This window comes from Diadema setosum, chromosome 7 (assembly GCF_964275005.1).
Source record: "Diadema setosum chromosome 7, eeDiaSeto1, whole genome shotgun sequence".
In the NCBI taxonomy this organism is placed as follows: Eukaryota; Metazoa; Echinodermata; class Echinoidea; order Diadematoida; family Diadematidae; genus Diadema; species Diadema setosum.
The window spans coordinates 17,740,831-17,810,334 of record NC_092691.1 but is presented as its reverse complement, the minus strand read 5'-3'; the positions used below and the strand labels follow the sequence as shown (position 1 = coordinate 17,810,334).

The following is a 69,504-nucleotide window of genomic DNA, read 5'->3' as shown; positions in this document are numbered from 1 at the left end:
CTCGTAACAGAAAACGGATCGGTTTCAAAGCTCTTACGCAGGTCACACGGAATGCACGTAAGTAAAAGGTAAGTGGCACGCGTCTAGCAGGTAAGACACATGTGCGAAACTCTCAAACATTCTTGTCCGCCTGCAGAAAATTCTCCTGCGTGCTGGAAAATCCCTACTCGCAACAAGCCCGCGTAGCTTGCCCGGAAAGATGTGACACGGCCTTTAGTAAATAAGGCACATGAGTCCGACACTATATAGACAAGCAAGGTCCTCGAGTTTGACACTAAAGCAAACAAGGCCCACGAGACCGACACATTATAAGTGTCGTGATGTAATGTCGAACTCGTGTATGGGTCGTTTTTACGTCGTGTCGAACTCGTGGGCCTTTTATGCTTTAGTGTTGAACTCGCGGACATTGTTTGCCTAGTGTCGAACTCGTGGACCTTGTTCGCCTGGGACTCATAGGCCTTATTTGCTTATAGTGTCGAACTCGTGGGCCGTATGACTCGTGTGTGTCTGTCTCGTGGGATGACTCAAACAATAATTGATTAAGGGCGGTGAGTTGGCTTAGTCGGTAGCGCGCTCCCCTGCCTCACGATCACGCGGCCCGGGTTCGAACCAGAGTCTGGACTGAGCAATGTTGTGTGTAAGCACCGTCCCCTCTAGCAACAGGCAAAACACTCTGTCCCTCGGATGGGACATAAAATGGAGGTCCCTTGTATGAGAGAGTAACAACTCATGCACGTAAAAGATCCCGCTTCATTCATTCATCGCAAAGAGCAGGGTGTTTAACCCGGTGAAGTGGTCCCACCTCACATGCAACTGGACCCCATGAAAGACCAGCTTAACATAGCTGAATATGGGCTATCCAGCCATGTTCTCAGATGGAAAATGAACAAACAAACAAACGATAATATCTTTTGTGCGTTTATCGAACACTCTTTTTATTGTTCCACATCTCAAACACAAATAACATGATGTAATCAATTGAGTCTAAGACTGGACATAGCGTCGTAATTACAAAGAATACAAGAGAAGACACTTTTACAAACATGAAAATGTAGGGGACCTACTAAAAAGCAGAGCTTGTAATGTACAGGTATCTATATAGATGAAAATGTTGAAAAATGAATGATGAAAAGGTTGAAAAACAACCTAGTAACGAAAATTATGAAAGGACGGGCAAGGACGTAAAAGAAAAGAGAGCAAAAAGAGCTAGAGAAACAAATAAAATACACGTATCCGGGCAATTACCCCCCGAGGGCAATTACCCCCCGGCTAAATACTGGTTAGTGGTAAGGTTAGGGTTAGGGTTGGGTTTAGTGTGTGTTAGGAGTTTGGGTTATGGTTAGGATTATTTTCAGGATTAGGATTAGGATTAGGGACAGGGGAAGGGTCCGGGGTAATTGCACAGGGGGTAATTGCCCTAGACCCAAAATACATCAGAGCATAACGAAATAGTCACCTGTATTGCGCTTGCAAGATTCCTTGTCACCCGACAAACATAGTTATACGTAACTGTAAGAATGTGCAAAAATGCACATGATACATAATGATTCATTAATTCAGGAATAGCCTTGACATAGACGACTCAGTAAAAAGAACGAAAAGCAAACCCGGAATACCTAATAAACAACTACTCTGATAAAAAAGAGGAAGTTCGAATAATATTGCATGTTGTATGATTAAACATGAGCCTGCATGAGGAAATTTTGCTAACCTTGCGTAATAATTTTGCATAACCTTACGCATTTCTTCGTGTGTGTGTGTGTGTGTGTGTGTGTGTGTGTGTGTGTGTGTGTGCAGGGGGCAGATCCAGGAATTCCGTAAAGGGGGGGGGGCACAAAATATATTCCTGATGCCACTTCGGGGTTTAATCAGCTGACAAGCAACAACAACAACAACAAAAAGGCTCCCGTGCAGTTTTTTTGTTGTTTTTTTTTTTCGTTTCTCGTGCCACTACTTGGGTTTCATCGGCTGACAAGCACAAAAAGGGCTTCAGCGCAATTTTCTGTTGCCACTATCGAACGCGCCCCCTTTTTTTTCTTTTTTTTTTCTTCAATTTTATTTCTTTTTTGTGTATGTGTGTGTGTGAAGAGTCAAATTCTCTCTTTCTGTTACCCAAGTTTTAAAAATTAGTTATCTTATAGCCATGCATCTGCATGCCCAGACACGTTTGCTCATCACAAAAAAAAAAAAAAAAAAAAAAAAAAAATATCATGCATAAATCTTTTCTCCGGCTGCTTGTGGGACGATTCTCTAGATAGGCCTATATAAATTATACTTAGTTTTCTTTATCTTGATGAATGAGAAAATAGTTTAAACATTAGGGAATTACTGCTTAACAAGAGCACGTGGCACAAGCGTGCCTCACTACAGATGGAAGTCAATGTATAACAAGTCCTGTACAGTATAGGGCCTAACGGCGTGATTTGATTCAACGGCATCTAGAAAAGTTCAATTCAATTTGAACCATTGAAATATTGATAAACGTACATGATGTATATGTGCCATGATTTGGAATAAGATTGGCACACTACATAGTTACACTCAATGTAAATTATGCAATTTCGAACAGCCATCACCCCTTACATGAAGTATCTATTAATTAACCACATACATGATCACGGGACACGTCAGTCAAAACAGCCTGATAAACTTGATATCCTGAGATTGATCTCAACATAGGCTGGACGCATGACATAATGGTTCAAATTGTCCAATCTTCAACGGTTTTCATACCCGGTTGAAAGAAAAGACTTGTAATTGTGGTAAATGGAAATATGCGGTCTGTTATTGTTGCGTCAATGCGTTGATGCGCGTTGTATCCATGCCAATGGCGCAGTGTGCGTGTGGTTGGCATCGTTGGCATGGGCACAACGCAACTTTTATTTTTATGGGATAAGATGACGCAGATTTAATTGATTCTTGACTTTTACTCTGACTCGTGAGACAAATGGACGTGGACATAGTCTCTGCGAGCTCTTTGGTGTCGAATAATCAAAAGTTCGACTATATTTGTTATTCTGTATAGAGTCTAGTCTTACTGGCGCATTGAATGTACGCATGAGTATAATACGGAGTAACGGAGTTTATACATGTATCGGCAGACTGAGACTGTTTGATTTGTTCAGTAAAATCTATGCAACGTCAACTGGAGACTGTCAGTGTCATCATTAACCCGGCTTACAACATAATAACCCAAGTTAGTCGACAAAATTAATACTGAAAAAGAGTTGGATCGAGCGGGGAGGGGTATAGGATGTTATCCCCCGAGCCGGAGGGGGAGGGGGAGGGAAGGGTATCTCCCTCCAACATGAAGTTTAGAATTGAAATTCAACGAAATGGTGCACGCTTTAGGCAAAATATTTGGAGGATTTGCATTCAAAAAAGTGAGAAAATAAATATTGAAGGAAAATGTGAATGTCTATAAATCGTGGTATCTGTCACCTCTTAATTCTTTAGAGTGTTTACAAAGTCTATATTATGGAAGTGGGTAATATAGCACTCACCAGCTATTACACAATAAACGGCAATGAATGAATGAACCATGGAGCTACTCCATGAATGAACAAAAGGGAGGGTGTGGAAAGGGGTTATCTTTTTTTGTGTGGGAGGAGGGGGAGAGCTTTCGCATTTTTAGAATTGAAATCAATCGGTCTGGTGCGGACATTTTGTGGGCAATTTTGTAAATCTGTCAATCCCCAAAGTGTACTAAGTCTATGGAGGTGGAGGGGGGGGGGTATACAGGAGAGAGTTGAAATTCAACGATCTGATGCGCTTTGGAAGTGGATAATGAGCGCCCATCATAGGCAAGCACAAAATAAACGGCAGTGAATGGAATGAATGGTAGCAGATACGACAATACCATGTGTATTCTAGCACTATTAAATTTTAATAATCATATTATAGGATAACGATACATGTAATTAGAAAACATAAGAAAATACACACACACACACGCACACACACACACACACACACGCGCGCGCGCGCGCACACACACACACACATACAAACTGTGCGATTTTCTTATTTACAATCAAATTATTTGAAAATCTAATATCCGAGTTTAAAGACAGCGCAAAGAGAGTTGAAAATTACAATAGCGGGGTGGTTCGAGAATTAGGCCTATATATACCAGGGCCCTGTTTTATGAACAGTTATAATTGATTAGATAGGTGATTTCTATCATAAGTCTATGGCAGCCTGTGTGTTAAGGACATTTAAACTCGATTATATCTTTTGATAAAACGGTGCCCAGGTCAGCTAGGTGTACATCAGAAGCAATGGTTCTTAACATACGTATGCTTTTTAAATCTTCTTGGGAAATGGTTTGTGTTAGAAGTCTGGCTCATTCTAGGTTTCTTTCTTTTTTTCACATCCCGCAATGTATACCCCCACCCCAACCCCATTGCCCTAGAATCGACGTTCCTGGACACATCGCACGGTGTGTGTCATGCCACTGCTAAGTAACTGTAGTTATGTACATTGTCTTGAAGGCTCAGGCAGGCCCCCTTTGTCAACGCTCATGATTGTGTGTCCAACAGTAAATTCTACCAGCACGATTACCCCTCCCATCCCCCCCCCCCCCACATACACACCAATCAAATCAAAATGTTTTATTGGCAAGTCTGTACGTATACGTGTGTGATATACCACCACCCTTGATAGTCAACAAAAGGTTGCAGCTTTTCCGCTTTCCGAAATAGATGGCGCTGCGTTCTTATAACGTTTTCTCACACCAGTGTTTTGTTCGACCAACTCGGACGCATGACAGTCGCAGTTCCAATGTGCTGCTCATGATACTGTTGTAGGACAGGAACCAAATAATGTCATGCATGAATATTGCGTCAAAAATATATCAATCAAACGTAAGATACCAAGATAACCTCAACTCCTCAACTTTTAGGCATGATAAGTAGATGTGCTATTTAATCGTCACTAATCAGAAGGTGATGAAACCGCCGCAAAGTAGGCCTATACACAGTCATAAGGGTGCTAAGCAGAATCTGATGTTTCATTTATTCATCTTTATTTTCAACAAAAAATATAAGAGTGCTAAACATATCATGCAAAAAAAAAAAGTAATACAGGCCTACATATTCTAATATTTTAGTATAAATACACAATAAGTTGTGAAGCCAAGATGCATGTTATGTTCGTAATTATAGAAATAAAAAGAAAAAAAATCCCTGCCATAAAAAGACATACAACATACACACACAAAATCAAACAAACGAATAAACAAACACGCATACAGATCGAGAACGTTGCTTATTGGTGTTTTCAGTTTTCCATATTTTTTGTGGAGGCCTAGCATGCGATTGGCAGCTTGTGAATTTAAATTGAACGAATGTAAGCTATGCATATCAACATTTTAGTTATAATGATAATGATAATGATACCCTATATCATCACGGAGCAACAGTAGACGACCACGAATTTCTGGCATTGGGTCTGAAATTCTGGGCAGGGAGTGAGCAGAATTACACACGAACACACCCAATCTCATATTAGGCCACGTAAAAACAGGTTGAATTAAACACTATACAACTCCACCCCCCCCCCCCCCGTCATTTTACACTCTTCCAACACGATACACTTTCATATGAAAATATCTATCGATTTTTACGGCGGAAATTAACGCGAGTAAACTAGTATGTAAGCGCCGAGCTCACATACACGGGTATTGAAGTCACAGGAAATTGCTGGAATAACGAGGATCAACAAAGCTCCAGTGATGGTTCAAGAAGCGGGAAAATGTAAACGTTGCTGTATGAGACGTTAGCATAACCCCGTCCCTTTCTCTTCCTCTCATTTCCCTTTTCTGTTGTCCCCTCTTTAACCCAACCTGACGATTCTTAATTGCATTTGTATTCGAGCGTGGAAGCGGCTTGCGCTGATGTACGCCATGATACCTGTTGCTTGCTCGCTATTGTATCAACGCCTTGCCAGGAAATTAGCTTCATGCGTAAATAGCCGTGTCAGTCAATGCAAGCTCGGCCGAAGCAGCCCGCGGGCCTTTGTCCGTCACCCCGTATCTGCCAACTCGTAACGCCGATTTAAGAAAGAGAGAGAGAGAGAGCGGGAGAGGGTGGGAGGGGAGAGGTGAAAGAATAAGAAGATGATGATAATAAACAAGAAAAGAAGGAAAACTCTGTAGAAGATAAAAAATGAAAGAAAAGAATAGAAAAAGGAGGAGAAGTAGAAGGAGGAGGAGGGGAGGAAAAAGAAGAAGAGACCAGATTGAACGCCTTTGTTATTTCTCTTTCTCTGAAGTGTTTGCGTGAGAGGGGTGTGGAAAAAATAAAAAGTCATGGTGAAAATGTTAAGGATGACTACTAAACTCGTCGTGACAACGATGTTTCTGATCATGGCAATATAACTTCGACGTCTTTTCACTATACATGGATAAAGGCCGTTGTTTCTGTTAATCTATATTCTCCAAATATGTTTTGTAGTTTTCTACCTTAACATTGCGTAAGATGTAATGAATGGGGGATGACGTCATTCCTTACTTGTGTGTGTGTGTGTGTGTGTGTGTGTGTGTATGCGTGTGTGTGTGTGTGTGTGTGTGTGTGTGTGTGTCTGTCTGTGTCTGTGTGTCTGTGTGTCTGTCTGTCTATCTGTTCATGGGAGAAAATAACTGGATAGGCTCCCAAAAGCACCTATTGTTGAGATGTGTGTGTGTGTGCTTACTTGAATATACGAAACGCATCCAACCAACTCGAGTCTGCGCGTGAGCACCGTGAGAGAGAGGAGAATATTCATAAGAAACATTATGCCCCTTTAACAATAACAATGGACCCGCCTTGGCTTTGCAGCACTCAAGCGTTTGTCGCTGTATTTGCCTTCTAGAAACCCTTCAGGATATATACTGCAACAGCAAAAAATCTAAGAGAGCAAATTCATTTTTAAACAGTCAGTATTGTCTAGAAACACTGAAGCGAACTGGAAGCAATTAAGAACGATGAAACAAAAAGACACCGACCAAGTCACAATGTCAACATTACAGTAACTTGTGTGATGATGGGGGGGGGGGGGGCGATGTATATGATACTCAATAGGGGTGCAGTGGGACTAGGTAACAATGTCTGTCAACGCGCTAATCTAATCAGAATAGACTTTGCAACTTCATGAAAGACTTGATAGTTCTCTGGCTTTGCCAAATCATCCTTACACACGCGTGTGCACTTCTGTAGCGTGCCAAGAATTATAATTCATGTATATAGGTACCCCGTGAGGTTTATTCCAATAAAGCTAATTATTCTCTATTGGTCTACATGATAAACATCTATCAATCTTTCGTATTCAAAGATCGATCCATAGAATCAGTTCATGGTTCAGGTCATGCAAGGTATATGTGCCTCCCTCATCTTTCGTATTCAAAGATCGATCCATAGAATCAGTTCATGGTTCAGGTCATGCAAGGTATATGTGCCTCCCTCATACGTCTATTATTACAATGTTTTTGTGAAGTATTATAGTAATGAATAGTAAATTGATAATGTATGCTGTAAAACACAGTTCAGACATAAAACCATTTGCTGGTTCTTACTGTTATATAGCAACGATTTCACGTCATGTATAGTCTGGTAAATAGAATTACTAAACTGGCTTCATATAGGCTATATAGTTTGGGCCACCTGACATGTCTGTGTCGCGTTAGAAGGATATTGTTCGGGGGGGGGGGGGGGCACCAAGTTGTGCCATCATGTTAGGTGTGAAACGAAAGCTCTGGGGTTTCACTTGGCTATTGTTGTCATTATCAATTTGAGAATGAACGACCTCTTGGAACAGAGGCTCGCATGCATGGTGATCAACGTCTTCCTGTTTTTGTTTTTGTTTTTGTATTCTTAAACTTCTTTGTCTCACAGACTACTATACAAGTATCTGCCTGTGAGAGAAAGAAGAGTAAAGTGATGAAAAGAAATAGAAATAAAACGACATTACACAAGGAAAGAAGGGACAAAGGAACCAAAGTTTAGGAGGGAAAAGTGGTGACGAGAAGAAGAAAAAGGGGGAGAAATATATAAAAGAAAGGAAAACGAGAGAACGACTGCGAAGTTTACATACAAAAATTCATTTTCATGATTTGCGGGGGAGAAGAGTGGAAAGATGGAAGACATAAAAAAATGACTATATCATGAACATGACTTGTGTCATGAGAGAGATAATGAGAACGCGATTGTTACCCGTTGCAATAATTATATCGATAAGACTGTTAACAATTCATACTACCAAAAAGCAAGTAGCAGCAAAAACAATCAAAGCAAAGGTGTGAATAGTTGTGATGGAAGGAGCGAGAGGGTTTTACTTTATTTTGTTTTTGATGTATTGTGCACACCTTGTTCTGGGAAGAAAAATTATTTAGCTGCTACCATCGAGTTAGCACAGCATCTATACACTTCATCGTCACTGCACCAGGATGGTAGGCCTGTAACCCCTTCGTCGGATGGCGTAGCCGGTATAAACGACAGCGAAATACCATTACCGGGTATTACACTTTGGGTGTACTCTCGAGGCGGGAACGGTACCTCGTGATGTTGAGAAGGAAGCGAAATACATGGGGAGGAGGCAAAGGGAACAAAATGGAGAAAAGGTAGGCGACAATACGGGGGGAAAAGGAGAGGGGGAGGGGATGGTACTTCCCTAGTACTTGATCTATTCTAATCTACGTCAACTATCCCCAGCTCTCATTGAGGAAAGAGGAATCGGGGAAGGGAACACCATAATAGATCAAGACAGGGGATGTTTGTTGAAAGGAAGTGAGAGAGAGAGACAGACAGACAGAAACGGAGACAGACAGAGAGAGAGAAAGAGAAAGAAAGTGGGAGAGGGAGAGAGAGAGAGTGAATGAGAGACAGAGAGGGAGAGATGGAGAGGGAGCGATAGACAGAGACAGAAAGACAGTAAGACAGAAACGAAGACAGAAAAAAAAAAACTGTGCATGGAAAGCGAGAAAAGAAGCGGAAAATCGGAGCACTTTACTTTCGTCATTAAAGGTAGTTTTTACATATCTGGCGACATCCCCAGTTCCCAATTAGGAGTTCATTCTCTTACTCCCTCTTTCTCCAGTCCCTCTCAGCTTCCCCGTCTTTCTTTCTCTTTATTTCTCACATGTCCCTCTATTCCTACTTTCTTTCCTTTCCCTCTTCTTCTGTCGCGAGGAGCTTGAAAGCAAAGGAAGCCAACTTTATTTAACTCCGCCAATATAAGAGAGATTAGACTTAATTGCGCGGGCTTTTCCGCGTCTACGCTTCGGATGCGGGATCGGCCACAAAAATCAAAGCGGTGGGTTTTTTCCCCTTTCTCCATCTCCCCTTTCTCCCTTCCTTGAAAATAGATTTGTGGAAATGGCAAAACCCATGCCTCGGGCGTCCAAAAATTGAAAGCTTACAACACAAAACATTTTTGCATGTCTAACGCCCCATCTAGTTCTTTCTCCCTCTCTTTGCCACACCGTACGGAGTTGGGCTTCAATAATTGCATCAGAATGGAAATACGCCAAAGGACTTAAATTCGAAAACAATTATTCTTCCTTCTATCTATTCTCTTAACCTCTTTTTTGTTTGTTTTGTTTCTTTGAGGGGAGGGTTTTTTAGGGGGTACAACTGTTTATTTAGATGAAAGGGGATGAGCGAGATTATCTGCTAAAAAGTCAAAAAGTGCGTTGCCTAAAATGATATCAGTGTTGAGTGCAATATACCATTTTCGTTATGAATTCGACCTGGCCTACGAACCCGGGCGTAGGCAGAAGGGGAAAAACTTCTCCCGAAACGCATTTATAACGTGCGCTTCAATTAAGGGCTTAGCATGGCGCTTTCCAGCGTTAGACCGACTTTCATTAGCGTCAGCAATTTTCCAATAATGGCGGTTATTATCAAACTTGTTAATAATACCCGAGCTTTAATGAAATATTGCATTAAGGTCTAGCCAAGCCTAGCACTTTCTGCGCAGTTCATCCGCTAAAGTTCTGGGGAAGACAACCTAGTCATTTGACCTGAGATATACCATGAACGCAAAACAGCGCATATCATAAATTTGTCCTTGTACGTCTCGGGGCAGTGGTTCCCTTTAATTCCTACAATGCATTACCGTTTCTTGACGATGTTCTCTTCCAGCAGCCAACCAGTGCGGGACGAAGTTTAATGCAGGCCCCGTACTGACTTGGCACGTCTTTGATAGATTACTCTGCCTCCGAATTTCCAAATTCATAAGCCTATAACAATGGAGAATGGGTATAATCTGCCATCTTCTCATTGGTTACGGACATTTTCTGTCACAACTGCCATGCAAGTTGACGGAAAGAAAGGTTTAAGCGTCAGACAGTGTGCATAACTCTCATTATACTGATGGCTCGTAGACGTAAGAAAGGAGTGTTTTATACGTCACGTTTTATTTCTATCATTTATTATCATTCATCTTAACTTTCAGTACGCTCAGGGCATTTCTTTCTTGCCGGACAAGACTTGACATTGGTCACCAGTCAGTAGTTCAACATGGTAATGTAATTATGACCAGAGTACTTTCTATCGCACAGTCATTTTACACTTTGATGTCACTGAATATAGTGCTGATGGAGTTGAGGGCATGTATTACTAGAAAATAACAGTTTTATCTAAAATCATGACGATTGTATAGACTTGCTTGCGTATGTGTTAACATGATGCTACTTAAGAATGATGATGTAACATGAATAACGAATAGTTAAAGGAAAAGGCATAAATAGGCATAAACTGTTTAAATGCCTGATGTTGTTAATCGGTTATATTCAAAATGTTTCATAATGCTAAATGCTCAATCCTATGAAACCCTTTCTGAAAATGAAAATAAAAATTACCCAGCTAAGAGGCTTATAAGTTATAACCATGACACGCATTATCTGCACAGAACACCACAGAAAACATAAACAAAGGAACATAAATTAAATGCTTACATCATTATCATCCAAGCTGAAAATATCCTTGTAAACTGCTCATTTTAAGCGTGGAAAGTCTAAATGAGTTGGAGCTGGTAAGCATAATATTATTACCAAATATACAAAATATAAACTTTTTCCCAAACTAGGGTAAAGACAATAATGCCTGAAAACCACCGTGTGTATGACACTTGCCGGATAGCTTGAGTGAACACTAATTCCCTTTGGATTCTGTCCAATATCCACTCGCATTTCTTCAGTACTCATCACCTTAGATGAAGCCATTGTTTTCCAAAAATTTGTTACTCACGTATCAATTTTTATGATATTGTTCAGTGATTCAGTGATTCAGTAACGGATTTTTAATGATTGAATATCTAAGTGCGTAAGATCATTCGGCCACATAAAGTGACAACATCTCTCTCTCTCTCTCTCTCTCTCTCTTTGTCTTTAAATATTTCTGTAAGAAGAAAAACAGTGACAAAGGGAGATGCCTCCGAATTAATATTACGCGCAACTAATTGCAAATTCGATTGTTTCTCTTTTTTTAGCATTTGTCTGTACATTCTTCCAGGTTTCTGAAATGAATTAAGAAATACTTGTATGAAAAGTACGTCAGAATGCACAGGCAAGCACAAGGCAAAGCGATGATTACACTTATATTTTCCACAAGCAGACCGCGGGTAAAGGGTATATGGGATCATTTTCGTCATCGGTAGCGTATATTCTTAGTATATGCACGCATGCATGCATGTGTGTATGCATGTGTGTATGTCTGTCTATGCATGTAAGAATGTATATATGTATATGCAGGGCTCGACAATAGCGGTGTCCAGGGGCCACTATAAGAATTGATGTCTGGTCACCATAAAATATTTCCTAAGAGACTATCTTGTGGTGACCTTATAGGGCATAAGCAGGTAACACAAATGATTTCTTCTTTTTCGGGCTATCATAATTTCAAATTCAAAACGAAACAAAAAATTAGTGTCTAGTCCTGATGATATGTGTGTATGAATCTATGTATGCACATATATATATATATATATATATATATATATATATATATATATATAATATGGTATATAATGTCCATCTTGGAATTTCCACGTGTTGGACTTCGAATGTTATAATCATAAGAAGAATGAGTCTCAAATACGCCATCTGTAAATCCAACAAGAAGGTTTTTATTCAAAGAATTTCAACCCGCCTCGGGTCTTCGTCAGTGTAGTGTTTTACTTTGTTTTGAAATAACCGGGTCTGCGGTAAAAACTAAACTCTGACGAAAACTACACTGACGAAGGCCCGGGGTGGGTTGAAAATTTTGTGAATAGAAACCTTCTTGTTCGATCTACAGATGGCTTATTTGAGACTCATTCTTCTTATAATTATATAATTATTATAATGTCTATATACGTATATATCTGCATTGTTTCCTACGTATTACATGTTGTTTAATCTCATCAAAGTCCGTTGTGAAAAAGTCACTACACAATAATGACAATACTACTTCTATCAAACAAGGGCTAACATTATGCATCCATAATGATACGTTGTAATCATGGTGATAGCAAGTTGTTCATACCCACTTGCAAATAAGCGTCTCATCAAAACGTAGAATGGCGACACGGAGTTGAAGAATCTATGGTTCCAACACCCACCAAGTCAGGCATAGTTACGTCTGCCGTTCAGTGTTCGAGGACGATGTTTAGAGCGCCACCACGATGAGTAAAGCTTACCATGCATGACGTCCACTGATTAGGTCACTGCGATCAGCTGTGGGTACTATTTTGTAGCCATGGCAACAGCAAATAGGGCGAGTCATGTGCGCGTTTTCTTCATGACAAACGTGGGCAGGTATAGCTGCTGAGCTGCACGATCACTCGTTCAAGTCTCTGAACCTATGATTCACAGTTTCGCTCATCTGCCACGAGCACGCATCTCTCTGACGTGCATTTTTGTATAGAACCTCCGTCACGTCTAAAGTGATTTTTTTTTTTTCACTATACGACCAAGCCATCCTGTCCATACTCTGTGGTCTCTCCTCTCTCAGCACTCCAATACTTGCATGTTCATTCGCTGTTCCCAAAATTCAATTCGCCCAAAATACATTAGCCATTGATTTCATCGTTTGATTAATACCACCAACTTCTGCAATCAAGGGGCACAAATTAGCAACCAATACTTGGCCGTACATGACGTATGTCTCACTATTGGACGTTAGCACCTCAGTGAACAGGTGGCTTCGTATCTTATGACTTGCGAATCAGTTTACAGTGAAATTGGCCATGTTGTTGTCATTGTTTCACATTGGAAGTTGAAGTAAAATATAAGATAGGGTATGCGTTTGGGAACGCCTGTAAAGCGCTACATTCAACACTTTATGTTATCTGTTACAGTGTTACTGTCATTATCGAACAGTTCTTTAATTCATTTTTTTTTTTTTATGGATCGTGATGGTATGATTGTTTGTTTGTTTGTTTGTTTGTTTGTCTTTTTGTCAGTGGATTTTCAGAAGCCTCTTAACTTAATTGCTAAACTTACCACTGATTGGCAAACGCACAGTACTCCTGATGAGTTGTTCAAAGGAGGCCGAGAATCATAGGCTAACCGTGGTTTGAATTTCATCATCGTCTAGAATACTGGCCCACTAGTTATTGGAAAGATCAGATTTTTTTTTTTTTTCGGAACGGAGTAGAATGATATATCATAATTAATGTATGTCGTCTGACTGTCAATTCATATTCACCTGGCAGTGGATTGTCTTGCAAATAAACTGTATGAACAATATGAATTATTGCTGCGACCAAAAGAAGAAGAAGAGGAAGAAGAAGAAGAAGGAGAGGAAGAAGAAAAAGAAAAAAAAACACCCTCCTGAGAATATGTGGTTTTGAACGTGCGACAAAGGTAATTATAATATTGTGTTGTTGTAACAACATGTAATTGGCTATTAACTTCACTTGTAACAATGCCGAATATCTATTCCTTTATACACCCTTCCAGAAACAACGAAACCACTGCATCTTCGTTTTTTCCTCACACACGATCCACAACTGAACCAGCATCTGGTCTGATAAAGATCACCGCATACAGTGAAACAGAATTGGCACTGAATATCAATCAGATTTATCACTCCTTTAATAAATCATAAAACCTCGTTGACCGCTTTCTTACATGATACAATAAATAGAATTGCACATAATCGAAAATAAAAGTCAATGTCTTCCTGGCAAGTAACAATCAGGTGATTATGTACACAAGGTTCGGTTAAAATCACATTCATACAGGATGAAAGAGACACCCATTCATTGCTTGACAAGTTCTGACTAACATTGCTTTGATAAAATGCCTTTGCACGGTCAATATTATAATATATTGCAATCATCCGGTATGTAAATAAAAGCCCTGGCAAGGCTAAAGAAAAAAAAAAATCTTTATATATATATAATGTATATTTCTTCACTTCATTAAAATCATGTTTCTCTCCAAAAGAAACACTGAAGAGCTTTGGGGATCTCGAATCATTTTAGCTATTTCAGACGAAAAGTTACCGTCTGGTTTTAGTGAGCTTCTTTTTTCTTCTTTTTTTCCAGGAGAGAAAACATACGAGTTTATATTTTTGCGCATGGACATTTAACTTAAGTATCTAAAGAGGCAAAGTTCTTTTAACAATGGTGGTAGAATATATTATAAGCAAAATGCAATCTTTCTGCAGTTTGAAGAGTCGCCCAACCCACTGACATAATTACTGTTAATATTAGATATGAGAAGGCAATAAATCATATAGAATCAAATTTGTTTATAACATTTTGCTTTGTTCTTGTTAGTCCTTTATCAAAGTAAAGTGTGTATAAAATCATACTTAATTTTGACAACTGCGCTTCATAGGGATTGACATTAAAAAGATTCCAGAGACAATTATCGTCCTTTAAATCGACTCTAGAAATAATATAACTGTGACAGTTCGGCTCTTTACGCTGTCTGTTGCTAATGTGTTGAGGTTTTAAAGGTGAGCGCGGATTATGAATTGACTAATAATTTTTCTGGCTGCCTCAAAAGCCTAATAATAAAGAAGACAATAGTATACGTTGAAGAGGTAGACAATATTGGAAACCTGTTTTTAAAGATCTGCATCAAGCGATCTTCCAAAATAACCAAAGAGAGAAAATTCATCGCGTTGTGGTATCCTATACATTGCATTGTCTGTCATTTTAATTTTGTTACCTTGGTCATAATTACTGGCATGAAACCAAGTAGAAAAAGTCAGTCATAATAAAGTGGCAGTATTTAAAAGACTGACCGAACAAACAACAACATAAAAAAGCAGGTCTACAATCTAAACGATAGGAAACTTATCAAATACTCCTTGTAGGGACAGAAGTACTCAGACCAAACGTGAAAATCAACAACAAAAATTATACGTATCCGTTTCTTTATATTTACGAAATGTTTACAAAAAAAAAAAAACAATAGTCAAACGGATATGCGACGTTTATGTACTTTATGAACTCGTTTTAACTGTCAAGTTCAAAAGTAAACCAAAAGATGAATGGTCATTTGGAATAAATGTCTTTCCATGTATGTACAGACTGTATTCTCATTTGAGATTTTACACACTTCAGAAATTGATCTACACCCGTACAGGGAAACAAAGTGTTAAATACACTAACTATACAATTATCATACATTCTGCGTTGTAATTGCAATTACAATACATTTTCTTATTCCAATCAAATTGGTATAAAGATTTCTGCATACTGACACTTTACAAGGTACCAGTATTTCTGTGTTAAAGATGCCACGAATATCCTTCATTCAAGAGTATGCCAGTCTGTCTGTAGTGCCATGTTAAACATCATTTATCCCACGTGAAATGCATATGAATTTACGACAGCGATTGCCAGTTTCATGGATATAAATACTTTTGTTGGTGTCTATATTCATCAACAAACAACTTTCATGTCCTGAAATATTATGGACTGAACTTATCACGATGGAACTACATCGGGGAAATAAACACCCAGAGAAACAACTTTCAGCACTCAGAAGAAAGAATTTGACGGTACGGACTTATTTATAGATATGAACACGTTAACTGACCAACCCGTCAACAAAACGTCATAATCTCCCCCCTTTTTTCTTCAAATAGTCGTCAGCGTATTTTTTCTTTGCTTGTTGTTGTTGTTTTTAGCCGTCCACGACTCCTCGTCGTGTGTGATGTCTCGCCCTGCTCCTGTCTTCATACTCTGCAGTTCCCTTGTCAGGGGGCATACATCAATATAGGCAAACACTCGAGAGCGGAATGGGAAATCCGTATGCTCTTGAAATCTGGCGAAATGTGCGCGCAACGTTGAGCCCATCATTGTCATTGATACAAAGTCATCATATTTTCGCATGATTTACGGCATTTGTAATGGGTGGTGTATCTCTCTCTCTCTACCATCTCTCCCCCTTCGCTCCGGCGCCTAAGGCGTTGTCGGAGACCGCTTGCTTATCAACTGATTTACCACAACGACTTAAGGAATGATGGATTTTCCAAACAGTCACATCATCGAGATCTATATTTGGGGAAGGCGTATTCCTGTGAGTGTCTAAAAATAAGTAAAAATGTCTTTTTGTTGCACACTTGTGCAATGTGGCTCAAGCAGGGAAAACAGCATTATGATATTTCTATGATGTTGTTGGAATACACTTGAGGTATAAAGTTGTTAATTACTAACTGCCACATCATAATTATGTTGGTAATTACCTGTATACCAAACTCCATTCAAAGATACATCGAAATGGTGTTACCTTTTCGTTTTAAAGGAACTGATTTAGTAGTTTGGTCTACTTATCAAATAACACAAATGAAACCAAACGAAGAAATGATACAACGATGAACAATAAACGGTGTTTATGTTTCCTTAGAGTTTCACATCTCATGTAGATATTAGACTGCTACGAAAATCGTTTGCAGCCCAGGGGAATGTTCAGTCTTTTTCACGGTTTTGCTTATTCGGCGTTCTTTCTTTTGTGATGTGTGAATACCTTGCAACTCCGGCCCATAACGACGAGACAAACATGAGAGTCTATCATTTCCTAAAATTTTGTACAAGGGAATCACTGCAAAAGGTGATGGATAACATGAAGAAATATGGTACAGCCTTTGTGCAGGTCAGCGATCGCTGAAGCAGCAGCATATTCAGCGAGCCCTGATGTTGGTGAAAAGAAAATCATCTGAAAATACCGTTTAGCGACGCCGCGTGTTCGAGCGCTTTCCTTCGCAGTGACGCGATGCTCGTGCCCCTCCACATATCGCCTGCGTCGGACACACCACATGAGAGGTCAGACGAGCTGTCGCTCACGGGTAGGTTCGGCGGGGACGGACTTGACAAGCCGCTGGACATGCTACCCGTGGTCATGCCCCCTAGCGAAGGTTGGTACATGGACGTCATCGCCCCATTCGTACCCATGGACAAGGTGTTGGCAAGGCCGGTGGCCTGACCCATGGTGCAGTTGACGCCCTGCTGCTGTATGGACTGGCCGAGACCTTGTCGCGGGAGGGTCGGAGGGAGGGTGAGTGCCGAGCCCGGACCCCCACCCATCTGCGTCTGCATGTGGGATGGCATGTGTGACGTCATGTGTGGGGACATGTGCGTGGTCATCCCCGACATGGCTGGCCACCCTCTGGTATCGTTGCCGTGAAAATTGCAGAATGAGTCGTTCATCGGGGAGGGGAATTGCGAGAGGCCGTGCGAAGGGAGAAGAGCCCCTGGGGTTCGGAACACGTTCGTCGTCTTCTTACGCTTCTTCCACTTCGCTCGTCGGTTTTGAAACCAAACCTGCAATATGATGGAGGAAAATAGAAATGAGTATGATTAATCACCTAGCTTACTAAGAAAGGCGATGATATTCACAATGTATCTGACTTTTCAACTTTGTATATTCTCGAATTTTTTTCTTGCCCTGTTCAATTAACACACTCAATTCACACAACTCAATTTGATGTTTTCATACTCTTTTAGTATACTGAATATTCGGCTTGCGATCCAGTGGGAATTTTCGACGTCGACTCTCATTGTGCGCCATGTGTTAATGACATTAAACATTACTTCCCTAAGGCATCGTCCTTGGAAAAGGAAACCACATCCCGTTTCTGCATGTACAAAAATAGTCACCTCTCCTTTTCTAGGAATCATCAAGAATACTTTCTGAATTCAATACGTTTTTTGAATAAAGACGGAAGTCCACATTTGTCTCTGTGTATCAAAATTTGTCTACGAAATCTTTTCGTGAAACATCTACATTTACAATAACATCATACTACTCGTAGTTTACTATTAATTGATACCATATAAGAAATACTTCTTGTGCACTCTCCCCACCATTGAGCTTATAAATTGCGCTCTGCCATGGAAACTACGGTACTGCAGATACCACGTATAAAAAAAAAAAAAAAAAACACAAAAAAAAACTAAGGCTGGTGAGCGTAGTTTCCATTTTATGGGCCAAAGGCATGGGATACCTTGCCAAGGGAACTTCGCCTATCACCCTCACTTTCAATATCTAAAAAGAATTTGAAAAAGTCTTTATTTTCCCTTGACTTTGAATTTGGATGTAAATCCACTTGATCATCTTTTTGGAAATGGGCTATAGAAAAATGCAGTTTATATTCGAGTGTGATCAAATTCACACCAGTTTATTCAAAAGTTGCAAGGATCAGGATATTTCACTTTGGCGTTTGCTAACCTCATTGCAAAGAGTGTTAATCAGATTACAAACTATGCTGATGAAAGTCTGATAATTTTGTCATGTTCTGCCAAAAAAGGAAAAAAATGCAAGTGAAATGTGCCTCCGTGAGAAAAAGTCATATTGCTATGAGAGAAGGGTACTAAAATTTTAAGAAATTGTCAATCTCCCACTTCGATCATTTTGAATATCTGTTTTAGTTTTTACTGGTTTGTTGTTCAAGTCTTATCTAATTCAGCATCAAAATCACATCATGCAAATATAATTGCGTGTTTAGTAAATTCGGAATATAAACTCATATGGTGGTCTCCATTTTTTTTTGGGGGGGGGGGAGGAGGGGGAGGGGTTTTATCTGGACATAGGAATTGTACTTTTTAAGTATAACCTCCAATTGTGCATGCATTACATAAAGATCGGGAGTATGCCATAACGACAAAACAATAGGATGTTGCATCGAGTAAAGACTACATGGCGGGCTAACTCTCGAATTGGAAATTGTAAATGCCTTGTGATCTCTTCACAACACAATGATGTCAGTACAAACCAGAGCGGAAATAGGGTGAGGAAGAGAGAGAAGCCAGTAGATTATCATTTTCAAGGTTATAGTTGTTTTTTTTTTTAATGAAATCACATGTTTGTGCGGTGGGATGATATGATGACTAAACAAGAACGGGTGACATATAAGGTTAACTGGGTGGTGGGTGTCGGCCATTTCATTTTCCGGATTTGATCACAGTCCTTAAACAAGTTGGTGTTTCATAATCAAGTAGTTCATACTATGTCTCTTTTTTGACAAAGAGAAAAATGTGGAAAAAATACAAAAACGGGTTTTCTTAGGGACTACTTAGTGACTTCACATCTGATGTAGACATGTTAGTAATCATCAAAGGCTCAAATAAACACCCTCACAGGGAGATTGTGTAACGCTCATTCCCACGAGAATGAAATATTACAATATGGAGACTATCCGGTGAACGTCTGCCATTAAAATTATTTGCAGTGGCTGAGGCGGTTTTCAAGCCTTTCTCTCTCCATCTCTCTCCCTCTCTCTTTCTCTCATCTTGTATTCCTCGTCGCCGGCCGTGATATACATCGGTGGGCGTAAATATCATTGTGACATGCACATTTACGAATCAAATTGGAGCAGGAGAACTAGGCGCTAATGCATTGTTTATGTCTTAATGCTACTGGTATTTGTGTCCGAAAGACGTGTACGGCGTAAACTATCGCCAGGCTCTCTATCGCGCCGCCCGGCCAGCCGTGCGCCTACCATATTGAATCGTTTACCATATTCGGCCCGCGGTAATGGCGTTGACAAGAGACGACGTATACACAAACCGCGAGGAAGAGACCAATTCCTCTGATGCTGTCCGTGCCGCACTTGAGGTTCAAATTCTCTTTTTATTACGCTTATACCACAATGACTTCAGAGACAGAAAGCACGAGAGATGAAAGAACGAACTACCGACACAATGTTCTTACGACTGGGAGATAGGCGTAGTTTTAGTTAACGAAAAATCGTGTAAAGTCAGCTGTATAGATTCTTTAAAATGGTGTGCTGAAGGCCAGAATAAATAGGAATATACTTATGATGTTGACCTGGCAATGAAAAGCTCAGTCTTCAAACTAATTTTATTTCATAAGAGTCTATACTATAAGCAAAGGAAGTGCAAGATACACTCTTTATTGTCAAAGCCATTCTGCAATCCTTGTAGCAGTAAGAAATATAATTGGATACCACATTTTGGCTTGTTTATACTCGTTATTTTACAGTTCTTATATACCAAGCTATCTGAAACTGCATATTTTCTCGGTGATCATTTCAGTTTCTGGCATATCTATTCCAGTGTACATGAATTCTCTAAAATTAGAGTTTGACCAGCTGTCGCTCGCAAATAACGTGTACAATTCTTAATAAAAACGAACACTCTCAGCGGTAAATTGTACGCGAGACGTTTCCGAATTTCAGTGAAATTGTCATTTCTAGGCTGTCTGGGCGGACCATCACATTTTGTGAATTAAAAAATAAGATAGAAGAAAACTCAAACTTGAGAGCTGTGTTGAAGGGGGCGGGGCTTTACAAAAAGAAGAGAGTAGTATTCTAAAGTTGCAATCTAGATCGACATCACCATCTACTATGTGACTATAGGAAAGTGATCTCGATCCGACGATGGAGAAATTGAACTTCTTCCTTGCCTTTTTCTCAAAACAAAATTCGTCACATTTATAGGGCTTATAATAATACTCCCCGGTGATTTTCCCTTGTTCACGTTAAAGTAATGTTAATGTCATTTCAGACAATTAAAAAAAAAAAATGTATATGTTCAGTGAAGTAAACACAGAGTTAGATGGTCCGCAAACCAAATGTTTTGGGTGAAAGGGAAAGCCGAATGGTTGCACAGGTCAGATCGTCCAAGAGAGGGGAAATGAAAATGTTCACATTAGTTTTGAATTCGATCGTAATGATAAAGACAGAAATAGCGAAATGTTTCTTAAAACATAAAGGAACGCAACATGATAAAGATACAATATGAAAACTATGGTTAGTTAGGAATTGCACTTTGTATGCAAATTTATTTTTAACTAAGTTTGCAGTGTTTTCTGCAGAGATAATGAAATTGTTTCTATCTCTATTCAAATATCCAGTATTACATTTTACTTACTTTACCTTAAAATAGTTAAGTACCTTCTATATATTTTAATGTTAATTGCCTTAATATTGTTTGCAACTGTGTATCATTCTGTTATTCAGAAAAGCTATGTTTTAAACATTAATGTCTTCAGTTTGAGTGATGTCTATACGAGACAAAATGATTTTTTTGGGGAATAAATATGAATATGAGATTCTTCCTTCTTCATTTTTCATATTTCACATGACAGAATCATTGATTTCTCTCGTAGCTCTATCATTTACACCATTGACGATTACGCGCGTATGTCTACCGTTTTTTTTTTTCTCAAACCGCAAAGACGACGAAAAAAAAAGTTGGTCCTTCCTCCTTCCTTTTTTTTTTTCAAGTCAGAAATCTAGGTTTCACTAAGAGAAATAAACATGCATTATAGTCGGTACATGATGACGGTGTCTAGCTTTTATAGCCCCCTGCCATCTCGGGCACTAATGGAACCCGTCCATCACTGAGCGGTCCGCTGGGCGGCAAATGTCCCAGCGCGTGTCACGTCAGTCTTCGTAACATTAGCCTTCCGCGAGTGGCCCTGAGCGGCCCGCCTCCGCCACTCCTATGGCTTGTGCCTCGCTCGTGAGCTTGCTAAAACGAGGATGCGTCTCCATCGCATATTCTCATTAAACAACAACAAACAAAACAAAACAAAACAAAACCACCGGGAGAATCTCTCTTTTTCTTCATTTAAAGAAAGAATGAATTGACATACCATAGACGGGCTAGAAATCATTTACCCTAAAGCCAAGTGACCTTCACCCTGTTATTTTTTGTTTTCGTCGCAGTATTTTATTTTTTAATTGATAGAAATTAGATATTTACCATCATCACTGCATTTATTTCGCACAATTACCATTTTGCTTATCAGAAGCTACTTTCGTGAGTGAATTTTTAATGGATACACTGAAATGACGCCATCGTACCTGCAGTTTTTTTAAACACACCTCCAACACACTGTCCAAGATTGCTTTTATGGCAGCTATCCACACAAAATGTTTGACTGTGTATCTGTATAGTGATTCCTACTCACGTCTCGCCAAGATATGAACGTCCTAAGTGATTTAATTTGCGCTGTTTCTTCAAGGTCCTTATTCTTGGTGTTTTATGATCGACTTCGACGTTTCCTCCGTGACTGATTGACAAAAAGTGTCTATCCACGCTATATTCATGATATTGGGGAATGCGTAAACATTGCTTGGAAATTTTGGCGTGTGCTTAAAACGAAAACATTGAAGGAGAGGTTTTTTTTTTGCGAAGCTTTAAAATCTTATTCATTCTAGATCCGACTATCAATGAAGCAGGCGAAAAAATCTGAGTATGAACAGACATAAATGCCCTGGAGTAGCATCTTTATCATTGTAATGCATTGTCTTTATCCTCTATGCGTTTTCCTTCTCAAATATCCTGTGTATATCCGTTTATCTTGCTCCTTTCTTCTCTCAAGTTTGTCTCTATGTCAGCGTCTTGAGTTCTTTTTTTCTCTCTTTTGGTAAACCATTTTCTTTGAGTATCGCATCTCTCCTGTCTCCTGTGACAGCATTCTAGGAGGGTTAAGCGACGATTTATCCGGGGTCCAGTGTCAATCTTGTCCCTCCCGGGAGGAGAGCGAGGAGACACCCTACACCCTGTCGATCGACCGAGGGGAAAAGTGAAACAGCACTCCGGACCAGGCTAAACACTATTAATCACGTGTTGTTGTTTCTAAGGCGAAGTATCTCGGGGATAAAGGAGGGTTATAAATCTCCGCAGCCAGGAAGGCCCGGCCGAAACTCCAGCACGACGCGCGCTAAGTGAGTGTTAATGGAGTAACGATCAGCTTCGGAAAAACATTGCACGTCTCTAGCGACCCGCCGAAGAAAAGCGAGACACACGTATACATTGAAAACTGAAGGAGAGAGAGGAAAGAGCTTACAACAAGAGCAGGAAGAAAGGAAGGAGGACTCGTGGAGGTGTACAGCTGATGAGGAGCATCGCCTTGGGGGTGCTACGTCCCCCCCCCCCCCTTCGTAAGCGATCTTAAACGACCCTAGCCAAAAGGGAAAAAAGTATAAAAGAAATCGGAAAGAGAGAAATGAGAAAAGCTCACGAGATAAGAAGTGATAATTTCCAGAGCAGGATAATGATTTTCTAAGAGGATCTTGCAGGATTCAAGTAGATGCAAGGATAAGGATGGAGGGGGGGGGGGGGGGGGTGGGGGTGGTAACTGAATCTGGTTTTCGCTGGGGTTCTTAGTAAGAGTGTAAACTATTAGTAGTTCTATTAGTAGTTCTAAAATAACGTCTCTTTCGGAGGAGGGAACAGGTTAGTTCATTCTAGTCAAAGGAGACCAGGAAATTTTGTCTGAAAAAACTGTACTGCTCTTTACCACAGGTTTGGATAATTTTTGCAATGATTTTCTGTAGTGAGTTAGTACATGATTCTTACCATTTTTCTTATTAGTAACCTACGAGTATTAAAGATAACACCTTCATAGACATTTCTTTTGCATACACTGCACGAAAGGAAAACTCGCAGTGCGCACCGGAACGATAGGGCTTAAGGACAGCGGCGCGTATTAAAGAAGACTCGCAATAGGGGTTTTCTGTCCGGATGCCAACACCAGTGACACCATAAAATATATTATTATTGAGTAGGTTAGCTAACTTTTTTGAGGATACTGAATTGTTCAATTATCATAATCGATGAAAATAGTTTGCGTGAGTCTGCTAAACCGCTCTCATTCTTATCTTAGTGGTTTATGAGTTTGAGACTATAATATAGATTTTCCTTCACGCATGGCCGAAAACTCTCATACACATCTTGCAAGACCTATAGTAATAAGCACCTGTAAAATACACGACAAAGTAAAACAAATCACAATGATCTCTAGCTGCCTAGTTTTCTTCACGCCGTGGAGCGAATCATTCATTCACGCTTTATTCTCTTGAGATTTGGATCTGCTTCTTAGCCATTACATGGGGCTTGTCAGTTTTCATCATACTTTCTTTGAGGTTTGCTTGCATGTTTGTGTGCGTGTTTGTGTGTTTGTTTGTCAATCTGTTGTCATTTGTTGTTGTTTTTCTCCCCCCAATGATTGCCTACATTTTGTTTCAAGTGTCTTAGATATCAATACAATGCAACATTAATTGCATTTGTGTCAACTGGAATAAGCATGATCAAATAATCACAAGTAGTTCTTGACTTGATGATTTCTCAAAGTTAACTTCTATTATCAGCAAAAAAGTTGCAGTTCTCATCATCCCATTAAAACGATTTTACTACCCCCCCCACCCAAAAAAAAAAATATATATATATATACATATATATATATATATATATATATATATATATATATATATACACGAGTTAACGCGTGTTCGGCTAGGGCGTTTCATAGTCGCGATCTATAGTCAATAACCACAACAAATGAAACCGCAAATCAATGTTTTTCATTTTCGGAATATTAGCTAACCTCTTTTTTCCCCTTCACTGAACCGATTCGAGATAATATGGCTTTAGATCAAAATGTTGTTACATTCATTATGCATTCCTGGCGGGCTTTATTGCAGCGATCCCCCGTTTTGCGAAGATCGATGACATTTTGGGAGGCTTCCATCAGCACCAAATCGATTTCTGAGATTCATGAATAAATCATCGCAAGAGCGCGCAGAAAGACATGGCTATTCACTGCTTCCTTAGTTAGTCCTATCGATTTAACCCATGGTGGTTATCGATCAACAACAATAACAATAGCCAGTTTTGTGTCCTGATTAAACACACATTATGAAGTCGTTTAGTCTCCATTAAACACGTAATATAATATGAACCTATTTTCTCCATCTTCATTGTCGATCTTCTGTACGTGCTGTCTGGGGAAAGTTCATCAATAGTTTACTTTAATAGTGTCACTTTACTTGAAAGGAGGAGAAGGGCGAGGTTAAGCAAAACATGTAATTCGAAAACAGAACGCCTGACAAAAGACACACTTGAATACAATATACTAGTAACTTAGGGAAGACTGACTTGTGCGTGATTGACAGCGATAATTCGGTTAATTGTTCAAACAGTATGAATTGGGTTTGGTGACCAGAAATATCTTCTTCTTCTTCTTTTTTTTTTTCGTAAATACATTGTGTATTGCAACTGGGGGGCCCCCAATCTACATGTCAAGCTTCGCTTTTCAGTGGGTCCCCCATTTCCATCCTCTGATTGACTTATCATTATAATGCTTTTTTGGATGAGCCCCTTTTTGAAGTATAACGTATTCTTTTTTTCCATTGACTACTTTCACCTACACTGTGCACTCATGTTATCGATTATGTTACGATGGCGAAAAATAAAGAATGAAAAAAAAAATACATGTATTTATCTTGGCCTGTATCAGTTGACAATGACGGTTTAAATGCATTTGTTCGGATATCAAATAAAAAGCATCAGAATATCAGCCAATTTATTATGGACTTTGATATAATATATGGTTAAAGAAAAAGCGATTTCCAATTTTGCTAACAGTAATGAGAAGAAAAATCACAAACTTCTCAAGATATTTTTTCTGCAAAGGAGCAAAAAAAAAAAAAAAACTAAAAAAAAAAGATATTACGAAAATATTGTATAAAAGAAATCAAACTTAGCTATAATGATATATCTTATTATTTGCGGGAGATATTTTTCTCTTCAGCTTTCGTCAGATGGACGACAAAACGATTTAGAATCAGTGTGCAAGAACAGACTGTCGATAAGTTGTTTCTCCAAAGAGGTGATGTCCTGCTTTTCTGCTGAGTTCTAACCGACCAACAGGGTCGCACTGCGTCCCAATTTTACGGGAGTAGCGGGAAAAATATGGCTGAAATATGATAGTGGAGTGAGATATAGTATATGGTTTTCCATTCTTTTTAACCATGATTGTGAATGGCCGACGCTTGACGCTTTGTACTGACACGCCGTACTCGCGGGTCGTGTATAAAGGTGAGCCCCCTGCGGTGTATCCTTTATATGTTTTTGTTTGTTGTTTTCTTAGTCAGCATTTCGATGTTTAGGAAGAAATATTTTTTCCCTGTGTGTAGTATACCTGTGGGTACGTGCATAGTACGTGAAGATTTGAATCTTGTGCAAATGGCTGAGTTTGACGTTATCTTTCTCATGGTACTCGAGTAAATCAAGCGCCAACCAAAAATCAAATCTTATCAAATTTGCTTGATAACTATTCTAATATTTGTAAAGTGCATATTAGTGAATTACTTGAATTACTTGAAAGAGTAAAAAAAAGTCTATGTTATAATTTTGTAATGATAGAGTGAGATCCTGCAATGATATTCATAGTGAGGAGATTTCAAGGCTGCTATGTATAAAACCTTAACTTAGGGACATGCCATTACTTTTCAACAGGAAATTCTCAGACAAGAGATGATACATAAATTAATATTTAGAAAAAGTAATGCATTTGGCAGTATTCACCTTTAATATTCATTTGTCACATAATTGTATACAGTGGCATTTAAGCAACTTCTACACTGATAAACAGGATTAATATTTAGATGGAGAATTTATACTTGATTGGAATTGACGTCGCATGACGAATTTCAAGAAACGTTGGTTACTTGTTCTTGCAAAATTAATTAATTGATTACTGAACACCTTCCAAATCTGTATTTCATCAATAATGAAAAAACTTTGAAAGTTGATCATATTCACACTTTTCAGACTACCGTTTTCAAGCAAAAACGCACATTTAATCGTCTTCCTATAGGTCATTAATACCCGGCGCGTTGACTATTTCGTCCGATCTCGAAATCCTCCAGAGAATCATCATAGCCCAAAACTCAATGAACATGACTGTTAAAACATTATAGGCCAGAAGTCTGGAATTCTTTGCCACAAAATCCAAAACAGTGTACATCGTGATATATCTTTAAAAGAGATCTAAAAAAAATCCTCATATCCCAATATGTTTCCGACACATAAATAAACTCATAGCATACCATGCTGGTGCCCACTTACTTTACACAATGATTTAAACAATAGTATTGATAAAGAATAAAGAACAGACTGTTTCCCCACATCACACTCACATTATACACAGTCATACTTCTACAGATTAATATCATCACAGTACAACAAACCTCACCTTACCTCTCACCGTCTGTACTACTATTCGCTCAGTGAGTGGCTACATAGATTTCTAACGTACTTTATGATAGTTTATTTCATAGAAGCAGCATTATACCTGAGGCCATCTTCTTATCCAAACTCTCCTTATGAAGATGGTCCGTTGCATTTTCAATTATTTTGTCAAAAATTATTCGAAGCATTTCCTCTAGTAGAGTACCTTCAAAATGGTATTGCCTCATATGAATTATCTTTACTTTGTGCGTTTTCCTAAAATGTTACTACCAATGTATATTGCTGCATACAATTCATTACACCTACCCACAATGGAGTGCAAAAATACAACTCAATTGAACTAAACTGAACTGGAAATAATGGTCACGTGACGTCAACGACAACACGCAAAGGCTACAGCCATGTCGTTGAAATATGTGAACGGTTTGTATAAAACGTATAACAAAAATGGTTTTAAATGTAGAGATGTAGTGCATACGTTAAGTTTTAAATATATTTAAGTATAATTTTTATATTCTCTACTTAACATGAGGTTGACATTCATAGGGACAATGACCCTCGTAGAGAAAAATACAATATTCAGGTTAAAATGTATTTCATCATGTCCTGCATTTCGCCATCTACAAATGATTTATACTAGATAAACATTGATTCGTATTTACTTTAAATGGTTAAGTCCGCATGGACGGTGTTATTTTTTTTTTTAGTCAGATAGTTTATTTAAGTATGATTTAAAAAAATTAACGTTCTTGCATAATATGCAAATAAGAAATGAGAACTGAAATGTTACACAACAGGAATAGTTATCACCTTCACAATTACTTAATCATATTTCCGAAACAAAATTACTCAGATTCATAAAAACCAGCCTGATATTTACTAAACAATCACTATTATGGTCACGATAAATACACCAGTAAAACAAAGTCAAAAGGCCATAAAACCCCTCCACCATTATGCATCCCCGCTTTGACGGACGAAGTAAATATAATCTGAGAAATATTGTGCACTCTCGCTTTTGTCTGCATCTCAGTGCACTGTGTACACATCATACTTTCCAAACAATCCTCGTGACACTGTATATGCAATTGTCTTCTGTCGTAAAGCCCATGGCATCGTCAGCTTTTGTGCGCACTTCCAGTGGGTGGTTTGGGCGATGTTTGCCCAGAGATTCTCCCGCGATCAATATTGATGAAGAATGAAACAAGAAGAAACCTATCATATGCAATATAGTCCTCACAGATTTACCTTCTTACATTGATTTATGAAATACGTGTCACATACGCTATTTGGTGTAGCTTCTGTGTGTACGAATGAAAGTGTGAGCCCGGGCGCAATATCAAACCGAAGATGTACACGCAGTGACGTATTATACGTCTTCCACTTTTCTCCGTTTCCCATATTGCGGGATGATGGAAGCACATATGACAGGTTAATTTGAATCTGGAGCTCCCATCCAGCAGGCTCTCCCCACCCCCCTTTCCCCACCTCCTCCTCTCTTTCATATCTTATTCGAAGGTTTATGGAATTCGTGAGAATTGAATACAAGGGCTATTGCGGAAGTTTTTTCTTCACCCATCTATTATGTGTCAAGCCTATAACTTACTATCTTCTTTCCTTCAAAACCCACTAGTATTATTTTGTTTCAAAATGATTAACCTCTGATTTCTCTAAAAATATAAGCCTAATGGTGTTCATCAGACTTCTCCCATTAGATTTGTATTTGTGTTTGAAATACAATCATCATGTGAAAAAAGACGCGTGATATCAGGAAAGGATGATCCGGGGTTTGACACTGACACTATTGGTCTTGATTCTCCCTTTTGTTGTTGTTGTTGTTGTTGTTGTTGCTGTTGTTGTTAACATACTTCTAATATATACATTCAATAGGGAGAAGCTGTGCCAAAGGGAACAATGTAAGCGGTTCAGTATGGAAAGACAAGATATAATAAAACTTGGAGAAGGCATATAATGACATGCATTTAACTTAGCAATTTGCAGTAGTTTCCACTCATGCCATTTCATGGCAGTTACTATGGCAGGACTTGGACAAGAGCCAATATAAGAATATTAATACTTTCTCGCTATTTCAGTACTACGTATCACAATAATTGCAATTTACTTTAAACGTAGCAACGGTCACTGTGATGTTGATTATGCGATACGTACCTTTTAAGCCCTGAATGATATCATATGTATTTCAAGCGTATAAATAAAGAATTAAGGTTAAATATTAAAAGCTTTATAAACATTATGATCATGAATATTCATCTCTTTATCACCATTATCATTACGTGTCAGCATCCCACATCTAAAGAAAGAGCAATAACTTTATCTCGAAACATGTCGAAGAAATCTGATAACCTCTCAGGTCTTGAAGAATGTGATTTAGTGTGGATAGGAATTAAGTGCATTATGACGTGTCTGTTACCTTAAGAAACGTTAAACATGAGAAACAATTCGGAGGTTGTATTAGAGTAACATGAGCTAAGCACTTACCATGAGATTCACATAGAATAGCTAATCGTATTATCGTAATCATAAGTTTCTTTACATTTGCCAAGTCTCACTAACGTTTGCCACAATCTATGTTTTCCTAATTGTTTGCAACTTCAGATGACATAACGTTATATGTGTCTTTTTCTGGCGTTCTCTGTTCATTGCGAAATATCAGACCTGAAAATTTTGTTTTCGGGCAGAGACTTGATTTGATAATATACAGTGAATGTAAGCATTATCATCGTGCTTGTTCCGTGGAGAGAATAACAATGTTAACCTTTAACTAAACAATCATCCTGCAAACATTCTTGTGATATTTAGAAACGGGCGAAAAAGTAGTGGATTGAAAATAATCGGAAAAATATCCAATAAAATGACAAGAGCGCAAGTCCTCATGCATTGACGTATTACAATATACACCAAACCACGCGCACCTTGAATTAAAAAGGGAAGGGAAAACGTTGGGGGAGGGCTTTTTTTTTTCTCCTTCTACCTCGACTTTTTCTTTTAGCTTTGCCGAGTCCATTCAAAACAAAACAAAAACAGCCTTGGTCCATCAATCTGGGATGATGAAAAGTGACAGGGTAAGAGATTGTCGTACTCCGAAAATGCGCGCGTGTTTCACCCTAGCCTGGCCTGAAAAAACCGCGGCGTGGAGGGTATGGACATGATAGCCGGAATATACAATCTGCCATGCATGTATTCATGAAATTACTCGGGACATGCTAGTTACACGTAGATCTTAAACATGGCTGCTTGTCCAGACACAATGTCTTCCGATTTCATCGGTGACAAGTCCTTGATGCTATGCATTCATCGGGTCAGTTTAACACATTATTACCTAGCTGTCAGATAATGAATTGGGGGTGACATTTTTTCTGAATTTTATAAGCCAATTTTTTCGTAACTCTGAATGGAATTCTTTTTCCCTATAGGGTTGGTGGAGTATCACAATAAATCATATCGCCAAGACGATGCATACATTTTGTTATCAAGAGTGATTTCTCTTCCAATACTGGAAATCGTCCAAATCTATTAAAGTCTTACTACTTATTTCAGACATAATCATCATTCATTTTAATGTTCACGTCACAGACCCTGTGAAGGCTCGTAAGAAACACAGTAAATCTGTCTAGCGTTAATACGCACTGTATAGTGAGATGAATATTAGTTATGCCTTTTAGAATATTACTTTTCTTTCAGTGACATGTATCTTTGACATTATACTTTTTTTGTAATGAGAATCATTGGCCTGCTGCAGCGGCGCAAACTGGCACAGATATGTATAAGACTGGAGTAGTTTACAGGCAATTCATGCGACGAGGTTGTTTTGTTCTTCTAATTTCTATGAACAGGTAAAGTACAATTTCGCACTGTTCTTCTTTAACATAGTACTGCGGTCCGGCGCATGGAAACAGCGAACAAAACATGCAATTTTAATTTGAGTCGTGAACAAGCTTGGGTTCCACCGTTAAGTAATGTAAATATTTCGGCTCATCCATCTTGCCTCCTACGACGGAGGGAAACGACATGGAGAAATAAAGGAAGGTAAGCTACATGAGAGCCACGTCGACCAAAAAGAGGCGCGCAGAGAAACCGAAAAAAAAAAGTAAACCGAGAAAAAGACAGAGAAATGGGTGGCTAGAAAAGAGGGGGGATGGGACGGTGAAAGAGAGATAATGCCATGGTCCGTGCTTCTGTGACGAATACAAAGATCGCGTTGATCAAATCCAATCTTTAATTTGTGACATGCAACCGACGAGATTTTTTTCTCTCTCTCTCAGCACAGAGCGTTCGCGTGAATGCCATCGAAATGCAGACAACGTCACACACATAAGACACACACGAAAGCCAAATATCACCGTCAATTTTAGCATGATAAAAGAGCGCCTAATTGTGCATCCGAAATTTCATTAAAATCACATTAAATTCCGTAATCAAAATGGACTTCATGTACCACAGTGCTTTTTGCCATCTATCAAGCTTTCCTGCCCCACTCTCTTCCCCTCTCTCTGCCTCTATCTCACTAGTTTCAATCTCGCCCCGGTCTTCGGTACTTTTTTCCCCCGCTTCGTATCTGGTAGCGCCTCTAGGCCGCAGCCTTTTTAATCGAGGTTGAAGTTATTATAGATGCTTTCCCTGCCCGTTATTTCGTACCGAGCTCCCCCTCCCTTCAGCTCCCCCTAGCTTAAGCCCCTAGCCCCGGGAATAATAGAAAACGCAAATTATATCAAACATGCGCCGACAAATGCAAAACTAATTCGAAACCATTCACGTTTAAATTTGTGATCCAATGTTACAATTATTCAATACTTTGGAGCCCCTTTGGGTGATTTTATTGGTATTACATTGGAAGTTAATAAATTCGGAAAATTGGGCATTATACGAATAGGGATTGAGCTTCTGTCCCAATGCTTTAACATATGTAAATAATCCAGGACAGATTTTGCTCTGCTCCGTTGTCTTTATGCTGATGCTGGAGAAAACAAAATAAATCCGATATGGTTTCTTTACAAAAGAAAAAAAAAAATCACAGCGAGTAATATTTGAAAATCGTATAATCACTCCTCTCCGTAAATGATTAAAATGAGTCTGCCGGAAATACACATGCCCTACAGAGCGACGTTACCTATCATGCCTATCTTGGCTTAGCTGTTAATGTGCACAAAGTAGGCAGGGCGAACTCAAGTGACTTTTTCACAAATCTGTGACACAAGAATAATATTCAGCGTGTGATAATGATGAATGTTTTCATGTGGGAGTCTTCCATCAGGCTGTACAAGTAATATGGGCAAAGATTTTTGGGCTGTTCTTGTATGGTGACGGAATCTGAATTACAGAATAAAATTTAATGTTATGTTCTTTTCTATTGTCCTAGAATTCATTAATTTCAATACCGGCACGAAAAATTCTGTATTCCATGATTTCTGCACTCGCATTTCATTTCCGATCATGTAGTTTCGTCACTGGCAGTCTTTCTTCTTCTTTTTTCTTTGATTCATCACTTTTAATGTTTGTTTCAAATGTTTGTTTTTATTGTCATATGTATTCATTAACATTTTTTATAAACCTCATGGAACAAGAATGGTATCATTAGGACAAGGTTGATAACGGACGATGAAGCCATTATGTTCTTTTTGTGCGGAATTCAATGACAAATACAAATGAAATAGAATCCAAAGTTATGCTTGAGTCGTGTGGGCGAGCCATGATATTCCATACTCAGTCAAGTAATCCAACTTTATGCCACTTCACTTCGTTTATGTTAGACCTCCTAAAACCGTCTCCTTTGGGGAGTAGTAATTTAATGAATTATATTGTTCTCTCGACATGCATACATGTATTCTGCCCGTTCGGTCCAGTACTGAATAAACTGTTAATGACCGGGAGAGACTTAATCTTAATGACAGAAGGCAATCCAGCGCGTACACGTGGTCATGTTGAAGAAAATAATGAAAAATTAAAATGACAGAACTTATGTATCTCAATTGATTATGATTCTTTTTTTTTTCTTACGAGGACTCCCGCTTTCCTTTCATTGTCTTTCTCTTCCACCCTCATTTCTGTCTCTCTAACCCCCGATTAGTATCCCTGTCTTTCTTCTCCTTCTCCCTTCCTCCCGGTTCCATAATATCCTGGTTAAATATGATGTGTTTATAATGAAAATGCTTTTTCTTATTTTATAATTTTGTATCCGTATTGTGTATGTATCATATTTTATTGTAACATCGTGCAATTCAGTCACCGACTGCAATACGATTGAAATAAAACCATTATTGAATTGAATTGAATTGAACTGAATTAAATAGTTTTGATGGAGAGGCAAAATAACTGAAACTGTAAGGATATTAGACGAACATTAATTTCTTTAAGACGTTTTCGTTTGGTATTGTGACTGATGTCATATACTAATGGTTTCTTTTTATACGGATAGAACATGCTCGTGTTCAAGCAATGTAAATTGCTTCCTTGGATTTTCTGTCAAATTCCACGGCCTTCGAAACTCTCCGAAAGAAATCCCGATTCGGTTCAACTCCCACTTTGTTCCAAGAGTTATACACAAAGTTCAAGAACACTTTGAAAGATCATATTACTCTCCGTGCCGAGTTTCTCCTCTTCCATCTATAACTATTATTATGTTTTCGGAGCGCGTCATCAAGAATAAGGAATGTTAACGTAGAGGTGTTGACATAAATCAATGGAGTTCAGGCTTTGAAAGACAATGCAAAGGAGACTATCATGTCGTTAAAAACCACTGTCTGTGGAGAGAGCAAATACGTATGTGTATGTGCAGATTTGTATATATGTTTTCAGATCTAACTCAGATTTCATACATTAATGCATTTATCAAAAGCGTCGAACATTATGTCAATGTTTTGCAACGAAATATTTTCACTATATCAAAGGCATCACTGGCTTATGTGATACTGTACATAGATATACATTTATATGTTTATACATTTGTATTCATACATATTTTTATATTTCACATTGTGTATATATATATATATATATTATATATTCATATAAGCATCATAAATAGGTGTGGGTGTGCAAATTTTTAGTTTCTATAATCGCACAACCTTATTTAGGCTGGTCGCGACGAAAGTATTTGATTACTAAAAATGACTGGCATCAATTTGATTTTTATCGCCATGACTGTATCACTGATAGTAATGAAACTGTAAAGGGGAAGAAATCAATTTCCCCGAAACATTCATAGAAAAGAGACACATCGTGTCAAAATGTTTTATTATTCCTTAAGCATACATCATTTGTGTTTTGAAAGTAAACACTATGACAACAGGTAAGTGATATAAATTAACCTTTATACAAAGATACGATACAGGTAAAGGCTAGTTGATGCCGTCAATGTTTACGTGCCAATCATGCACTTCATATAATTTTAAGATTATGGAACATTAAATTTCGGCTTAACTATCATAATTCGACACCCACCAAACAGTCACAAAATACAACACAATGAACCCTCACATTGATGAGTTCTTGTTACTGTCAAACACTCTTACTATAATACCCCTTCTCTCAGTCGCATATACATGCAGACAAAGCAGACTAAAAAAGAAAATGTTGCACTTAGGCTAGCAAATAAATTTTGAGAATGTGGACATTGCAATAGAACATTTCTTTCTTGTTTTCTCTTTGGAAAAGATGTCCTTTGGCAGATTACATTTTGAAGCACTTAATCTAATTATAGTAGAATATTGATAACACGTGTAATTGATGATAATTGATATTATTTTATATAGCGCCTTTTCTGTACAGACTCGAAGCGCTTTAACAATTTTAACGAAATACAAGAATCACCAATATTCACTAAACAAAACAAAAGAGATAAAGAACAAGAATAATTGTGTATACCTGTTATGCAATGGGCTACTATGCAAGGCGATACTACGGGAAGACACGCATACACGCCACCCTATGATGCTGCGAATTGGGGAACCCACGACAGTGACGTTATAATGGGGAGATGTTACTGATATGGGCGAAATTCTAATGGGTTGAACTAATTTGAATGCTGCGTGCTTCGAACGTAGCAGTCGTTTTAATTAAGCACAAATTAATTTCCGGTTTATCTCTTAATATTATGTGCGCACCAAGTCCGCCATTTTAGCTGTGGGCAGACGATTCTATTGTTATCTCGCGCTCAGTCCCTCAAAATGTCGTCCCTAAGCATACGGCCAGGCAAATAGACCTGCGAAATGTATCTGTGCATCAATTGATTTAAATGGTACTCTACCTGTAATGTCTCTTTTTAATTTCTGAGAGAAGTGTTTGATAGAATCGTGTAGGACATTACATGGTGTAGCATCATGTCTTCATTACTTTACGCATTAGTTTCTTTCATTGTTCGTTGTACAATCATGCTCGGAGAAAGCATAAGAACGTCCTTTACAGAAAGAACCCTTTGTAATGTATAAATTCTTCTTGCTTCTATAATTCATTCTAAGTTTTAGCTGTCTCATAATCAGCATTCTCATCGCATTACAGAATAGTATGGAATTATGCATGTTTAGCTTAATAATGATGAGGTATTTAGATTTTAACTGAAGAAATACTTTGTTGTTTTTGTTGGGGGATGATGAGGTGCTAAATGTTTTATAATGCCGAAACATTCATGATATGTTGATGAGTGAGAAAAGTGGCCATTGTTCAAAGTTGTTATCTACATTGCAGTTTATATAACCTGCACACAAACTGACTTTCAACACGGTGAGCACTGTAAGAATTCATCATTTATTGCAGAAAGACAAGCATAAATCCTGAATGCATCGAGAATTGTTAGCGCTGCTACATGTAGCCTTCCGTGAAGACAATTCAACAAGCTATCTTTGTTTGTTATCATCATTACTATGGACACTTTTATATTCCCGCTTGAGTTTACACTTTCCTGACAAACAACACGACGGAAATATACGGGGGAGGGGAATAAACACAAGAAAGAAGAAACAGACCGAATGTAAAGGCAAGACGGGAGAAGGGCATATAGTAGGTGCAATCGGAAACTTTAAAAGCTGCGAGTCACTGAACAGCCTGATTACTGCTGCAAACACATCGCGGCTGAGTACCCCGGGGATCTTGGGGGCTGGAGAGCCAACGAGCTGAGCCGAAAGAAATTGAGCGTGTAGTTGGGCCAGATTTTCTGCTCCAGCGCGCATGCCACCTGCTCGCTGTTGCACAGAACACCACATCTCTACGTATCAGAAAACCGCGCAAAACAGCCTACGCGTGGAAATGGAAAATGACATAAATCCACCGATATGTGTCGCCACTTAGCGCGAAAATTGTCCCGTGAGCAAGCGCCATGATGTGCTTCAAGTGATGAGTAATGAATTTATGACGGTCATCATCCAATTTCTTTGGTATGTTACTCTTTCTTTTCGGACACAACTACTACTGCCGATTTCGTGTATAATACAGATATGTTACGACATCTACCACCTCACTTCCCTGTAATGGTTCTTTCAAAACAATTTCCTTTTTCTATTTATGATTTTGAACGTAGAATCGAATTAAATTGTAGGATAAAAGACAAGTAATTGCGTATTCCTTATATGAGTATGCGTAATATTCCATGTCATTATGCCTTATCTATCCATGATTTATCTTTTGTCTGTAAACGCTTTTGTCATAATTAAAAAAAAAAAAGTGATCGAATAGCCTCATGTCGAAAGGAATCACGTCCCTAATGTTTTGGTATGACAAGATTAAAGAGCAATAATTTTTACGTGAAATATTCAGCATGACATATTTTGAATGATAGGAAATAAGAAGTAAATCCGTTCATTCGGCAAATCTTGCGAAAGGGGATACCTTTCATTCACCCCCCCCCCCAAAAAAAAAAGAGAGAAAATAAATAAAAAAGTCCTTCAAACAGGAAAAGAAATAATTGAGTTAGAGGGGGAATGTGAAAGGAAAAGGTATGTATAAAGGTGTCTGCAAGGTAATATTCCACTCTAATGAAATATTATATAGTGACAGGGAGTTAAAAATACAATGCTCACCTGTACTCGTGATTCTGTTAGCCCCACCCTCATGGCGATCTCTTCTCTCATGAAAATGTCCGGATAATGCGTCTTTGCGAAGTTCCTTTCGAGTTCGTTGAGCTGTGCAGGCGTGAAACGAGTACGATGTCGCTTCTGCTTGGCCGGTTTGTCGTCATCGTTACCGCCGCCGCTCGACGCCACCGAGTGCCCGGTCCCGTCCCCGACCAATCCGTTGCCATTTGTGCCGCCGCCGCCTCCTCCTCCACCGCCAACCCCAGCATTCTGGCTCTCGCTGCCTCCTCCGGCTGCCGTCACTGGAGGCGTGGAGCCGTCAGGTGCTCCGCTCGTTCCGTACGAGACTTTTTCGCCATGCTGATTGATCAGCGTACCGTCGTCATCTAAATGCCAAAATTATTCAGAAACGAAATGAGTCTTCTCTCTTCGTATGCGTCTAGATTATTTAATTTGAATATCATTAAGTAGTTAGTACGAAGCAAATCTTACAACAGCAATACATATAACTACATTCGACTTGTTGAAGATGAAATACGGTGAGAATGAATATGATAAAGATGATAGTACACCAACATGGCGTGCTGTTAACTAGATTTGGAGAGCACCAATGAGACATTAAGGGATATAATTTACTTTATGATATGTGTTTATAATAGTGTTAATAATGCAAGGTAACTGAAATGGACACGTAGAGATTAGAAAGGTTTGCTACATTAATTTTGTCTCAGATATATTGCTTCATGGTGAGCAAAGGGTCTTTCATAAATGGTTGACTCATCATGCATCCCTCTACGTGATTGGTGGCAGCATTGTATTACTAAACATGCACAGTAGATACTTTCTTTGAATACTGAGATCTTCCATAAGAGAATTTAAAAGGGACTCAAAAGTGAGATATTTTTGCCATGATGGTGACAGTGCGATGTTGGATTATTGATTTCCTTTCATTTTCCTAATTATTCGTTTGACACCAGTGAGACTCATGGCTAGCGATATCTCTGTTTTCAACTTTTCACTTTGGAGGAAAGTACGAAAGACAAAAGAAAGCGTAACCTTGAAAAAAAAAATGTCTTGAACATAGGTAAGAAAATAAAAAAAAAAAAAATAAACAGCATAAACCAGCAGGCAGGCAAAATTTATGTGAATGAACTCAGTAACTTCCTTGTAACGGATACGGTCCAGCGTCTGGTTTAAAAATCTAAATGAAATAAAATGATTCTGTCTACAAGTATTTAGATAAAGAATGAACGGCTTACGTTTATCAATCTGTTTTTGTTTCCATCTATTAATGTTGTTAATCTTACATTGCCCATGAGAATATTGGTAGCAACGCGTCCCTGGAAATATCACTTGATTAGGCTTCTTTTGTCTATTAACTTTCATTTCTTGTCTTTTTTTAAACACAATCAATCCCTTGGCCTCTCTGTTTACCAATCTCTTCTTCTTTCATACGGACGAACACTGATTTAAATCGAGTGTTTGTCTTGTAATTTGTGACTCGGTGAACAAACGGCAAACGACTCTTGCGATAAGTTGTATCAGTAGCGATTTTCATTAGAACTATTAGCGTGATCTCCCAGGCGGGGACTAATTGATGATCAATTTATGGGTGGCGTGCGGAAGGCGCTCCTTCCAGATCCATTACCACCAAACATTTCTTACAACATGCCGCTGTTTGACAATCCCGTAAGCCTTAAAAACAATAAGTGTATTTACATCTTAGGTAGATGGAACGGATAACCGAAGAATAGTTATACTCCTTTCAACAAACAGACAAAAATGGAATAGATAACCATTTTGTTAGTTCCTAATTAAGTGTAGTTTGTCCGGTACAATGAATTGTTATGAAAGCGACTCTTCATCCACATCATTATGGTTTTCCATGTGTGACATATTATTGTAAGAAAGATCACTCACTATGATTATATAATAGATGTACTGTAATAGCAAAAGAAGGCATTTGATTTTTCTATGTCGCCATAAGAAGACCAATTACAATAATTAGGATTAAACAACAACAGCAAAACAAACTCTGACACATTAGGCATGGCTATGAAAGTATGTTCCCACTTTCATTAAGACCCCAGCCAAAATTGTGATTTCTTTACCATTAGGCCCTCAACACTACAATACATTACTTCTGCAATCTGAAACTTGTGGACGATAACAATTGCTCCTCCAAAATTTTTACCTGTCGCAGGTTCATCGGTCTATTGACTAAGACTTCACACAGGCTTTAAATACACGAATTTTGACGAGAAATTTTCAAGTCTTTTCCGAAAGAGTGCCAATATAGAATGTACGCAGCCACGACATTTTGATATGATTTAGTCTTGCAGAACAGGATCTCATGGCACGCAATACAATTTAACAGCAAAATAATTCACATGGTAGATGTCACGTGTCAAGTCACTATGTGCCATATTTTCATGTCTTTCTTTTCTTTTGGGATTAATGAATAGGTCTACGTCATTTTCTAGACTTGGCAACAATTAATTTGATTTGAATCAGAATCAGGTCTCTCTTTTCTATAATAAGTATGGTTAATATCAATTGAATAAAATTCTACAACTTTCATTGCAGTATGTACCAATTTGGAATTATGAGAGCAATAGTGACAGTGTCGCATGGTAATGAGTCTTTAACAGTGACAGACGTAATATCTAAGATCGTTATCGCTTTCAACAGACGTAGTATCTTCTCGAAACTGGACAACTGTACGTATGACTGTGTTCAACTCAGGGTCTGTAAACACCTGCCCGGATATAAGTGGTCGAGACCCGCACGAAACGGAACCATATTACTTTAACCTCCAGATCTATTCAGATAATATCAATCGGATTATGCTAATTCAGAGGGACTGTATTGCGTAATTAATGCGCAAACCATTTATATCATGAAGAGATATAAGATCATATTGTCGCATGGATGAAAAAGAATTAGTATAAATCAATCAAGAGTAGCAGAAGAATTCCATTATTGTTTCTATTTTAGATCCCCGTTTCATGTTTTTACATAATCATCCTACGTGATAATATTATGTAATGATTACAGAATGCCTCAAGGCAATAAGATCAAGTAGTGGAGATCTTAAACCTTCTAAGAAGCATCCAAGAAGAAAGCGTGTTTTCAGTGTAATGTTGGGATTACCGTGTATATGTTTCAAGGATTATGTTTGGTAGTTAATGGTTGAGAAACAAATGAATATTCAATCATTTTGATTAAAGGCGAATGGGCAAACCTTGATATAGTACATAGGGCTTAAAATTAATGTAATAAAAGAGTTTGAATCCCTGCTTGGTGTAAACTTTCTGTTTTAACTGGCCTGGCGCCGACAAAGAACGGTCCTCCTGCTTGTTCTTATTCACTAGGTATGAGCAAATTACTTTATGATACAACCTATCAAAAGTAAACAACAAGCAACAGTGTCTACTATTTCGTTGTGGCTAAGTAGAATTGGGGCTAATCATAATCTTTGATATTTACCAAATGATGACGCGTGATGGTAATAATCTAACGTATTCAACAGATTGATTTGAGTCTGATTTAATAACGACTGTCAATCTATGGTTTTCGTGTCATGGTGGTCATGATAAACAACCTGCCCGAGGGTGCACATTATTGATGGACAGTTTTATACCTGGGAGAGTTTGGTCCTCCCATAGGTGTTTGCTTAGATCAGGTTGAAAAAAAAAACCCACCCAAGAATAAACCTGAAATTCAAATCATAATCTAAACGCAATTCACTAAATGCCAGTGCTGTTTTCATGAAAAGTTCTGCGCGACACTTTTCATAACGTCACTCGGAGACAACTTAGTGTTATCCATACAAATAAGCATTGGTGATTCCTCATGACACAGCCATGCAGCCATACTTTGTTAACCCGATTTTCTTTGTCTAAGTCGTCAACTATGCCTATCGGAATGATAAGGGTTAACGTCTGGTTTGTCTCAACCAGAGCGAACTACTCCCGTCTTACATCATGCTGAGTCACCAATACAAGGCGTATGGTAGTCACTTGTGAAAGCAGCTTGATCGAGCCCACATTCCTTGAGATATTGGACGATAATGATTTAAAACCGTCACAGTTCCCAGTTAACAAATCATGCGTCCACTCCCTTTCTATAATGTTGTAGCAGGCGCATATTGCCAGTCAACACAATAGATCAATATAGTGCGGTAGCGATCTGTTGACCTGTATACGTGTTTCGGCAACAACAAACACGGCAACCAATTAAAAAAAGTAAGCGGATAAGATTCGACGCGTTTCTGCAATACCACAAGCCGGCCAGAAGCAAAGTAAAACAAGGAAAAAACAAAGCAGATATAGGGTACTTCTCAGCTCAAAGATAATTTAAAGATGATATAGCGAATTCGTGCACGTGCACCACTGACTGACATCCTGTATGTTGTTTCTTTTTTTTTTTTTTGCAAGACACGATTGTCTTTAAAAATAAACGTTAGCATGGTTGGTGTAAAGTCTCTTTCAATGTAAGATGATTTTAGCGTCTTTATCCCTGGCAGTAGGTGCAGATTCCCATCAAGAATATAATCTAGAAAGAACAGCTAAGGAAGTAAGGAAATCAATAAGTGGAGTTCTGCAAACAAAATTCGAAATAGATTTTCTTGAGGCGCCACTAAAAAATGTCCCTTCTCATTGATAGGTGGCACAGGGCAAGGTAAGCAGTCCCGATATCCAAAGCGCGTTTAGTGCTGTTTTGTGTCGTTGTATGGATACAATAACCGAGTGCCCCTTGCTGCTACTGCTATTTGATTTGATAGTTCCTAAGAATTAATTAGATATCAATAAACATCATAATGAAGGTAAATGCAATGGTAGTAATAGACATATATAGTAAGTGTATCGCAGTTATATACTGTTATCATAAAAGTGGTGGATGATAGTAATGTTGAATACCATAAAGAATATAGATGAGGGAAGTATAAAATAACATGGTCTCTTTATCCAGAGTAGCCCCTTCAGTGTTACCACTGGTGTTGTTAAACAATAGCAATAAGAATGGCGATGTTAAATGACAAACAGAGCATATTTATTTAAGGGCATCATTCCACTCATAAACGACTGGAAGTTGTGTATTCCGGTTACACTTCACGCATGGGGAAGGCCAATGGAGCGCCCACATCACCACTATGATCACTGATGGCGTTAGTAATGACGGTTGTGGGTGCACGTGTCTGTTACAATAACTCATTGTTCACAACGCGCCTCTCGTGTTCCGTTCTCTAGGTACACGCCTGTCTACATAAGGCATACCATTTTATTTTATAAACACATACGTTTCTTTTCGTTATAGTAGACGCTGAATTCACAAATACTTATGACGTGTCACTGTAGTCTCGTGCATCTTTTTATTCCACACATTGGTCATTGTGTCATTATCTTCTATCTGCATTATCTGCACTAAATGAAGAAAAACAAAATCAACGCAAAGGGTGCCTATAGCTGCGTGACAGCAGAAAAACAATGAGCTTTATAGGAATGAAGTATAGTACAAACATTTATCGAGATCAAATACTCCATGTTTCCACGCAGATGTACATCATCAAATTATGATTTGCCAGTAAGTTAACCATGTCTGCCGGGGCCTGACGCACTCAACTTCTCCTCAACATGGTAGTCAAGACTGTGAGTTTTTTTTTTTTCACTGCTTCTGTCTTGCTCAAAGACCATTTCGAAGCCTCACAATTCCATAAGTCTCTCTTTCTCATTTGTTTTCCCCTAAACATATTTTCTTAATCTGTTACTCGAGACAGCTTCTTCAATCATCAAGTCAAGTCTTTCGTCCACCCCCCCCCCCACCCTCCTCTCCAGATCTTGCTGAGAGCTTAAGGTGCATCGTGACAAATAGTGACTTCCACCGCCCGATTATTTCTGTGGCTCTGCAGTGAAATGATGGGCTTCCGTGACTCGCAGATAACATGAAGATTAGCTTAGTCGACCTTTTATACATAGTCAAAAGTGCCTCATGGTTTGATTTACAAGCATAATGTACATCAGATATTAGTTCTTATGGAAACAGCAAAGGACCCCACAAAAATATCTAAAATGTTATGATTAGCAGTATCCAGCCCTCATATCGAGACTTTTCAAAGTACCTCCAGTGCAAAACAAGAGCAGCCACGTTTCAGTCAAATTTCTCCAAGTATCAAAGTGAGTGTCAAATAGATTCACGTTGGTGATGCATCAATCAACATCAGTAGACAATACATAACAAATGTAAATTGTAAAACACACACACAAACAAACAAACTGCGAATAACTATCAATGTCAAGATAATCTTGATAACTGTTCAACACTGTTTTCTTTCTTTTTTATTTATGCCCACATTTACAAACAATTACATTATGTGTCATTCATCAGTACAGAATATATAAAATTCATACTTAACGATGGTATTCAATAACGAGAAATTGACACGGCCCTAGACATCAAGTATTGTGTCTACTCACTTCTGACTGCTGATGTCGCAAGCATCTTGTTGGTATTTTCCAATCCTCCATTGACAAGTAGAGCCTCGGTGGAGAGCTCCATGGAGGGAACGTGGGCCAGCGTCCGCTCCATCCTGTCAAAGATGCCCGTAGACAAGTCCTGGTGGGGATGATGGCCGGGCGGAACCTGGTACCTCGACAAAAACGCCACGTTTAAAACTTTTTTTTCGCTCCCGGACACTGGGTGCAACAAACAATAGATAAAAATAAACAAATAAATCAATAGATGAATTGAAATGAATGGGGAGATGGAGCAGAATGAAGAAAGATGATGACGGAGACCGATCTAACTATCAATATCTCTCGAGGTCATGGGATCTGACAGCCGTGTTGTCCAGATGAATCTGATATTGGAAATTGACGTAGGAGTTGCAAAGCGCAGGGGTTTTGTTCAGTCGACTCGCATTGTCGGGCTACGGTGCCGCGCATGGCTGTTGTCTGTTCCCATACAGGTGGTCGCGTGGCGCCATGGAGAAGTATCGAGGCCGCTGATTGGAGGCAGCGGCGTGCATCTGTGGTTGCATCGTTAGGATACGTCATCGAGGCCTCGACCAATGACTCGCGTCGAGACGTATGAATCCCTGCTCCCCTCGCGTGTGCCGAAAGGATGAGAAAAGTAACAGAATAAAATAACTGCCCGTAAGTTGTGTAAGTTGTATATGTTTATGACAAAATACACAAATGTATATATATAGCAAGGGAGAGAGAAAGAAAAAAAAAAGAAGCGAAAAGGACAAACTCTATTTGTATTTGTGTATGTGTGTGTGTGAGCGTGAGTGATATGCATAGGGGGATTAGTATGTAACATCATGGGTAAGACGTGATCCCAAATATAGGGCCTATTTATTTGACAGCGTTTTCCTTAAGCTACTCGACATGAAAAAGAAAAGAAAATAGAGGGAAGCAGGGGAGAGTGGGTTTTAGATAGATTTAATATTTTCAGTTCATAATACATCGTATGATAAAATATTCTGTCATATATTATCAAACGCTGATTTCCACAATGATACTGTAAACACTATGCAGAACTACCCCCAGACCCCCCCCCAAAAAAAAAAAAAAAGAAGAAGAAGAAATCAGCAAAGGGAAGCGTTCAATGTCAATTCCAGCAACGAAGGAGAAAGTCAACAAAATTTTTGTTGTCTGTTGTCGTCATAACATTGCCTACAACTTTCGCATTAGAGATAATAGGTGCATACATATTGTGTTTGTTTTTTTCTTTTTTTTTCAATTTGACAGAAGCTCATAAGTAAAGAAGGTTTGTAAAATGATGTAATAATGAGCTCAAAGTTCTTGTGCTTTTTTTTTGTTTTTTTTTTGTTAAATAATATCCATTCTTTCATGAGCAGCCTCCTACTAGAAATATCTATTGCAGTCAATATGTACTAGATTTGCATAGTCTGAGAAGACCATAGATGAAAAATTTTCATTAAAAGTTAACACCAACCCACAGACTGAAAGTCAACATCAATGGTATATTATCTTCTAACATGCAACATTCTATTTTTTCTTCCATTTAACTCTTTTATCGTTTCATGTGCAGTGTAATGATATCTCCTGAATAGATTGAATGTGAAGCAATTTGGATAATCAGAGCAGTGTTGTCATCTGCCATGGCAAATGAAATATACAGAGAAAACCTTGTTAGCTAAATACTTATCACTTTTATACAGAAACAAGATTAAAAATTTAAAAGAAGTGATCGGTTTTGACAGATGCGGGATCCTGCAACCATAACAATGCATGATGAATCTTGATTTGTTCCACCAGCCTTTAAATTTATCGCCTATTCTCCATTACATCCATGCTCCTTAGTCTTAGACATTGCAACAAAATTATAATTCCTCCACTGATATTATCATCCAGCATTCTATTATTCTGTTTTTAATTAGCTCATCAACATTTATTGCTGCATATCCATTATGCATAGATTCATACATGCGACGAAGTGACTGATGTAAAATTAAAGACCTCCTTACTGTTCTCTGCAGTATTCGAACCGCAGCGTTTGGTACTCAGAGATCAAAAGTGATGAAATGATCAAATTGATAAAAATGAGCAAGACACCCAAGCTTGTACTTGAGACTACTTTGTGACTTGAATGAAACTAAGAACTTTCAATGATAACATCAATGCACCGGCGTTTCTTTAATGCTACAACAATTCACATTTTATGATAAAAATACCTATTTTGCACACACGCGTAAACTCTCTGAGCTACTTCGTTTATTTTTTGTTTACATTTTATATACTTACAGCAATATACGCCGCAATATTTTATACAGGAAGGCAATTCATTATCATTAGTGTTGTGTACAATGAGCATAATACTGGACAGTAAACACAAGAATACAGGCACTGACAGGAACCGATTAAAAGCTAGTACCCAACAGTATTAAGTATTGCTGGTAATACCAATCTGTCTTCCATCTTGTTATCGTCTGGTCGTTTGTTTGTTTGTTTGTTTGTTTGTTCTCTTGAAGTTTTTCAATCCGAATAAAGAAATACATTTACAAAGAAAATACTCCGGAAAGTGTAGAGAAAATTGATGTTGGTGGTTTTGGGAAAGGCGTATTAGGGAGAAATGTAAGACAAAGACTTGACATGTTACGTAAGCGTATTATTGAATATCTCCCTATGAATTCTCGCGGGTTTATCATGAAAATAAAAAAGCGGTCACAGTCACATAAGTGAATAAAGGGAAGAAAATTTTAAAGAAGTGTTTATTTGATGTTTAAGAATAGGTTAAAGAACCTACGATATTATTACATTTCTGCAATAGTTCTATGGTATCGTCTTGCATGACAATGTATCACGAAAATATCACTACGTTATTATCACTTAATTCGAAAAGTACATGGCTGTAATATTAAAAGAGTAAGTCTTTATTTCCCTTTATAGCAGGTAATTGGTATGGTCACTGTCAGATGGAACTGAAAACAAACAAAGAAACAGGTTGGGTACATGCATATAATTACAGCCTGGATATTCTTACAGTTTCAAGTTGATTGTTTCCTTCTCTCTATCTCAAGGAAAATTCTAAAACTGTTTTTTTTTTCATAAATTGCAGACACCCTTTAAAAGCAGGAGAAGAATAAAAGTGATGCGTTAAATTGAAATATCAGTGTTCTTTATGTTTGTCACGTAATTATTTTGTTTTACTAGATTTTCAAATTACCAAGTCCTTGGGTCACTCAGTTGTTGGGGTTTTTGAACTCCATACTTCATCGGGATCAAAAACTAAACCCAGTTTGTATTTTAACAGCACATAGACTTCTTTTTGTTTTCTTTTTTTTTTTAACAATATGCATATTTTGGCTTGTAACGCTGAACACACGAACCGCTGTTTATATTGTTCCATTCCATTTTGTTCAAAGAATATATGGCAAGTCAACCTATGTGTCCAACTATAAGTCAAAACTATGTGTCAAAACTATAAAACAAGTTGTGATGTGATGACATCATCAACTCGCTCATTTGCATATTCATATTGAATGTTCAAGATCTGTTTCCTGGAAATTAGTGTAAATTGACATTCAAATAATCTAAATCTGATTTTGATCAAATTTAACCGTTGTGTTTATAGAATTGCACTTTTTCAATCTCATAATCTTTACAGCGGTCCGGAATTCCCCTTTAATGATGATAACAAACCTTGTAAAACCTTCAATAAGTTTCTCACAAGAGCTCTCGTTCAACATACCTTAAAGCACAACACAAACAATCACACACACACACACACACACACACACACAGTTCCAATATTTATTTTATTCATCTTCTTGTTTTATGACTATAGTTGCTTCTATATGCGATCATTGCAGGTGTTATTTAACAACATATACAGGTCGAAGTTCTGTCAAAGTACAATACTAGTGATTGTACAAACTCTCTCATTTGTTTGTGCACAACACATGAAAAAAGAATCATTTTTTTAAAATACGTGATTTATGAACTACAAACCTTTCTCACAGTAAAGTCATCATTGCGTGGTTATGGCAACACAACAAATACTTGATACAAATACAAATACTAGTTGCAAACTTTATTTTTGCAAATGAATGAGTGAAATTTAAGAATTGTATGCAGGTCAGTGGCAGACTTGTAAGACCATTGTTATCTTCACTTCATCTAATACGCATTGTGGTTGCACAGATGTGCTATTATGATTTATTTATGAAAGCATGAATAAAACATTCAAATTTCACAATATCCCTATGTTTGGTCGAATTTTCCCCAAAACCTTCCCATATTTGTTTGTTTTTGCGTGCGTTAAGTAAACTTTGGGTAGATGATGAATTCCATTTTAGATATCTTCAATCCAATGTCTTTATCATCAAAAGCATCTGTTTTTTAACTGTACATAATCGTTCTAGAATGACTCCTACTAGCTAATAGTAAAGACAGGCAGTCATACAGACAAAAACACACATGTTAACATGCAAACAACCTGTCTCAGAGTATGGCAGAAAATCATTTAAAAAATGAACTGTTATTGGTCCTTAAAAGCGTTTATCACCTCTCACTTTGTAATCTAGCTGTTATCATCAGGTACTACGTATCACTTGAAAATGCAAGTCAGCATATAGGGTACACTCCTTGTTTTCATTGCAACTGATTGACAAATTGCCCTACATCGACGTAAATAAGCACTGAATTGATCAGTGTTTTAGTAGTAGCCATGATAAAAAATCATGGGCGTACATACTCGAGCAGGATTCGAACCTACGACCTCCTGATCACCGGACAGGCGTCATCTCCACTAGACCATCGAGCTTTCGCCCGACAGCAAGTGTTGGTTCTAATCCTTATAGCATGCAGCGGGTACTGCTTTGTTATTCAAATGTATGAAATTCTTCCGTCGAGATGTTTTCATTGCAACTGATTGACAAATTGCCCTACATCGATTTGAATAACAAAGCAGTACCCGCTGCATGCTATAAGGATTAGAACCAACACTTGCTGTCGGGCGAAAGCTCGATGGTCTAGTGGAGATGACGCCTGTCCGGTGATCAGGAGGTCGTAGGTTCGAATCCTGCTCGAGTATGTACGCCCATGATTTTTTATCATGGCTACTACTAAAACACTGATCAATTCAGTGCTTATTTACGTCGATGTAGGGCAATTTGTCAATCACTTGCAATGAAAACATCTCGACGGAAGAATTTCATACATTTGAACTCCTTGTTTTGTTTTCTAGTGACATTAAGTGATTTTGATTTGATTTGATTTCATTTATTTCTGCTAAATTCCGTTACATCAGATATGATTGTGTACAAGTCATTTATGACAAACAGTATATCGACACATAGTTTTTAGTACAAATAAAACAAGTACAAACAGCTTAGGGAACTTAAACAGAAGGGTCTCCAAAATAAGCCAAGGCTTGACGGTATGGAGACCCTATGCTTAGCTACTCTGGATAGAATAAGGGATAGAGAGAGAGAGGGAAGGATAGGGGGAAAGGGAAAATTACAGAGTGTTTGTGTACCACTCCAACTACTTTACAATAATAAATAGTAATGACAATAAATGGGTCTGCTATTAAAGTTAACACGTTCAGGGGTCTTTACCGTAGTAATGACCGAATGTGCACTATGAAAAACAGTAATAAATGAGTACAAAGCATTCTACATGTGGTTATCTGACATGAAATAATGAGATACATGTATATCGTGGTTAAATGTGCACAGTAATGGCAAGGCACATGGTATACACATACATACATATACATGCTCATCCATACTTCAATAAAGAATTAACCCCTACTGACGATCACTACTTGCTTTTCACCGATGCAAAGAAAGGAATTAATTTTAGATTTTGTTAAAAACAATCCTTCAGAAGAATTTAATTGTCTTGGTATTTGCCTTCAAGATACGAGGAACGATGGTTGATTTATAACTGTCAGTGTGTCTGATTGTAAATGTTTCTGAACATCCCGATTGAAAGTGTATTTTATGGATTATGAACACTCCTGATGAATAATATTTGCGTATGTAATTGCAGGTTACGTTCGTAATTTCGTATAGATATATTCATTATGATATTTTGTCGCAACAATACAAAACTATTCAGGTAACGCTCAAAGAGAGGTACCTTAGAAATGATTAATCTGATGACTAATACAATAGGCAGAAAGATATTTCTGTGAGGTCTAAATGAGGCCACTTTATTTGGCAAAAAAAATCCATCTTTCTTTGTGTTTATATCTTACTTCGACACACAAAACCGCAGGAGTGACACGTCATTGACTGTGTTTTCTATGAGCTGAAATGAACTGTAGTCCCCAAAGAATTGTTTTAGTTGTTTGACAAATGCACTGCGTTTATCTGTACGTCAAATAATGTGCACAACTCCAGTAGACCATGCTACGCAGGTGGTGTACAAGTGACTAATTATAACTTGTGTGAAATGGATTGTGCAGTTTCATAGATTACGAAAGCACCGATAGCCTACATAACAACCAAATGGATAAAAAAAAAATACATTACGAAGGGATTATTCAGGCTCTGACTTTGATTTACAGCCTAATGGGGCGAATACATTTTAATTGCATGAACAATTTCGAAGAAATGACAGTATTCATTGTTACGTCTTGATTCTATTTGTGCTGACATAATCTCTTGCTCTAGTCAACACACCTCGGATGTTAAAGAGGAATGGTGCTGCAGACTCGTTAAAAGAAAACACTCTTCAATAAAAAAAAAAAAAAAAACATCCTTGCCTCCACCTAATGCTAGTTCTTTGCTATTTTGTTCCTTCACATCTGAAAAAAAATCAAACAAAACAAACAATGGAAAATACATGTAGATCACCGAAAGTTTACCTAGACTACAAAGTACAAGCCTTAAGACTTATTTACTTCTTTGTTACTAAAGGTCTGATTTCTTTTCTCCTGTCTGTCTCGCTTTCTTCTTCTTTCTCAGTTGTCAGTCATTTAAAAATCTCTCTCTCTCTTGCTCTCTCTTACCATACACTCCCGTTCTTGCCGTATCGTTGTTCTTGTGTTGTTATTTTAGTTTCTGTTTTCTTCCTTACTTGTCTTTTGCCCTCTTTCACCATCTCGGGCTTACGTTTTGATCACAAGTTTTCTGGCGGCAAATGAATTCTCGGCGGGCGGATATGAGCGGGCAAGCACTCGGCTCGCCTCGGTTCCCCCGTCAGATCAGACGTCTAGGCACCGCCAGTCACTTTTCATCCAAACTCGCATCCATCTCACCATTACCGCCTAACCGATCTAAAAGAGATTTTATTCCCCCTGAACGTGTTCTGCTAATTCTGAAATCAATTTCGCTCGCATCGGGTCGCATTAAGCACGAAATTTAATGCATCAGCGCCGTCGCGGTGTGTTGTGTGTGTATTATGAGCCACCGGACTGCCGTTGAGGCGGGGACGAGAGAAGGAGCTCGCTACTTCGGTTATTCGCGTGAAACAGTAGAGAGCGAAGTCCTGAATGTGGCTCGTGTCCTGCACATGTTTTTTTTTTCTTCATATACTATACATGTCATCATGGTTAGTCTACGATCTTAAACTCCACTGTTTTTGCCCTACATCCACGAGCGCCAGTAGCAAGAGATCTTACGCAATGAATTCACGGGATCTCTATCCCTGTCCTTTCCAACACACGGATATCATCGATGACTGCAAACTTTCAGCATGCTATTCAATTTTCTACGAAACGTCTGAAATAGATTTGACACTCCTCTCTAGTCTCCCCTCCCCTATTTATACATGTATCTTACTGTCTATCTGTCTATCCCTTCTTCATCTATCCGTCCCTCTCTTTTTTCTTTTTTTCCCCCTTTTTTTAGTACAGTTGGCAGAAGAGAAAACACTTTCTCTCCGTGGCGTGCCTTCTAATAGGGCATTGGATGATACATTGCTTCCTGTTGGCGTACGCGGCGGGAGAGTGTATTAAAGACAGCCCGAGTTAGAAGCAGGCTCCGGGGCGGTGGGAGAGCCCCAGATACGGTATCCGAAGCACGCAGAGAGCAACCACCACGAGATGGTAGCGTGCGAAGCGATCTCTTCATCAACAAGAGAAACTCCGGCGCACTTTAGATGGGGGTTAGCTTCCGAGAGACCAGCGCTTTCATTTCCGCAAGGCGAGCTAGCGGGCGGCTTCATGTCGCCCAAGTTTGCACGACAACAAATTGAGACAGGGAGGGAGAGAAGGGGAGAGAGGGTGAGGGAGAGACTGTGTGTGTATGTTTGGAGGGGACTGAAGGGAGAGCCAGTGGAACAGAGAAGGATGAAAAAGAGAGACTACTGAAAAAAAAGAAAAGAAAAGAAAAAAAAAAGATGGGAGGTCGTGAGAAAGAGTGGTTAGGCTTTGAAAAACGGCCAGAAGATCGCTCTATACCCTCGGGGGGCATGATGAGATTCTAAACAAGTGCAAATCCCCTAACAAATTGGAAATCAACTCTTGGATAGAGTGCTCCACTCTGGCCCCTTTTTTCCTCCTGTCAACTTGCAATTTCTTGTTTGGTCAAGAGATCAACAGCATTGATCATGCGCATGCGCTGTATTACTTTGACATAGTTTAAACTAAAAGCATGCGACGGAAAGCCAGTCTCTTTGCATAGCTGAAAAAGCACGTTTTCTGAAATGATAGCGCTCCCTTTCACTGAGCTAAGATGATCTACCGACTCGTTGGCCTAATTACTCAACGTCTGACTAAGACAAGGACGCTCGAAGAATCATGACTTTGTAGGTCAGGTATCTAAAAAATCAGTTCTACCTATTCTTGATATAGGCCTTCCATTACCTTCAGCTTGCATAGTACTGCAACATTTCTTATGTTGTCATTCTAGTCGACACTAATGGGAGATCCCCAACATCTATGCTGTACTGTTTACTGAATTGTCAGTTTGTCACCAAGGGAACACAAATACTGAGTGAATGACTGTAACCTGATAAAAACGAAAGAAAAACCTCAGGATGAAAACCCTGGCTATGCGATGATGACATAGTTGTATAGCATGCATAAGATGACATCTCTTTGTATGAGTACCATGTAATAAAATAAGAGTATCCATTGTTTCGACTCAATATTTTGGTTTTTTTTTTTCTAGAGGCAGCATATTGTGTGTGCGCTCTTGAGACTGTAATGAGTTATTGAACAGCGCACTGTTATCAATTATGTTAGGTACAATTGCATACAACACAACTACGAATAAACTGTGTTTTTCAGAGAAACTGTAACAAATTTTCATAAGAATGATCCGAAATGTATTTGCCTCAAATATTCAAAAGAATCATTCTTTCTTCTTAACATAATTACGTTCTTACTCAGAAAGCAGAACGTGGTTTATGTATGTAGGGGTCTCATAGCTATTTCCAATGCAAAAATGAATGTTTACTAATTCAATGAATATTACGGAATTTTGAAGATTATAATGAATAAACTGTAGATATAGTATAATAATCATGTGTCTCATGTTGATTTGTTAAAGGTATGAAAATGTAAAATAGCGGGTTTTTCACGTTCATTTCTTCAGAAAATGAAAAATCGAGAAAAGAAGAATGAATAATGTTTTGTTTTGTTATTTTAAGGTGTGTCTTGAACAAGCAGTATACACTGGCTAACACACACACACACACACACACACACACACACACACACACACACACACACACACACACACACACACACACACACCTACACCTGCAGACTGCCAACTCACTTCTTGATGTGTGCTATTCAGCAGGCTCGGCGGTATAAGGTTTATTCTAACATCCAACGTTCCCTTATATTATCGTAGCTGAGCTGTAACAAAACAAGTATCATCTAATACACCCTTCTTCTATCTTCAGGTTAAGAGACCGAAAATTAAATATCGCAGATTCTACCTCGTCTTCCTTTTCAAAACAACGGCTGAAGCTCGGATGTGATACGGGTGAGTGTGCTTCGATAGAGATCTTTTTATCCTAGTAAACTCATTTTCTTTGGTGACGACAAGCTGGACAAGCTATTAGCCCACTTTCTTTAGTCGTGGCATTGATGCCGCTGTCCCATTTTATTTGTTCCACACACACTCTCCCCCCCCCTCTCCCTGTCTCTCTTTTTCTCTGTTACTAATCAATGTCTGCCTCTTTTTTTCTTCTTTTTTTTTTTTTGCTCATCTTCAGCGAAACAAGAGACAGAGTATTATCCTTGTGTAAATAATTTAGTTGTACCAAGTATGGATTTTGCATGGCGACTGACCGCTGTCCTTCGAACTAAATCACCACCAATACTGTTAAATCTGGGCGATGGCCTTAACACTAGCATCCACGCTAACTCGACAGTGTGTGTGTGTTGTGCTTCTTTTGTATATGTAACCTGAGCCCCGTTACAGTGCATGAAACAGCTCAAGTATTTCCAGAAATGAAAACTCTTCTAAGATATGTTCTTTTTTCCTCTAAAATTGCGATGCAACTCCAAGTTTAGGTTTGATTTCACGAACACAATATCAAAAGTGAATCAAGTCGCTAGAAAGAAACAAGTATCATTAAAGTGGGACATAAGAAATAAAAACGTCTTCGAATTTTAAAGGAAACCTTAGCAAGTTTTCATGAAAAAGTCATATTGGCCGAAACCTTAACAAATTAAGTGAGACGATGAGGCAATAATATTATCGCCTCATAACTCTACCTTGGGTTTCTACTATCAAACACACACACACACACACACACACACACACACACACACACACACAAACAAACAAACAACAACCTACAACCCGCGGCCCCGAAAATCAATATAAATATCAATATATATATATATATATATATATATATATATATATATATATATATATATATATATAATATATATATATAAATCATATATATATATATATTCTTCTTTTTTTTTTGGTAGACATCTTAGCTATATTAGAACCCCTCCCATACAAATGTTAGCTTTATAGCTTATCAGAATACAATGATTATGTGTCTGGGTTTCCATTTCGATTTCACTTAAAATAGGATATCTAATGAAGATTTGGACGTAGTACAGACGGAAACATGTGAGACAATACTAACCATTGCCTCAACTAACTTCTATATTAAACGATTGCGACTGGAGTTATAAAACGCAAATCATTCCGAAATCTACTTCCGATCCCGATAAATCTTCTGTTGAGATTAAACCATTTATCAAAGTCACCTTGATCTTGGCTCAATCCAGTGGTCATAACCTTGTGGCAGCAAGTATTGAGAGCAGGACGATGACTGAGAGTAGATCGTAGCTAGCCATGCTCCCCAGTGGGTCAAAGATGGGCGGGCTGAACACGGTGAAACGGTGACTCAGCTATAGGTATAGGCAACCTTACTTCTTCCATTTCCCTCGTGCCTTTTTCTCACGACTTCTCTTCGTGTCGTATAGACAGTGGTAGGTTACCCGCTCTGAACATCGACCAATAATTGCAACACAACACACTCAGTTTCGATGTTTTTGGTTTTGTAAGTTTCATTCAAAAGGATTGTCATTGAAATTAACATACCAAAGTATCAATATTGCCTTATTACCAGGTTAAAAATCATGTGAGTGTTCAAGTATATGGATAAAGAAAATTACACAAGTTTGCTGGAATGAAAGAATATTGGCAGTTAGTTAAACTTTTAAGTTTTTAAGTTAAGCTTTTTTTTGAGAGAGAGAGAGAGAGAGAGAATCTTTAATTTTAGAATAAGCCCTTTCTCTTTAATTTTTCTTATATTATATTGTATTACATATGTTTATATATATATATACATGTATATACTAAAGTGTTAATGATAACAACAATGATACCACTATATAGCAATAACAGCTGCTTGTACAGCTAGATTTGATACTTTATGATAACGAAAATAATCTTTACAACGATGAAAAATTAAATCAAACATTGCAATTCACATTCGCCGGCATTTTTAGTGCCGGTATAATGTCTTAGAGTGAAAAACTGCAATATTATTCAATTCAGCATTGCCAGGCACTCATTCGCTCACCAAGGACAAAGGGGATAATGTTGGAAAAATATATTTCCAAGCGTGTTCGGGCAGGATTCGAACTCGAATGAGTTTAGCCGACAAGCCACCTAAGTCCTCAAGGATGTTTAGGCTATCGATGATGAATTAAAAATAAAGATTATCGATTATCCAACTAACATTAGTACTGAAACTTGTAGAAAATCTATTACTAGCAGAAAATCTATAGCATAATGTCTTCTTCTTTATATTATCTGTAAATTCAATTTAACGAATTAAAAAATATATGCATATACGTGTCACTTTACTAACACTCTGTGATTAATGACTTTGAGCAATAGATTTTTTTTTTTTAGCTGTCGGAAATACTTTTTAAAATTCTTCCTTTATTTGGAGGAAAGTCTCAAAACATCTGAAAAGGTTATAGGAATTCTACAATGGGAGTGTTCAAAGTAACACATGACTTATAACTTGATGAGTTTGTAGCAATGTAAGGGCAGCATCTAATCAGAATCTGTAAAAAAAAAATGGTCATGGTAGCAGCATGGTCATTCTGAAACAAATTCCCTTCGTTTAATATTTATTTCTCTTTTAATCTAATAAGGGCACGTTGTTGCAAAAAAAAAGAGAAAAGATATTTTGCAAAGCGAAGAGATATTTTTGTAACTTTTCGGACATGTTGTTTATGAAACTTGCTCTCGGCATCTGCCGTACAGGACGCGTGAAGACAGTCGGCGTACATCAAATTCATCTCCATTCCGCTGCAGAGGCAACCATATTGTTTCCTTTCCCCCTCTCCGGATAAGCTTCAGTCAGATATAATATAGTTAGCAAGCAGAATGAATGACTATTATGCCAGTTATGACTGATCGAAGAAGAACTTGCTATCAGTTATCCTTAAAACTCCGTTTGCACAGATATCGCGCGATCATTCTTTCAGAAAATATTCCCAGTGGTTTAATGTTGCTCTACGCCAATACCATTGCCTAAAAGAAGAGAAGAAATTTGTCGACGTCACCATAAGTCACGTCGATGTCGAGGAAAAATAACACTGGTATGATCGATATACCTGGGTGAATTATTGGGAGAGAAGTCGAAAGCGAATATTTTGGAGGATTTCGCCGGGTTTTCGCCGAGTGGAATAGACACGTTGTGATGGATGGCGGATTGCGGGCGAGACACGCTGAATCCGCCGGATTCTCGGCAGCGGCAGATAGCGAAAGACACGGCGAGTATCGAGAGCAGGATTCGGATAACGATGTACGCCAGTGCACTTGCAAAGCACAACCTCACAAAAAGGGAGTCCGAAGACGGCGACATGAGTAGGACTAAGAAGAAGAAGAAGAAGAAGAAAGAATAAGAAACAAAACATGAATCTTAAAAATGGTGCAATTTCAATATCAAAGCAGAATAAGGAAAGTAACAAACCTTTTGCACAATGATACAAATAGATTACTCATCGATTGGGAAACAATAGTTGTAAGCAGAATATCTGCAAAAAAAAGAGAAATAAATATGCATTGGAGGTACAATCGCCTAACAGGGTGTTTAGGTATTAATTTTCGGGTTTATCGTCCATTTTCATTGAACACAGTAAGTTTAATACGGGTTATCATTTGTTTATGAGCATAAACATAAATAATGCTTCGTTTGAAAGCACATGCATTAGTATTCATTCATATGCATAAAGCGATATATTTCTAGAATATTATGTTGTATCTGTGTGCGTGTGTGCGTTTGTGCTTGAGGGAGCTTGCACGCGTCCGTGTATATAATACATCATACGTATCACACGATATAGCGTGTGGCATTCACCTCTTTTAAATTCATAGCTCTCAGTTGACAGTTTTTATCAGTATCAAAACCCCATGAAAATTAAACCAAGGATGAGAATGCTTATGATGATGATGATGATAACATTGATGACAATACAACTATATCATTGAAGAACTATTAGATGATCCTGATCACCACTAGTAAAGTTCGGCTGACGTTAATCAGTCTAATACCAGACATAGATATTATACAACGAAAGGAGGTTGCATCAACACACCGAAGGCAAGAAAGGTATGGGATATCAAAATAACAACTTTTTAAAGATTTGAAAAAAAAAATCCAATGTCTCCTTTTGAACCCACAAAATATTGACACGATGACTTGAATTATTTCTTTACCGTGTTGTCCCAATTGTACTCCATCTTTGCCCGGTGCATCACTTCTCATTTGCCAAGTATTAATAGCACATGGTCCATCTCGACGCACAACACGGTTGGCGGACTTATAGCTGGCGCTCACTGTCTTATCGTCAGTCAATGAGTCTTTTCCATACATTCATCACGTTCCTTCTCTTACGCTCGTGAAATATTATGTGTGTGTCTGTGTGTGTGTGTGTGTGTGTGTGTGTGTGTGTGTGTGTGTGTGTGAATTTTTCTTCTGGATTCTGAAACTCAGGGTTAAATATCATCTTTGCTATCCTTGTTCCTTATTTTGTGATTATCTTATTAAAATATCAGTCTTATTGTTATCACTAATGATGATGATGATGATGATGATGATATTAATAATTATAATAACAATAATAATATTAATAATAATAATAATAATAATGAGAACAATAATGATGACAATAATAAAAATAATAATCATTATTATTATTATTATCATCATTATTGTTATTATCATCATTATTACTACTACTACTACTAATAATAATGACTATAAATATAATAACGGTAATTATCCCGAGATATGATATAGAATGACTACCACAAAAACAACGATATGATGAAAATATGTCCACTCTCATCATCGCCATTACCATTATGATAGCTTTCAATGTCATCGTCATAGACACTACATTATAATCTCAGTAAAAAATTATTTTGCGAAGAGAAGCATAAAAAATAATGTTAACTACTAACTGTTGATTACAGCGGAGAGCCTTTAAGCCTTAAAGCCATTAATGGTAAGTACTGATGTACAAATTTTCAACGCAAATCAAAGCTTTTTTCTCCAATACGTTTGTTTCGACTGATTTGAACAGAGAGATTTCTCCTCAAATTATTAATTTCTCTTGGTTTGCAGTTTAAAATTGTCTTCAAGAACTACTTGCGCGAGATTTCAGTTTCGACGTTGTAATAATTATTCTCTGATGAGTGCAAGTTGCATTTTTTTTTCTCGTACTGTGATTGATGTGTATTTACTGCTTCATCTAGCTGTGCTTTGAATATTGTTCGTGTAGTTGTGCATTAACATTACAGACCCGAGTAGAACATTTACATTTACACGCACATAGAGAGAGAGAGAAAGAGACAGGCACACACACACACACACACACACAAGTCACACGCACGTCTCGGCAAACGTGATGGGTGTCTCAAAAATTAGTCAGACAATTGCCATTAAGAAAAAAAAAATGTAAAACATGTCACAATCAATTCGTGAACATGGTGTTTCAGATATATTATGAAAGGCACATTCGATTTTGTTGTTTTCCATAAATCTGAAATGACGTCACTTCCTGTCCAGCGCAATCTTCATCAAGCAGTCCATCGACGTTTGGAGACTTTAGGGCAACAGCCCGGAAGGCAGTTCGTATGAAATTACATAATCACGGGGGTCGAGGAACCGGAAGGTGGGGGGGGGGGGGGGGGGAGGGCTGCGCTACCTCCTCCACAGACACGGGGGAATAAAAAAACGGGGAAATAATCGGAAAATCACAAACCAATGACTCTCCGTCAACACGGACATTCTAATGAAGATGGGGGGGGGGTGTAAATTGAACCTTGGCACCCCATTGGACCGCAGGTCCATCCATCCTTAAATAAAAAATGAAATCCCCCCCCCCCCACAAAAAAAAAAAAAAGTTCCTCGGCCCCTGATTCATTATGCCTCGGCAATGGTGAAGGCTCTTACCCCATCCCTCCCCCTTTTCCAATGGCCCTCAGGAATCAATTCCTGTCTTCCAGCCTACAGTCATCATGGATGATGTGCAAAATCAAATCGGAGTAGTTAATGTTAGAACATCACTAAGAATCAAAGGCTTAGCATGACTATACTCTAAGGCATAGCTGTGAATCAAGTGGTGGTTCTTTAATCCTCCACCCCACCCCCATCCACCCTATCATGTGGTCACGTGGACTATCACAACGACATATATCTTGATCAGTGAAACAAATATCTAAACCTTCAGGAATCATATGATTCCTTTGAATCGAAAATGGATTTTGATTTTTGAATAGACGCGTGTTTTTCAATGGACATCCCTATGTAGGCATGTCATCTTCAGGATGCGTCGAAGGGGAAAGTTGCAGAAGACTGTTACTACATATGAATACAGATATATACCTTGAAGAACCGAACATGCTCACTTAGAATGTTTTCCCGCTGTGGTTCCTTTACTGTTTGATTCATTTCGTTAGCTTGGCAGAGGACGGCGCTAGTGTAAGCACCCATCGCAGAGCGAATGCAACTCACACAGTCCCCGCTGCATCACTCCTGACGGAATAACTAATGGCAAAACGTCGCATTAGGCTTGGCGCGCATGTCCAGAAATGAGAGTGGCCTTGACAAAATCATACTGCTGTGAATATAGATATAGCCGTGGCATCATTCAGCAGTCTGTGCGAAAACATTCATTGTGTCACGGAGCGAAAATATATGGTGGCAAGAGGGGAAAGAGTGTATGTGAGAGAAAGAGAAAACGGCGAAGAGGAAAGGGTAGATGGTTTTATTACTGAAAGCAGGAGATGACACAATCACTCGTCCCAACCCCTAACCTTCGTCTCTCGCTCTCTTGCTTTCTCTATCTCTATCTCTCTCTCTCTTCCAGTATTTAGCATTTGTCTCTCCTCACCCCTCCCTCTCTTTCCTTTTTATCACCATAGACGAAAAGACACACGCACAAACAGACTGGAAATGGACAAACACACAGGGATGGTACACGCACCCACCCACACCTCTTAATAAGCCTATATGGGAAAAGACACGGAAAAACAGACTTACACACATGGACACCAGTCTAGCTCATACACATTCGAAGACAGGCACGATATAGCCCCGCGTTGGGGAGAGGGTATGAAACACTGAACGTAGCTCTCTAGGGGTATTAGGACTGACAAACGGGCAATGAATCGAGCGAACGATAACAAAAATTTGACTTTGACTAATGCAACGGGGTTCTGGATGACTTCAACCCATGGCATTTGGAATTGAAGCGAAATCAAACCCCTTTGTTGCATTACGAAGAAGCCGACAACACTCATGTGGACCCATTATTTATCCATTTAGCCTATAGCTAGATGCATTCTGAATTGATCTCGACCTCAACCGGGAAACAAGCAAGGTTGACAGAGGGAGAAAGGGGAATGAGTGAGACAGAAGAAGAAGCAAGAGGGAGAGAGACACACCAAGAATAAGAAGAAGGTGAAACAGAATAAAATAGAATTTGAGAGAAAACAAAAGTCCAGGAGGAATTACTTGCAGGGATGGATAATTTTGTCATCGGACCTTTTCCTTCGTACTTAGAAAGAAATCGTGAATAAAAACATTTTCGTCTTGAATACCTAACGTCCCGACAAATACACCTTGTAAATTAACTTGAATGAATAGCTTTATGTGTTAACAGTGCATTCCTTTTTCATAATCATAATGGAAGACTTTAAAGAGATGATGCAATTATCCACATTTCAACGCATATCACGTGAGAAATGATGCCTTTTATTTTCATAATATCGTGTAAGTCAGAATTAATGCATTCCGAATCTTAGGTTACTTAGGTTGGCTTTGATAAAAAGGGTAAATCTAAATTTAAAAAATCAGATGGTAATTTTTTTTTTCAAAAAGCAGACTCATAAGATAGTTACAGATTGTAGAAACTTGGCATGTTTCTATGACACAATGATACACTTAGCGACCATATATGCAAATTAGATGAGCATAAATCATGATGTCATGGCCTCTTTAAACTCTCCCAATAACCAACGTTAAATCTTCACAGAATATCCATTTTACATAAACTAGAAAAAATATATTTTAAACTCGAAGAAAGTGACAAAATAAACTTCTTAAAACGTAGAAAAGTCAAATTTCTGCTAAACAGGCGAAGAACGTCACATTTATACATATCATTATCAACTTTGTGTGTGTGTGTGTGTGTGCACGCGAGTAACGATAAACAAGCAACATAACATTGTCACACAGCAAAAAAGAAAGAAAGAAAGAAAGAAAGAAAGAAAGAAAGAAAGAAAGAAAGAAAGAAATCCCGCTATTATAAGATGCCCGAATTCCTGTTCTGATCATTTTCTATAGTCATTTTTTTTTTACCTTAACACTTTCCCATTACAATACAACATTACATTTTTTTCCTCTTTTTTTTTGAGTCAACGAGTTACAATCAATGCACATTTTCACAATCCCGCTCGTTTGAGTTTGAGTTTGGGTTTGATCATCATCAACACCCTATAACAAAGTAACTTTTGTGTTAAGATATTTACTCACATAAAGATTATCACTCAGGATTGAGAGCGTGCATAATATACTCTCCTATCAAAGTTACACACCGTTTTATCTTGAAAATATTTCTTCCTTGTCCTCGAGCAATAGTTACAAAATACCGCATCTGAAGAAAACTTAGAAATTCATCACATAGGTGAGGCTTCTTAATGGAGGGGTCAAGCAGAATGAGATCTGCATCATGCGTAGATAGTGTGTTTTTGTTTTTACTTTAGATGGGTCTGAACTTAAGCGTAGCAGACACATATTATGACAGTTTTTCTATCACGGACTGAGAGGATTGATTTTAAACTTCTTCCAAAAGGTTTTATAATTGTGTGTGTGTGCGTGTGTATCATATGTGGGTGTGTGTCTGTGTGTGCGTGTGTGTGTGTGTATGTGTGTGTGCGTGTGTGTGTGTGTGTGTGTGTATGTGTGTGTGTACTGATAATAATTATAATAAGATTATAATGAAAACAGTGATATGATAGACAGTGAAATGATGGGTAAAGCGATGGTGATAGTGGTGATTATGAGTATGATTAGATAATGCATTTATGATTTAACAGGCGCAATGAGCTACTGTACAAACTCTGCCTGACTTGAATATTCAACATCTATCTGAGCTAAAATAAGAAATGAATTATCAATTCGTCCACAGGTCAGGATCATGCTTTGAGAAGATAAACACTACTCATATTAATGTCTGTGGGACTGTGGGACGGCCTATTGGGCAGTTGGAATGAGAATGTCTTGAATTAAATCATTAGTTGTGTCAACAATTGTGTCTGTGCCAGACAACATGACTTTCTCTCCGGGCTTATTGACCTGGTCTTCAACAATTTCTGTCGAGCATCATTTTTCTAAATCCCTTTCCTCCTTCCTATCTTTTTCTGAACAGTCGTGGTATATTTCTTTTCTACAATATTGTCTAAATCTGCAATATCTTTTCAAAAAAGAAGTTGTTATGGATGATATCAATTTATAATATCTTTATTACTTACCCAATCAACGAGAGTGTTCACTTTTCGCTTATCAAGAAGCACAGATACTTATTAGATTCCTACGCAAAAAAAGAAACATCATCTCTAACTGAAAAACATATTCTTGAGATATGAAAAACGTACTCTTTATACATTTGTCAACTTCATTCTTTAGATGCAAAAACAACCCTCTACCTCTACCACAAACATACTAGATACGAGTATGAGAGTTCGGGCACATTAATCCATTGATGATGGACACAAGCGATCAATGTCAAGCTTTAGCGAATATAGCCACTCACACACAAACACTCCATATTTTTCTATTTTGTTAAACCAAAAACAAATAAATAAACATTAAAAACTCAGCGGGATGAAGCTAATTTCCAGTATTAGTTGATTGAATCAATCGACCTGAAGTTGTTTTACGTTTTGTACAGATAAGCTACGGCCGGCCTTTTATCAAAGTTTAAAGACGACGACCCCATTTCATCCAAGTCAACGACTCGTATTAATTATGGTTGCTGTGGCGAAGAAAGTTAGACTTTCATTGTCCATTCCTCTAATTTGCTAGGGTTATGATTAGACAAGGCGCAACAGGAGCTTGGCTTTAAGAATATAAAAAAAAAAGTCTCAAAAGCGGAACACTGTATGAAAACTGTCAAGAACTGCCATTTATCCAGGAAGCATTAGTGAGCAAGCTAAAACTAGCTAATGGCCCGAAGATGTGTGCTATATTCATTGAGATACCTTTGTTGATAATGTTTGTATCACTCATCTAATGGAGGCGCTAACAAGACTAAGTGGGAACCCTATCCATGGCGCAAACGAAGCGACCAATGTAAACCCAGCCAAGCTGAGCCTTAATCAACAATTTGTTAGCCACAAATGATAGCTGCCATATTTTATCTGTCACACCGCCCTCCCTCAATATCGCCGCGCTAGCTCGGCAGACGACGCTGTACCAGGAAAAAAAAAAATGATTTTGTCCTCGCGCAAAAATAATATGAGCCCCTGAGTGTCACGGCATCCTGATCCGTCCATTCATAAAATATCAGACTGATTCATGGTAGTGTGTTTTGTTTCTCGGTTGATAAATCCTCCAAAGATTGGAAGGAGCAGGAGAGAAAGGACTTGATACTGATGAAAACTTGGTCACCTTCTTACAGTGCATAAATCAGTGTAACTAAATCCTGGCAACATTCTACAATTTTGATCTTACTTCTACCTGAAGATGATGAAGAATCGACGGAAGAAGAAGAAGAAGAAGACAACGAAGAGGAGGAAGAAGAATAATAAAATGAAGAAGACAGGAAAGAAGATGAAGATAAAGAAGAAGAAGAAATTGAAGAAAAGGAAGAGAAAACAGAAAAAAGGAGATGAAGATGGCAAGACTAGAAACAACTAAGAGAACTACAGAATAAAAAGAGAAGGTGGAGGAGGTAGATGAAAATCTCCTCTTAAAGCGTGAGGAAAACTTGGAATGCAAAGGGAAAGAAATCATAGAACTTACGTAAAAATAAGAGAAACTGATTTAAAGGCATACAATGAAGGAAAAATGACATCCGAGAGCTCGTGATTGGATGTCACCGAAGACTTTCCTTTTATGTGCTCATCGAATGACATTTCGTATCCACAATCATTTTGGAACGTGGAGGTATGAGGGTGTGTGACATGCTTATTAATGTTTCACAAATTAGGAAAAAATATCATCACCTGTTATGTCGCAAGAACCTACGCGGTTAACTTGCGTTATAGCAGAGAGAAATCATATATATGGATATATATATATATATATATATATATATATATATATATATATATATATATATATATACATATATATAAAGAGAGAGAGAGAGAGAGAGAGAGAGAGAGAGAATATGGACAGGTAGACAAAGAAGGCTAATGAGCATTCATGTAGGTACAGTTACATAAGAGACAATAAAGAGATGAAGAGTGTAGACTGAAGATGAGAACCATTGAGCTGGTGTCCAGGTGAAGAGAGGAGATGATACAGGAGCAGAGGTCGTAACAAAACGGCGTTTGTTCTCGCACAAACTGGCCGCATGAAACAATGGTGACTTAATAAAGGCAAGAGGGGTAAAATGTGCATAGTGGACTCTTAATTAAGCTTTAATGAAGGCAAGGTTATACTTGCGATCGATTTGAAATGACGCATGCCTGAAAAGAGCTAGTGAAGATCCGTCTAGAACGCTCTGACCCATCTCAACCACGCTCAGGATTAGGTAATGAAAATGACAGAAGGTAAAATTAAAGTCTGTATTTTTAAAGGGTTGTACCTATCTTGCAGGGGTTGCTGACATCTACGCATAGGTCACTTAAATCGTTTAAAATCATTGTTAATTGTTGTACTTATGGTGCCTGATAAACTAGGTATACAACGCACTAACAGAAATGATTTTTTCGTCGACTTGCTCAACAATAAAACTGACAGTAATAGCTAACAGTTTTACTCTTTCTCGTCGTTACTGCTACCATTTCAGCCTAACGCCTTGCTCACAGGATATTTGAGATACAGGAGTGAAACTGTCCACTAGCCAATAGCACTGAGAGGAAGACAATCATTACAGGTGTTCATTGCAAACTGATCTAAAGTCAAATATCATTAGCAAGAAAAAAAAATCACATATAAGACTGCTGTGACAAATTTTGTCGCTGTGACCTCTTCACTTCATGCGATATTCATCCTAGTAAGTGATTGGCTTATTCATGAATGTGTGATATATCAATATTATCATTGACGCATCGATGAATTCAGAAATGAATAGATTTACTAGGACATTTGGATATATCTACGAATAAAGATGTACTTGCGGTTTTTGCATGCGGTTTCTACTTGTGGTTTCTGGGTCAACGCTCTTTCTGATTCTCTCGCCACGAGACTTCGCTTGACGCATTTCTTGCTCCCTACATTGGCCTAAGTTAAAATGGATCGATGAGGCATAATTAATCAACTTTCCCCTTTATTAGAAGAGTAAAACGGGTATCTTACACTCTACTACTCTTCTGTCATGCAGAATCGGTTCTCCATTCATGTCGATTCTAAGAACCTTTTTGCTCCAGCTCATTGAGAATCTCCATGCTCCATAGGAAACTTTCCCTGTCAAGATCATACAAGGAGATATAGATACATCTTTTGAATAAATTCTTTGTTTGAATTCACACAAAATATACAAAGTATAGCAGCAGGACTCTCTGTATGGAACGAGACCGGCCAGGGATTTTATGTTGTTGTTTTTTTAATGTAATAAGACAACATGAAGAAATACAAACCGGGTAAATTCAAAATTCACTGATTCGCTGATCTATAGTGGCTGTTAATATCAATTGCTATATTGTTCAGAGAATTAGAATCATTTATTGAATGCATTAGGCGTTAAACATTGTGAGGTCAAGGGCGCAATGTCATGTCACTATTATCATTGATGATAATGATAATGATGATAACACTACTGCTACAACGATGTTCTATTACTACTACTATATACTACCACCACCACCACCACCACCACCACCACCACCACCACTATTGTACTATACAAATAATAATGATAATAATATCAATAATATTAGTATGTAAATATGTATTCATTTTATGATATAAATTACGTAATGTATGAATAACACTGCTCTCCTAGAGGACCTTACCAATATCATTACCCTCAACAGTACCAAGTGCTTGCACTGGGCATAAGCTTCGACTTCAGCATTATGCTGATGATGAGGCCATAGTCCCGCCCTCTAGACCACTTCGACCCCTACCGTTTGGGCCTACTGCTGTTTGATTTGGACTCAAATTAACACGAACTGGTTGACGAACTAGCCAAGTTGTGTAAAGTGTGTAGCATCCCTCATAATCTAGTTTCTTAGCTCTTCAAGACACGGCCTTCTAGAAGATAACTTGAAATTATTGTCGTTAAGATGCCTACCTATTTCCAGGTAACGTCGATTGTGTATCTTTTTTATATCAATTTTATGAGATATGAAAATAATAGTACCCCCATCATGCTGTCGATTTCAACTTGACATATATATATATATATATATATATATATATATATATATATATATATATATATATATATTGTACAAAATAGGATTGAAGTCTCCACTTTTAATAAAACGAATAACCTTCAGTTTACTATGAAATTGAAAGGGTAAGAATCTATATGTTTTTGTCAATTATTATGATCATTGCTATGAATGATTCCTTGTAAAACGAAACGTTGTGAAATGATATCTACAATTCAAGAGCAATCCCTAGCACGGAGCCCAAGCTACCGAGTAGAGCTACAAGGTTTAAGTCCCTAGCGTTAGGAAAAGAGAAAAACAGAGAAAGGGAGATAGAGATTGCAGACAGAGAAAGTAACGCTTTATTATAAACATCACCGATGGAGAAATGTAATTTCGACGTCGACCGGTTTCAATCTATTTCCATTCGAATGAAAAATCTCCGTTTTCATTCTCGAAAACGATGACTGACATTAGCATTCTGCAAAGAAAAAAAAATCTCTTCAGCTCATTTCTTCTTTTACAATTATTCCTTTCGTAAAAGCACGGAGAGAGAGAGAGAGAGAAAAAAAGATAGGATAACGTTGAATAACAGGTCAACGATTTGCGAAGACTGTGCTCCTTTAAGGTTCTAACTTGCATTGGATTTTCCCCCTTTTTTGTACAGGCAACTGGGGGAGGGGGTAGTAACGTTATGCTAAGTTTGCATTCAAAGAGAACTATCTGATTTACTGTGCCATTGGTTGTCTATCGCTGGCTAATGAGTTCTGGCCACAGGGCATGGGATGGGGAAGTGGAGATGAAAGCTACGCCGAAGGTCTGCCGACGAGTCATCACGAAGCCACTACTAGGCAGTGACGAGCTGGTAATCAGGCAAGCTAGAAGAGTCTTTGCCGCGCACGCTCCGCTCATCTCTAGAAACCTTTTCAGCCCTACCCCAAATTTTGTCCTATCTCAGCCTCCGTTTACTGTCTGTGATGTACTTCGACGCGCTGTTTCTGTCTTTTCTCTTCAAATCATTTTACCCATTTTGTAATTAATCATCTGGTTTCTCTTACGGTGACAGTAACAGTGGCAGTGACTATACCAGCAACAATGATGATGACGATGGTATTTTACTTTTTTATCTTTGGTCATATAAACTGATTAAAAACAAATCATATTACTTGTAGTACAAAATAGGCATTCAAAACGTCTCCTAAAAAGCGAACTAGGTGAAATAGGATAAATATAAAAGAATTCTCTGTTACTACACACAATATCAAAAAATTGCAGGTTCATTTGTGATTACGTTAGGTTTACAAGGTTGTTCAAACTGATATAAATTGGCGGATGAGGAATTCGTATGGAGGGTTACATATTCTGAGTGTTGTTGTATCAAAGAAATGAACTGTCATAATATTGTAAACAAATAGACTACAACTCTTAATTTCATTGAAACACAAAACACCCGCTTTCAATTATCCAAATTTTACTATGACCGTGCATCACAAAACCAACAAAAGTCTCACCCCTTGATTTTATGTGTGGGCTCAAAATAGGTGAAACGGGTCAACCAAGTCAATCTTGAATGAGCTATTCTTCTTCCACAATATTCTTATATTTGGGATCATAAAATGAATGTGAAAGTGTGTTTTCAGCAGTTTTTCTTCAACCCCTTTTTCTGTAAAGTATAGTGAGATGAGGTATGTCTTATCTAGAGGCCCCTTTTCATTTCTTGAAAATTATTTGCACGCTCTTCAATTTTAACTCTGATAACTTTTGAACGGATAATGCTACTGCATTGAAAGTTGGCATTAATCATGGACAAGGTTAAGCTCAATCTGATAATCCCTTCATTGTTGTTACTACGGTGATTCACATCCTGTTTTGTCCCATTCATCGCACAGCTAGCATGACTTGGTAAAAATTAAGTGCTTGAATGGAGTGACTCTGTACTTCAGAGACTTATTTTCAGATCACACTTTTCCAGAGTGAGTGCTTTCTTTCCAAAAAATGAATTAGGTTAGGAGTCATACATCATTTGAAAGCTTATAGTCTGTGCTTTTAGAATCTGCCCTTAATTAAAGGGATGATATA

The 69,504-nt window shown here is 38.2% G+C and overlaps 1 protein-coding gene across 1 annotated transcript; it reads right to left on the bottom strand.

The window, feature by feature from the left end:
• Positions 1 to 17,130: 17,130 nt before the first annotated feature.
• On the bottom strand, positions 17,131 to 44,033 carry LOC140230790 (homeobox protein orthopedia). The gene is made up of 3 exons (XM_072310930.1): positions 43,922 to 44,033; positions 37,452 to 37,831; positions 17,131 to 17,739 (listed from the first exon to the last, which is right to left on the bottom strand). Exons 1-3 carry the CDS (start codon positions 44,031 to 44,033, stop codon positions 17,131 to 17,133), a joined length of 1,101 nt encoding a protein of 366 aa, XP_072167031.1.
• Positions 44,034 to 69,504: the final 25,471 nt, after the last annotated feature.

Coding starts and splice junctions, on each gene's coding strand:
- LOC140230790 (XM_072310930.1), bottom strand. CDS start 44,033: ATGGAGCGGACGCTGGCCCACGTTCCCTCCATGGAGCTCTCCACCGAG. Junction 37,832..43,921: donor TGCGACATCAGCAGTCAGAA/GTGAGTAGACAC, acceptor TTTGGCATTTAG/ATGACGACGGTACGCTGATC. Junction 17,740..37,451: donor TAACAGAATCACGAGTACAG/GTGAGCATTGTA, acceptor ATCATATTGCAG/GTTTGGTTTCAAAACCGACG.